Source organism: Anastrepha obliqua, chromosome 6, assembly GCF_027943255.1.
Source record: "Anastrepha obliqua isolate idAnaObli1 chromosome 6, idAnaObli1_1.0, whole genome shotgun sequence".
In the NCBI taxonomy this organism is placed as follows: Eukaryota; Metazoa; Arthropoda; class Insecta; order Diptera; family Tephritidae; genus Anastrepha; species Anastrepha obliqua.
Window position 1 is genome coordinate 30,448,888 of NC_072897.1, and position 72,089 is coordinate 30,520,976.

The 72,089-nt window shown below is 38.0% G+C and overlaps 1 protein-coding gene across 1 annotated transcript; it reads left to right on the plus strand.

Moving 5' to 3' along the window:
• Window positions 1–53,953: 53,953 nt before the first annotated feature.
• On the plus strand, window positions 53,954–57,871 carry LOC129250288 (uncharacterized). The gene is made up of 2 exons (XM_054889923.1): window positions 53,954–55,011; window positions 55,078–57,871. Exons 1-2 carry the CDS (start codon window positions 53,954–53,956, stop codon window positions 57,869–57,871), a joined length of 3,852 nt encoding a protein of 1,283 aa, XP_054745898.1.
• The last annotated feature ends 14,218 nt before the right edge of the window (window positions 57,872–72,089 follow it).

The following is a 72,089-nucleotide window of genomic DNA, read 5'->3' on the forward strand; positions in this document are numbered from 1 at the left end:
ATATTAGAATCTCTAAGTTGTATTTACCGGGCTTTTAAATGCATTAAATTGGCAGCAACGCTTAAAATTATTTTATTTTCCCTTAACCTTTTTTTTAAATAATATGTGACCAACTCACTATCAATTATTTTAAAATAAAATGATAAAATCAACATAACAAATTGAATTTTATGCACCATTTTATAATTTTATCAATTTTTATAATTCTTATTTCACAATGTCAACAAAAGACAGTTCAAACACAGTTTCTCCCAAACTTTCGGTGGAAACAGTTGAAAGTTCTCCCAAACACAACTAGTGCAAACACCGTGTTTGCTTTTGGTGGAAACGTAATATAAGTGCACCATGAGAGCACAGGACATTGAAACTGAAGTGGAAGCAGTAAAACAAATATCACTGTATCATGAAAGAGAGAGTATACACTCTGGCATACATACAAAAATATAATATATTTTCCAAAACTCATGGAACTCATCCAAGTGGTAATTAATCAATGTGACATTTGCCAACAAGTAAAGTATGAACGACATCCGATTAAAAATAAATTCCATTACACAGAAACTCCTTCAGATAAAAACCAAATCATACATATGGATACATACGTAATCAAAGGATTTACCTTTTTGACGACTATAGATAAATTTTCAAAATTTGGCGCAGCGTATCCATTGAATGACAGAAATCATATGACTATAATAGAAAAACTAGAAGAACATATCACTAAAATAGGAAAACCAGATAAAATAATAGCAGACAATGAATTTAAGACAATAAGGATAAGGGAATTTCTAACAGAACAAGGAATCGAGTTACATTTATCTAAGCCCAACAGCCATACAGGAAATGCCGATATAGAAAGATTTCATAATACGATGGCAGAAAAGTTTAGGATTTTGTACCAAACTAATAAAAATTTACCTATCCAACAATTAATTCAACGAACAATCAGAAATTATAACGAAAGGTATCATTCAAATATTAAATGTGCACCAAAAGACGTTCAGGAAGGACGTTTAGATCTAGGAAAAATTAAACAAAACTTAGAAGAATGCAAAAGAAAGAAAATTGATAAACTTAATTTAAAAAGAGAGGACTATAAAGAAAAAAGACGTGAGGGATTTATAAAGAACTACAAAGCAGTTAGGCACAAAGAACAACCTAAATATAAAAAAGGACTGTTAAAAAATATTCATCCATGCAACATTAAAAGACAATATAAATTTACAGATAATGACCATACTCATACTAATAATGACCTCGACACCGATAATTAAAGGAGAACTGACCACAATTGAGTTAAAAGACCAAACAGGATTCACGGACATTCAGTTAGGACTTCAGGAAATAGTTAAGGATACAGATATAGTACTCCATATAATTGACGTTAAACAAATAGAAGATATTATTAATGAAATGACAGAAAATATTATACAAGTAAAGACAATTAACAAAAATGTATTACAAACAGAATTATTAGAAGCGAGAAATAAGTTAATGACATTAATACCAATAGAAAAAAGACATAAGAGACGCAATAGGTACTGTAGCAAAATGTACATTTGGCACAATGGACGATGACGACAGACAGACAATTCAAAAACATTTAACACAAACGGGCGAAATATTGAATCAACAAATACACATAAATGAACATTTTAATTTGGCAATGAAACAAATAAGAAATATTGTACAAGATGATAGGAAAGAAATTGAAAAAGGACTTAACAGTATAAATAAATTCATAGACGAAGAAAATCAACAACATATGTACTTACAACAGATGACAAAAATTCAGTTAATAAAAAGTAAAATAGAACAAATCCAAGACAATGTAGTCGCAGCCAAATATGGTCTAGTTCACCCAAATATTCTAACAAATCAGGAAATTACCAATTATAACATTGATTTCAATAAATTAAAATATTTACAACTAGGAATAGCAACTTTTAATAATACCTATCTAATATTAAGCATTAAAATTCCAAAATCATTCATACAAATAAAAATAAGAAAAATTGTACTACTACCAAATAAGAATAAAAAAGAAATAGAAGCAGAAATAGAGGAAGTTTTTACTTATAAAGATAAAATTATGAAATTTGAAGAAAATAAACATTTCAGACAACTAAAACCCAGCACTAATTGTATAATAACAAAAAAATTGTAAATTAATATCAAGTAAAGAATTAGAAATTATAGCACTAGACGAAAAAACAGTCCTAGTTAAAAATGCATTCAATTTATTTGTAAATAACACATGTAACATAAATGACACTGTTTTGAACGGAAATTACGCAATCCGATTTAACAATTGTTCAATAAAAATTAATGATTATTATTACTCTAATTGGATTGAAAGACTCGAAAGAAATATTATGAGATTGCAATATGACAATATAAAGAATTTTACAGAAAAACTTACATTCGAACAAATAGATGAAGAGAATAAAATAAATTTCAAAAATATATCTAATTTGAAAATTCATAACAAAATCATATACGGGTGTAATTTCTTTCTAATTTTAACAATAATATTAATAATTGTCATTTGGAGAACAAAACTAAAATATATTAAAATAAATCTAAATAAAAGAATTCAGGAGAATTCTAATCTAAAGGGGGGAGAAGTTACATATTCAATTTCAAAGACACATTCACATTGTAAAACAGACGAAATTGATGAGTTTGTAAATAAAATAATGAACAATAAGTAAAAGTAATTGGAAACGCATTTCCTGTTTTGCAACAGTTTGACTTACTTGAAAAAGTGTGTGAAAGGAAATGCTGAATAAGATATTGACAACAATTTTGTAAAATTAAATATTAAATGCAAAGTAAGCAAATACATATGTATATTAGTTTAAGTCTAAATGTAATAATTGAAAATATAATAAATCAGTTGTTGAGAAGCCCTTCAAGGCAAAAGTAATCTTTGTTCTTTCTTTTATTTTTTTTTCTCTCCCGCTTGAGTAGAATACAAAATTGGCGCAGTCGGTAGGATCCTTTAAAACGTAAAAGGATCCAGTGAAACGAAATACGGGCGGTGAATAAACTAAAATTTTTTATAACACCCAAATCCTTATCCTGCGAATCCGTAGCCAACTCAGGAGTTGACCGGACCCTCCAGAGTATAACTTAACATACTTATAACCTAAAAGATAAAGTGCAGTGAATATTGATTCAATAAAAAGAAAAATTGAACACCACTAACGATAAAGTGCAGTGAACAATTCTTCATTACAAAGAACAGTGGACACCACAAAATATAGGGTTATTCAATAGTGCAGTGAATACACAGAAATTCGTGTACTAGCCACTAAACGATAATCAAGTGAAAAGCTACAAGAAAAGTACAAAATTCGGCAAGCCAGGCAGAAGGAATTTGATAAAAGAAGGATGGAGCAGGCCCAACAAGAAATGGCACCGGTAGATCTAGTAGAGAAGCTCGCACGAAGGGAGCAACAACTCGAGCAACTAAGATTGGCCTATCTAGATCTACAACAAAGGCAGCAACAAGACCAACACAGACTGGACAGAACACTGAAGAACATCAACCACCTTCCAGCATTCACAGGACACGGAGACACAACAATAAACTCATTCTTCAGCAGCGTAGAATATTTAATATCAACGCTCGAAGATGAAGGACAGAAAAAAGAAGCAGTAAGAACCATATACTACAAAACAATCCAAGGAGAAGCTAAAAACGCAATCATCAACATCCCGGAACCGGACAACTGGAAACTAATTAAAGACACACTGAAATTGAGGTATAAACCAGACACAGAGCCTCATGAAATCTACAAGCATGTGGCCAATTTACGAGTCAATACGGTAAGTGAGTTAATTACTGTAATTCAGAATATTAAGTATAAAACTGACGAGTTAATAGTATATTATAATGGTGAACTTGGCATAGACTTGACAAACATAGACAGCTTGTTAGTGAATACTATAAAAGAGATGACCCAAGGGACATTACTCGACAAAATTTACGAACAAAGACAATTAAAAGATATTTTGTATATAATGAATCAAAGAAGGTTTGAAGACACGTGCATAAGACCCGAATACAAGAGATTCGGAAGAGAAGAAAAACATAAAGGACAATTTCATAATAAAACATCGTATAATAATCAGAATAGGACATATAATAATCAAAATAGGGATGAAAGAAATAACCGACAAATTCAAGAAAGAAATAAGTGGACTAATGATTTTTATAGGCGCGAAGAGCAAAACGCTTTTAATAATCCTTTAAATAATTCGGGAAGATACAGATTCCAAAATGACGCAAGAAATAATAACACCCCAAGACAGTTCCAACGTGTGCCACAAATAGGACACGCTAGGCCGTATTCCAACCAAGTTCGCTGGCAACCGCCTAGACAAAACCGCACGGAACCCATGGAAGTGGACAATATTGAAAGGTGTTATAACAATCCTCGAGTGGCAGGACACCCTAATCATAAGTTTGGCCAAGAGCGCTTAAATTTAGGTAGGCAAAGCCCAGAAGGACCTGAAATTAATAATACCATTTTTTTTACGAGGCAGCCACTGAATGCCTGCCAAAGATAACATTAAAGATCGTAAATAAACAATACATAGCACTAATAGATGCAGGTGCCAGTCTTAGTTTAATTAATAAGGAAATAAATGATTTTGATATATATAAATTAAAATATCCCATAACATTTAGTACATTAACAAATAAAGATACAATAAATTATGAAGTGCACACATAAAGCCCGGAGCAATTTAATTTACCTAACAATGCCAGGATTCGTTGGAAGATCACCCCACTAAAAGGGAGAACTTATGATTTCATTATAGGTATCGATATATTAAACTTTTTAAATGCCCAAATAAATATAGAAAAAGGACAAATAACACTAAATGGAAAAATATCTTATTTTATTAATAACCCATATAAATTTAATCAAATTTACATGCTTGAAACCAGTGATCCTAAAATCGAAAGGATTCAATTAAATCATTTAAATAATGAAGAACGTAGTGAAATTATAAAATTACTAAACCGATATAACAAATTATTGTTAAGAGAAGGCGATTTATTAACTAATACAACAGAAATTCAGCATGAGATAAAAACCATTACACAACAGCAAATCTATTCACAGCTATATAGATACTCACCTCAACACGAAGCAGAAGTAAGGAAACAGATCAGAGAAATGGAGGAACAAGGTATAATTAGAAAATGCCATTCAAGATATGCAAGCCCACTTATAGTCGTACCCAAAAAAACGGATAATTCAGGCGAAAAAAAATATAGAATAGTTGTCGACTATAGAAAACTTAATGAAATAACCTTAGACGACAAATATCCTTTACCCAATATAGACTCAATTCTAGACAAATTAGGTAGAGCGCAATATTTTACGACATTAGACTTAGCGAAAGGCTATCATCAGATTTTAGTAAAGGAGGAAGACAGAGAAAAAACTGCCTTCGTAACTCCTCATGGTCTATATGAATTTATGAGAATGCCATTTGGTCTTAAAAATGCGCCAGCCACATTCCAACGGCTAATGAATGAAATCTTGAGAGATCATATTAACAAAACCTGTGTAGTATACTTAGACGATATACTAATCTTTAGTACTTCTTTAACTGAGCATATTAAAGCAATAAGAGACATTTTCGAAATTCTCGAAAGTAAAAATTTGAAGATACAAGTTGACAAATGTAATTTTCTTAAAAAAGAAACAGAATTTTTAGGGCACATTTTAACAAAGGATGGCATGAAACCAAACCCAAATAAAATTACAATTATCCAAAATTTAGAATTACCCAAAACCGAAAAACAAATAAAAAGTTTTTTGGGAATAACAGGTTATTATCGCAAATTCATAAAAGATTATGCGAAAGTAGCCCAACCGATAACAAAATACCTAAAGAAAGGCGCAAAAATTAATGTAAAAGATCCAACATACATTGAAGCTTTCGAAAAGTTAAAAACATTAATAAGTACACATCCTATTTTACGTTATCCCGATTTCAATAAACAATTCACATTGACAACGGATGCATCTAACTATGCGATTGGTGCAGTACTATCGCAAGAAGGTCACCCAGTGTGCTACGCTTCAAGAACATTAAATAACCATGAGAAAAACTATTCTGCAACGGATAAAGAATTCCTAGCAATAATGTGGAGTGTAAATTATTTTAGGCCTTACATATATGGTAAAAAATTTAAAATCCTTACCGATCACCAGCCAATTAAATATCTCCATTCCAAATACAAAGGAAAAGACATGTCACCCAGGCACCAGCGATGGCTATTAAAATTAGGTGAATACCAATTTGAGATAGAATACCTAAAAGGAAAAGAAAATAAAGTGGCAGATTTTTTAAGTAGACTAGAAAATAGTAAGGACACTATTTCAGAAAAAGCGGGGAGTGAAAATACCATGGTAGAAAATACCAATATTTTAAATTTTTTTTCAGTTAACAATATAGAAGATGATGTTACAATGGCAACAGTACATTCAGCCGAGGAAGAATTGGGTGATCATTTTTTTATAAAAGAAGAAATTGTGAATAAGTACAAAACACAAATAATATTCTCTTCTTCTTCTTAATTGGCGCGATAACCGCTTACGCGATTTTGGCCGAGATTAACAAAGCGCGCCAGTCGTTTCTTTCTCGTGCTAACTGGCGCCAATTGGACACACCAAGTGAAGCCAAGTCCTTCTCCACCTGATCTTTCCAACGCAGAGGAGGCCTTCCTGTTCCTCTGCTACCACCAGCTGGTACCACATCGAATACTTTCAGAGCCGGAGCGTTTGTTTCCATTCGCACGACATGACCCAGCCAACGTAGCCGCTGGATCTTTATTCGCTGCGCTATGCCTATGTCGTCGTAAAGCTCATACAGCTCATCGTTCCATCGTCTGCGATATTCGCCGTTGCCAACGTGCAAAGGTCCAAAAATCTTACGCAGAATCTTTCTCTCGAACACTCCAAGCGTCGCTTCATCGGATGTTGTCATCGTCCAAGCTTCTGCGCCATACGTTAGGACGGGCATGATGAGAGTCTTGTAGAGTGTTAATTTTGTTCGTCGAGAGAGGACTTTACTGCTCAATTGCCTACTTAGTCCAAAGTAGCACTTGTTGGCAAGAGAGATTCTACGTTGGATTTCAAGGCTGACATTGTTATCAGTGTTAATGCTGGTTCCTAAATACACGAAGTCTTTTACAACCTCAAAATTATAACTGTCAACAGTGACGTGGGTGCCGATACGCGAGTGCGCCGACTGTTTGTTTGAAGACAGGAGGTACTTCGTTTTGTCCTCGTTCACCACCAAACCCATTCGCTTTGCTTCTTTATCCAGTTTGGAGAAGGCAGAACTAACAGCGCGGTTGTTAAGGCCAATGATGTCAATATCATCGGCATACGCCAGCAATTGTACGCTCTTATAAAAAATTGTGCCTGAGCGATTAAGTTCTGCGGCTCGTACGATGCTCTCCAACATCAGGTTAAAGAAGTCACACGACAGCGAGTCACCCTGTCTGAAACCTCGTTTGGTATCAAACGGCTCGGAGAGGTCCTTCCCAATTCTGACGGCGCTGCTGGTGTTGAGCAACGTCATCTTACATAGCCGTATTAGTTTTGTGGGGATACCAAATTCAGACATCGCGGCATACAGGTAACTCCTTTCCGTACTGTCGAATGCAGCTTTGAAGTCGACGAAAAGATGGTGTGTGTCGATTCTCCTTTCATGGGTCTTTTCCAAGATTTGGCGTATTGTGAATAGTTGGTCGATGGTAGACTTTCCAGGTCTGAAGCCACACTGATAAGGTCCAATCAGTTGGTTGACGGTGGGCTTCAGCCTTTCACACAATACGCTCGCTAGAACCTTATAGGCGATATTTAGAAGACTAATCCCGCGGTAATTGGCACAAATTGCAGGATCGCCCTTCTTAGGGATTGGGCAGAGCACACTTAAATTCCAATCGGCAGGCATGCTTTCATCCGACCATATTCTGCATAGGAGCTGATGCATGCACCTTACCAGCTCCTCGCCGCCATGTTTGAATAGCTCAGCCGGCAGTCCGTCGGCGCCCGCGGCTTTGTTGTTCTTTAGCCGTGATATTGCTATTCTCACCTCGTCATGGTCGGGTAACGGAACGACAATTCCGTCGTCAACGATTGGGGTATCGGGATCTTCACATTCTCTTTGACATGCGCAGCTGTCACCGTTTAACAGGTTCGAGAAGTGTTCCCTCCATAATTTAAGATTGCTCTGTACGTCAGTCACCAGATCGCCGTCTTTGTTCTTACAGGACAACGCCCCGGTCTTAAAACCTTCTGTAAGCCGCCGAACTTTCTGGTAAAATTTTCGGGCGTTGTTCCTATTGGCCAGCATCTCAAGCTCCTCGCACTCACGTATTTCGGCCTCTCGTTTCTTCTGTCGGATGATACGTCTCTCTTCCTTTTTTAGCTCTCTGTAGCGATCCCACATGGCTCGCGTTGCGCCCGATCGCAGCGTGGCTCTATAGGCGGCATCTTTTCTTTCGGCGGCAGCATGACATTCCTCGTCGTACCAATTGTTTTTTCGGGCTCGCCGGAATCCGATTTCTTCTTCGGCGGCGGTACGTAGAGAACGAGAAATGTTGCTCCATTGCTCGCGCATGCCGGTGTGTTGGGCAGTGCTCTCCGAGAGCAGGAGTGAGAGTCGAGTGGCGAATCTTCTGGCTGTCTGTTGCGATTGCAGCTTTTCGATGTCGAACATTATTTGCGTAGCTAGATGTACGTTTTTTGCTGCACAGAGGCGTGTGCGCAGTTTGGCTGCAACAAGGTAATGATCCGAGTCGGTGTTGGGTCCTCGGATCGTACGTACATCTAATACACTAGAAGCGTGTCTTCCATCTATCACAACATGATCGATCTGGTTTCGCGTTTTTCGATCTGGAGACAGCCAGATAGCTTGGTGAATCTTCTTATGCTGGAATCTGGTGCTACAGACTACCATGTTTCGGGCCCCGGCGAAGTCGATCAGCCTCTGTCCGTTACCGGATGTTTCGTTGTGCAGGCTGAATTTTCCGACTGTGGGACCAAAAATTCCCTCCTTGCCCACCCTGGCGTTGAAGTCGCCAAGCACGATTTTTATGTCGTGGCGGGGGCAGCGCTCATAGGAACGTTCCAAGCGCTCATAGAAAGAATCCTTGGTCGCATCGTCCTTCTCTTCCGTCGGGGCGTGGGCGCAAATTAGCGATATCTTAAAAAAACGGGTTTTGATGCGGATTGTTGCGAGACGCTCGTCCACCGGAGTGAACGACAGTACTTGGCGACGAAGTCTCTCTCCCACAACAAATCCGACACCGAATTTGCGCTCCTTTACATGGCAGCTGTAGTAGACGTCGCAAGGTCCAATGTTTTTCTTACCTTGCCCCGTCCATCGCATCTCTTGGATGGCAGTGATGTCAGCCTTTACTCTCACGAGGACATCAACCAGCCGGGCAGAGGCACCTTCCCCATTAAGGGACCGGACATTCCAGGTGCATGCCCTCAAATCGTATTCCTTATTTCGTTTGCAGGGGTCATCATCAGTGTTGGAAGTTCTCATCCGAGGCTTTGTTGCTGTTTTCATTGGGGGGGCTTTTTAAGTGGCGGGTCCCAAAGCCAGCGCACTATCAGCTATGCTGGGATGCTTCGCCTTCTCACTTTAGCTCACTCCCGAACGGGTGTTCGGAAGCTAACCAGAGGATACGTGGGCTAATCCCGGACGTTGTGAGCTGCTTGAACCATATGTAGAAGAATCGTCCTGGCCACTCCCAAGTGAATGGCGATCAGTAACTTTCCCCACTTGCGTGGACTTCAACACATGGAGCCATCCTCCACAAATAATATTAACAAATAATAAAACGGAAGAATTTAAGGAAGTACATGGGAAAAGAATTATTTTTATTGCAGAAAGTGACTCTAACCTAATGGGAGACATTTTTAGAAGATACATTTCAAAAGGGAAAATAGGGATATTTTCGGAACTATCCGAACACAACTATAATATAGTACAAGAGAAGCTTATAGATATGTATTCAAACGATAGCCAGATTAATTTTACTAAGTGCACCATGAGAGCACAGGACATTGAAACTGAAGTGGAAGCAGTAAAACAAATATCACTGTATCATGTAAGAGAGAGTATGCACTCTGGCATACAAGAAACTTATAATAAAATCAAAAAGATAATATATTTTCCAAAACTCATGGAACTCATCCAAGTGGTAATTAATCAATGTGACATTTGCCAACAAGTAAAGTATGAACGACATCCGATTAAAAATAAATTCCATTACACAGAAACTCCTTCAGATAAAAACCAAATCATACATATGGATACATACGTAATCAAAGGATTTACCTTTTTGACGACTATAGATAAATTTTCAAAATTTGGCGCAGCGTATCCATTGAATGACAGAAATCATATGACTATAATAGAAAAACTAGAAGAACATATCACTAAAATAGGAAAACCAGATAAAATAATAGCAGACAATGAATTTAAGACAATAAGGATAAGGGAATTTCTAACAGAACAAGGAATCGAGTTACATTTATCTAAGCCCAACAGCCATACAGGAAATGCCGATATAGAAAGATTTCATAATACGATGGCAGAAAAGTTTAGGATTTTGTACCAAACTAATAAAAATTTACCTATCCAACAATTAATTCAACGAACAATCAGAAATTATAACGAAAGGTATCATTCAAATATTAAATGTGCACCAAAAGACGTTCAGGAAGGACGTTTAGATCTAGGAAAAATTAAACAAAACTTAGAAGAATGCAAAAGAAAGAAAATTGATAAACTTAATTTAAAAAGAGAGGACTATAAAGAAAAAAGACGTGAGGGATTTATAAAGAACTACAAAGCACTTAGGCACAAAGAACAACCTAAATATAAAAAAGGACTGTTAAAAAATATTCATCCATGCAACATTAAAAGACAATATAAATTTACAGATAATGACCATACTCATACTAATAATGACCTCGACACCGATAATTAAAGGAGAACTGACCACAATTGAGTTAAAAGACCAAACAGGATTCACGGACATTCAGTTAGGACTTCAGGAAATAGTTAAGGATACAGATATAGTACTCCATATGATTGACGTTAAACAAATAGAAGATATTATTAATGAAATGACAGAAAATATTATACAAGTAAAGACAATTAACAAAAATGTATTACAAACAGAATTATTAGAAGCGAGAAATAAGTTAATGACATTAATACCAATAGAAAAAATACATAAGAGAGGACTTGTAAACGCAATAGGTACTGTAGCAAAATGGACATTTGGCACAATGGACGATGACGACAGACAGACAATTCAAAAACATTTAACACAAACGGGCGAAATATTGAATCAACAAATACACATAAATGAACATTTTAATTTGGCAATGAAACAAATAAGAAATATTGTACAAGATGATAGGAAAGAAATTGAAAAAGGACTTAACAGTATAAATAAATTCATAGACGAAGAAAATCAACAACATATGTACTTACAACAGATGACAAAAATTCAGTTAATAAAAAGTAAAATAGAACAAATCCAAGACAATGTAGTCGCAGCCAAATATGGTCTAGTTCACCCAAATATTCTAACAAATCAGGAAATTACCAATTATAACATTGATTTCAATAAATTAAAATATTTACAACTAGGAATAGCAACTTTTAATAATACCTATCTAATATTAAGCATTAAAATTCCAAAATCATTCATACAAATAAAAATAAGAAAAATTGTACTACTACCAAATAAGAATAAAAAAGAAATAAATGCAGAAATAGAGGAAGTTTTTACTTATAAAGATAAAATTATGAAATTTGAAGAAAATAAACATTTCAGTCAACTAAAACCCAGCACTCATTGTATAATAACAAAAAAATTGTAAATTAATATCAAGTAAAGAATTAGAAATTATAGCACTAGACGAAAAAACAGTCCTAGTTAAAAATGCATTCAATTTATTTGTAAATAACACATGTAACATAAATGACACTGTTTTGAACGGAAATTACGCAATCCGATTTAACAATTGTTCAATAAAAATTAATGATTATTATTACTCTAATTGGATTGAAAGACTCGAAGGAAATATTATGAGATTGCAATATGACAATATAAAGAATTTTAGAGAAAAACTTACATTCGAACAAATAGATGAAGAGAATAAAATAAATTTCAAAAATATATCTAATTTGAAAATTCATAACAAAATCATATACGGGTGTAATTTCTTTCTAATTTTAACAATAATATTAATAATTGTCATTTGGAGAACAAAACTAAAATATATTAAAATAAATCTAAATAAAAGAATTCAGGAGAATTCTAATCTAAAGGGGGGAGAAGTTACATATTCAATTTCAAAGACAAATTCACATTGTAAAACAGACGAAATTGATGAGTTTGTAAATAAAATAATGAACAATAAGTAAAAGTAATTGGAAACGCATTTCCTGTTTTGCAACAGTTTGACTTACTTGAAAAAGTGTGGGAAAGGAAATGCTGAATAAGATATTGACAACAATTTTGTAAAATTAAATATTAAATGCAAAGTAAGCAAATACATATGTATATTAGTTTAAGTCTAAATGTAATAATTGAAAATATAATAAATCAGTTGTTGAGAAGCCCTTCAAGGCAAAAGTAATCTTTGTTCTTTCTTTTATTTTTTTTCTCTCCCGCTTGAGTAGAATACAAAATTCGCGCATACACACATAAATGATGTATATAAATATACATACAAACTTACAACGAACGGAGAATGTATGCCTATAAAAAAACAACAACTGCGACCGTCTTGTTCACCGGATTTACACACGGAGACATCTGGAAGGGAGACACTGGAATTTCTCTTGAATAAAAAAAAATAAATTAAAAATACTTCATATGTAAATAATTAACTTGAGTATCTAAAAATGCAGGGAAAAATTAGAAATCAACATAAACATGTCCCATAACTATTTTAAATTATACCTACTTGGGATGTTGACTGTTTTCTTCGATTGCCAAGGCAAAGTGCACCATGAGTACCTTCCATCGGGCCAGACACTCAATAAAAAATATTATTTATCCGTTTTGAAGACTTTGAGAGATGCTGTATGTTACAAACGGCCGTAAATGCGAGCAAACAATTCTTGGATTTTGCATGATGATAACACGCCATCGTACCGATCAAAGAGAATACGACGAAGGAGCTGAAGGCCATGTCGGCCTGCCGGGGGTGTTTGGAGGACTGGGTTAAACGTTGGCACATGTGTGTTGCTTCAGACGGGTCATATTTTGAAGGAGATAATATAAATTTGCCTTAAATTTAACTCTGGTATGTTTTATTTAAACATTCCCGGTACTTTTTGATCATAGGGTACATACACTGAAGAGCAAAACTGTAACAAAATGTAATACTTTCTATTTCAACACATTTTTTTTTAGACATGTTTTAACAAATCAAATATTTTTTTTGCATAACTTGATTGGCATGTATGTACTCTCTCTCTCAAACCGGTTTGGTGTCAATGCAACAACAACAACACTAGTAGCAAGCAATAATGCAAATAAAGACAAATGTTACAGTTTTGCACTCACTCTTAATTTTCAAATTTTCCGTTATTTTTCTCGTAATTATATATTTGGTGGATTTTTAATTATTATAAACGTGACCGTGAATAAGACAAAATGTTAAATCGGGAAGTACAACGCCAAATAATTGATTTGCTGAAGAAGGGCGAGTCTATAAGAAAAATAGCTAAAAAATTCGAAGTGAGCCACATGGCTGTGCAAAGGCTGCGGAAAAATGTACCAGACGCTGTTCCCAGTAACAAAGGAGGCCGGCCAAGGAAGATAAGCGACCGCGATGCCCGCCATCTGGCAAATTTGGTAACAAGCAGCAAGGCGGTCACTCCCAAAGAAGCACTAAAGATGCTGGATATTGATGCCAGTCAGTGGACAGCCAGGCGCAGCCTGTCAAAACTGGGGCTAAAGGCAGCGGAGAAGAAAACCAAGCCAATGCTGACAAAAAGACATGTGCGGTTGAGGCGGGATTTTGTTGCGGCTCACCAAAGCTGGACAGTTGAAGATTGGGATCAGGTACGTCTTTATAAATGGATTATAAAAGACCTTTTTTCATAAAATTTCAAAACGATTGCAGGTTATTTGGTCTGATGAAACCAAAATCAATCGATTTCAGTCAGATGGTCGGGCCTGGTATTGGGTTAAAGACCCAAATGCAGTCCAGCCACATCACATCAAGCAGACAGTAAAACATGGTGGTGGCTCCATTATGGTGTGGGGCTGCATTTCCAAAAATGGTGTGGGTCCTTTAGTACGAATAGACGGTATAATGCGGAAAGAGGAATACCTGGCCATATTGCAACAAAATCTGCCGGGTGTAGTGGAAAGTATGGGTCTTGCTGCTGAAAAAGTAATTTTTCAGCAAGACAATGACCCTAAGCACACCGCACATGTTGTACGAAATTGGATGCAACGCCAAAAATTTCGTAACTTGAAGTGGCCTCCACAATCACCGGACATGAACCCAATCGAAAATTTATGGAGTCATGTAAAATCGAAGCTTGCCGAATATTCAAGTCCGCCCAGTGGAGTTAATGAGCTGTGGGAGCGAGCACGCGATGTATGGGATGCTATTCCGACTGACTTTGTCTTGAGGTATACACGAAGTATGCCCAATCGTATCCACGAGATGAAAAAATCCAAAGGATATTGGCCATCTTATTAATATTTATTTTATTTATTGTAAAAAATAAAAAATGGGTTGAGTGCAAAACTGTAACATTTGTCTTTATTTGCATTATTGCTTGCTACTAGTGTTGTTGTTGTTGCATTGACACCAAACCGGTTTGAGAGAGAGAGTACATACATGCCAATAAAGTTATGCAAAAAAAATATTTGATTTGTTAAAACATGTCCAAAAAAAAATGTGTTGAAATAGAAAGTATTACATTTTGTTACAGTTTTGCTCTTCAGTGTATATGCGGCTTTGCGGACAGAAATTTGTGACTCGCTGGAATTGTTCAAGGAATCTAAGTCGCATTAACTCGCGACTGTTCGCCAGAAGACATATTTACATAGGTACATATAAGGGTGCATACATACATACGGAGCCGCGGCCACTCGACATGACAAAAATTCAAGATTTATCAAATATTGGCAAATAATTCCACGCGAAATATTCCAATATCGACTATTTCCGTCGCGAAAATTGGCATATGGGCGGCTCGTTTTACGAATGAAATTGAAATATGAGCTCGAACTTGTGAATGAACTTTTTGTTTTTGTTCTAAATTGTTCAGCGCCGTCGCTGACAGAATCATGGCTGCTGCGACTGCGTCTACGAATGTATTTTGTTTTTGTAGTCCCTAGGCTTAGTGTTTAGTTTTGGGCGACATGCGCATGTGAGGTATGTGTTTTTGTTGTGTTCTAGAACATTTTAGAATGTGGGGTGGCAAAGCGGCCATCGCGTTGCGCTTGCTGTTGCTTTTGCGTCTATCAAAGTATTGCGTTTTTGTAAATACAATATTAGGAATATCGACTGGTGAAAGACAAAAGTACACGGAAGCAAGAAGGGAGCGCTGTGCTCGCGCATATATATACATACATATGCATGAACGTATGAACGTGCATGGATGTAGTAACATATGAATACAATTATTTTGTAGGAAGTTTAGAAGGCAAGTAGGTATGTATGTATGTATATATGCTAGAACATAAAGTGGGTATATATACATACATAGAGCAGAATTGTTTTTGCACTTGTTAGGAAGAAACTCGTTCACTAGGGCGTATGTGTATTTGATTTCTTGTAAGAATGTGATGTGCTGTGACATGTGTACATACATAAGTGAAGGTTATTTGGCATACATGCATATGTACATATGTATGAAAGGAAGATGATGTTCTTCCGCTTGTGCAGTATTGTTTTACATATACAAATGTACATACATACATATGTATGTAATTGCTGTCGAATACATAAACAATAAATTGGCATGCAATATGAAATAAGTGTTGATTTATCTTAAACCGTTTTTTTTTCTGAATGCAAATACCTCCTATTGACATGTACATACATATTATGTGTATTGTCATGTACCATCATTTATGTACATATAGAGTATACGTTCATTTATGTATGTATGTAATGAAAAACTTCATGAATTACTTTCAGACTTTATTAAAACTTATTCGCGTCGCGCGCATACATATCTACGTAGACATCACAAATCTTTTGTTCACAACGCAGGCGCAGTAATCACTGCGTATTTAACCTCCCCACGTGATTCGCCATCAATTCTCGGCGCAAAATTGTTTTTTTTTTTTCGTTTTTAAATTTGTTTTTTTTTTTTTTAATGTAATCGTAAAAAAATTTGTAATACATTTTATGTATCCGCTTATCATTTCAAAAGTAACAAAATGGTAAAAAAATCAGCAGTCGAAGAAATAAACGCGCCGCCTATTTTTCCTCGCCACATATGTATTAGACTCGATATCAATTCCCGGTGCAAACTTTTTTTATTAATTTTTTTTTTTTTAATTAGTTTTTTTTTAATGTTATTGAAAAAAAAAATTATGTAATAAATTTTACGTATTCGCTTATTATTTCAAAAATACGAAAATAGTAAAAATTTAATTGGTTTAATGTCGAGGTGAGAAATGTGTGGTGTATTGAGGTGAAAGATGTGTGGTGTTTTCAATTTTTGTGTGGGCAAAACTCTGTGTGGTGTCTATAAAGTCAACGTTCTAAAATCCCTTACTACAAATCTTTCAAATCTAAATTGTACTAAACTAAATACTAAACTAACAAATAAACTAAACATCATTCCATTAACATTCTCTGCCCATACAACACTAACATCATTGGAACTATCCGAACAGAGAATGAAGACCCTATATATTCAAAATTATATCCTTACCCATTGGACGTATCAGAATTTGTAAATACAGAAACCCAGAACTTGCTAAAGGATGGCATAATACGTCCATCACGTTCACCATACAACAATCCTGTTTGGGTAGTAGATAAAAAAGGTACCGATGAGCAGGGAAATAGAAAGGAACGTTGGGTTATAGATTTCAGAAAACTAAATTTGAAAACAATAGACGATAAATACCCCATTCCAAATATTCTTTTAATACTATCAAATTTGGGTACAGCAAAATATTTCACAACCCTAGATCTAAAATCCGGATTTTACTTGCGGAAAAGGACAAGGAAAAAGCAGCTTTTTCTGTAGGAAGTGGGAAGTATGAGTTCTGCAGGCTCCCCTTTGGCCTAAAAAATGCACCCATCATTTTCCAGAAAGCCATTGATGATGTGCTCAGAGAACAAATAGGAAAACCTTGCTATGTTTACGTTGATGATATTGCATGGGTCTTAGACAAACTATACGATGCCAACATGAGAATTTCGCGCAAAAAGTCTCACTTTTTTAAAGAAAGTGTAGAGTATCTAGGATTTGTTGTCTCAAGCAGTGGTATAAAACATGCCCCAATAAAGTGGAAGCGATTCGAAATTATGAACAACCAACTATTTTATTCAATGTCAGATCATTCCTTGGATTGGCAAGTTACTACAGATGCTTTATTAAAGATTTTGCGTCTGTAGCAAAACCTATAAGCGACATCTTAAAAGGCGAGAATGGCAAAGTAAGCGCTGGACAGTCAGAGAAAATACTGGTTCAGTTTGATGAAAGTCAATGTACGGAGAAGAAAGAAGAAGTTCTTGCATCCGAAAACGTAATGTTATTCTACCCTAATTATAAGAAAGCGTTCGATCTAACAACATATGCTTCGTCCTTCGGTCCATGATATCAAGGACATTGAAGGATAGAGAACTTAACTTTGCAACAAACGAAAGAGAGCTACTCGCTCTAGTTTGGGCCCAAAAAACCCTCAAAAACTATCTGTACGGGGTAAAAAATTTAAATATTTTTACAGACCATTAGCCTCTGAAGTTTGCGCGGTCTGACCTTAATCCAAACGCAAAAATTAGTCGTTGGAAAGCCTTCATAGACGAATACAATGCAAATATTTACTACAAGCCAGGGAAAGAGAACTACGTCGCTGACGCATTATCAAGGCATAACATTCATGGCCTAGAGGATGCACAGTCGGACAAGGCCACAATACATAGCGAAATTTCACTCACGTATACTATAGAATCAACAGATAAGCCAATTAACTGTTTCAGAAATCAAATAAAAATAGAAGAAGATAGAGTAGCTTCTGAGCGTAAAGTTATTTTGTTTGGTGAAAAAATCCGACACACAATACATTTCTCAAATAGAAATTTGTTAATTAAGAGACTTTGTGACGTTGTAAAAAAAGACGTTGTTAATGCAATCCACTGCAAATTACCCATACTAGCATTTATTCAACACAAATTAATAGAAACATTTCCAACAACAATATTCCGGTATACAAAACATATAGTTAATGATATTTTCGACAAGAATGAACAGAAGGAAATAATTATTACAGAACACAATAGAGCTCACAGGGCGGCCCAAGAGAACAGATCTTACAAGACTATTTTTTCCCGGAAATGACCAAATTAGCAATCGAGGATGTTTCAAATTGTAAAATTGTACCACCGCCACCCACAAAGACAAATACTTGGAGAGACACCCATACCCTCCTATGTAGGTGAAATGCTGCACATTGATGGTACTCAACCGATAAAAAGTATTTCCTTAATTGTATAGATAAATTTTCAAAATTTGCTATTGTCCAACCCATCGCTTCAAGAACAATAATTGATATACAATCAGCTATTCTACAACTTATCAATTTCTACCGTCATACCAAGACGATATATTGCGATAACGAGCCATCTATAAAATCAGAAACAATAAAATGTAAATGCTCCACCACTTCATAGCACATCCAATGGACAGGTAGAAAGATTCCATAGTACCCACAATGATATTGCGTGATGCTTAGTAGCTCAGAGAAAAATTATCGATACTGTTGAAACGATATTTCAAGCAACTACCGAATACAACAACTCGATCCCCTCAGTGACGAACAAACGACCAATTGACATAATCCACTCATCCTCCTCAGAACCTGAGGTCGAAATAAAAAATAGAGTTCACAAAGAACAACAACTTCAGCTGAACAGAGTGACCGAAATAAGACATGACAGACAGTTTCGAGTAGGTGATACAGTCCTTGTAAAAACTAATAAACGTTAAGGAAACAAATACACCGAAAATAAAATCGATGCAGACTTGGGGACAACTGTCTTAATTAAAGCGAGGGAGGATAATTTAAGATAAACATTAGCACTAACTTTCTCTCCATTTTCTTATTTCTTAGGATTTGGGTTACACTCTTTCTAGCCACTATGACGACAGCAAAACTTACCGACTATACTAACGCAAACTACATACCAATCATAGATGAGGACGTAACCATTTGGACGGACTTCCAGTACTTAAAACATTCTATTAATTTAACGTTATACTCTAAAATAATAAAAGATACAGAGAAATTAAGAAACCAATTCCCACAATCACACATGAGACAGATACTAGATTCAGACATACGACACATAGAATCTCTAATAGCTACAGTAAACATTCACCGCAGACATGCTAGGAGTATTAACCTGTTAGGTACCGCTTTAAAAGTTGTAGCTGGTACTCCGGACTTTGACGACTTTGAAAAGCTTAAATTTACACAGAAAGAACTTGTAGAATCAGAATATAGACAAATAACCATTAATACAAAAATGCCGGAACAAATTAATAAACTAACCAGCGTAGTAAACCTTTTAGTTAAAGACATGGAGATAAAACAAATTAACACAGAAAAATTGTACGAAGCATTACTTTTAAGAAACCGAATAACTTTTTCAAAATTAGAAGCACTAATGTTATCAGTTACACTTTCAAAAATTGGAATGGTTAATCCCGCCATATTAAGCTCCAAAGATTTAAAAAACATTATCAATGCACACTCGACAAATATCACTATTACTGACTTAATGGAAGTAGCTCAAATCAAAGTTTTACTAAATAATCATTTCTTACATTTTATCATAAAGTATCCTTAGCCTAACATAGTATGTAAAAAACTAATCCTACACCCTGTTCAACTCAATGGCATTATAATTTACTTCGCTGAAGACGACAAAATAGCAGGTTTTGGTAATCAGGTATTGCCGTTTGGAAACTGGAGTACTGCTCTTACAACAACGTTCTGCAAAAAGCTGCCCTATACAACATGTGCACAACTACTACACTCAGGAGGCACTGCACACTGTTCAACTCGACCCAGCCATCTCGAGCCTTTAACGATATTCGATGACGGCGTCATTATCATTAATGATGGAACAGCTACGATCAACGAGCACGCGATTAACGGGACATTTCTCATCACTTTTGACGACGAGATAAAAGTAAACGATACCTTATACAGAAATTTCAAGAACTACGTGAGGAAATCTCCAGAACCAGCAGCATCTACACTCCTCAATATAACGGGCCACAAAGAGATACCAGACTTACCGTATTTACAAAAGCTAAGTATGAAGAGCTTACGACATATCGCCCAAATAGAAGTGGACCAAGAATTTCTGGACTGGCCGCAGTTATCTTTCTATTCCTCTGCTATGCCGAAACAAAACTCTACCAAAGGTATCAGAGAAACAGACGCGACCGTGACCTTCAAACTAAAGGGTGCTTAGGTTTTAAGGGCCGGTGTTGATTTTAAATAAAATACAATTTTTTTTTAGAAAATTGTTGTCATTTCTCTTTATTATGATAACACTGGTATAGCTCAATTACATGTGAAACAAAACATTGGCCAAATAGCCGCCGCGGTCTCGGCGGCACATCTCCATCCGATGGTCCAAATTTTTGATGACGCTGAGGCATAATTGAGGCTCTATGCCGTTAATGTGCCGAATTATCTCATCCTTTAGCTCTTGAATTGTTGCTGGCTTATTGACGTACACCTTTTCTTTCAAATAACCCTAAAGAAAGAAGTCCAACGGTGTCAAATCACATGATCTTGGCGGCCAATTGACATCGCCGCGAGGTGAGATTATTCGGCCATCAAATTTTTCGCTCAAAAAAGCCATTGTTTCGTTAGCTGTGTGACAAGTGGCATCGTCCTGTTGAAACCATATATCGTCCATATCCATATCTTCCAATTCGGGCCATAAAAAGTTCATTATCATCTCACGATAGCGAACACTATTCACAGTAACTGCCTAGCCGGCCTCATTTTGGGGGGGGGGGGGAAACGGCCCAGTGATGCCGCCGGCCCATAAACCTTACCAAACAGTCACTCTTTGTGGGTACATTGGTTTTTCGGCAATCACGCTTACGTTAAAGAGTTAGGGTCATTATTAAGTCAGTTGAATTTTGGAAATAAATGCCGACGGTTGTCATCTCACGAAGTACAAATTCTCTCATTTAAGCGCAACACCGCGTGTCATAAAAACATTGTGAAAAACGCTTATACATATTTAATTTATATTCACTCTGACTCGGTGAAGATTTTTTACAAGCATGTTTGTGTCACCTATCCTCAATTTGGGCTGTATACAATCTGTTTGCCAGTTCATATTAGCATTTTTGAGCAATTTTCTGAGTTTTTTAACCCAAAATAAGCCTTTTCTTATTAACATTTGCTTCAAATAATTAGGAAGACGGATTTCTGAAAAAACAAATAATGTTCTATAAATGTAAATAGATATGCAGTTCTGGTGTGTACAAATGGCTATCTTGTATTCCGGTCTAAAGATAGAGTACTATATATATGTAGGCAATTGTGTAGGCAGTTTTAATATGCGTTTTAAAAAATACTTTTGCAGGATATCGACTTCGTCAAAAAACCCAAAGCCCCACACTCGTGCCGCATACGGTTGTATTGAGCGACACACTGCAAGAAATAGTCACCATTTTCGCTAGTGTAAGTTTTGGTAAAAAAACATTGAGCAGCTTATCAACTTAAGGTTTGGGGCGTAGTAATTTGCACTAGACCCTATTGAGGGGTGTAACAAATTTTGAAAAATTCCTTCAAATCATTTATTGTAATTCCGGCCCTAATTTCAAAAACATCATCTTTTATATTTGTAAAGGAGTAAAGTTTTTTCCGTGCAACTCACCAAAGACTAATTTTACGTGACTATCCCAAATTAATCTTTGGTTCAAAATTATTCCGAGATGTTTAGGCGTTTGCACGTAATTGATAAGAGTTAGTTCGATGCCCATTTGTTAATGCGGCTTAAATTTTGGTTGATTTTATCAGGTCAGACCATAAGTTCGTGCGTTTTTTTAAAGGTGGTTTTAAAATTAATAAAAAAGATGTTTAAAGTATTTATTAATCAATAATATATTTTCATTCATTATTTACAATGTCTTCCCAACGTTTAGGTAAATTTTTAATCCCCTTCTCAAACATTTTTTTGTCCTTGGAGCCAAAATACGCTTCGATATCCAGTTTTATAGCTTCTTTTGAGGAGCAGTTTTTGTTACTCATATCGGATTGAAGTCCACGCAAAAGATGATAATCACAAGGTGCAATATCCGGAGAGTATGGTGGATGCGGCATTAGCTCCCATCCGTTCCCATTAGCTCGTTCAGCTTGCCTAATGTTTGCCTTGGGTATGAGGTCTTGTGTTGTCGTGGTGAAACACTTTGCGTCTATTCACTAAAGACGGTCGATTTTTTTTAAGTGCCTCATTCAGGTTTGATAGCTGATGGGAATAATAATAAGCAGTTATCGGCTTGGTTTCAGAAGTTCATGATAAACAATACCGGCCATATCCCACCAAATAGACAGGAGAATCTTCTTGGCGTGAAGGCCATCTCTAGGGTTCGGTGCTGGTGTTTCAGGTTTATCTACCCATTGGCGGTTGCGAACAGGATTATCGTAAAGGACCCATTTTTCATCACCAGTAACGATACGGCTCAAAAAACTTTAATTTTCAAGCCGGTCCAGCAGCTGAGAACACACATTCACTCTCTGCTGAAGGTGGGCGACGGAAAGTCTATGCGGAACTCATTTTCCCAGCTTTGAAACCTCTCCCAACTGAACCAGGTGCCTGTGAACTGTTCCATGCGATGAATTTAACCTCTGAGCTATTATATCGACTGTCAAATTTGGCTCAGCTTCCACGAGTTCAAGCAAGGCGTCGGAGTTAAAGACTTCAGGACGACCAGCGCGGGGCATCCTCCACGTCGTAGTTACCATTTCGGAATTTGAAAACCACTTTTGCGCAGTCCTTGCACTCACGGTATTCTCTCCGTGAACAGTGTTTATTTCTACAGCAACAGTTGTTGCATTTTTACCACTTTTATAAAAAAAATAAAAAATATGCCTCTTATAGGCGCTCGAAGATTCCATTTTATTTTTTAACAACACGTGCTTCTATCTGCGATTAAAATCATTTGTTGAATGCATAATATATCAAAAAAAAAAAAATAAATAGTTGCGCCATATTCCACGAATAATTTTTTGTATGCAAAAATCGTATAAAAGTGAAATTATGGGTAAAATATGCACGATCTTATGGACTGACCCGATAAGAACATAGTCATTTATTTCATTGAGTTTGCACGATCAATAAATCTGAACATCTTCCGCATACAAGTAGTAGGTCGTTGATATACAGAGAAAAGGGAAGAGGACCAAGAATAGACCCTTGCGAAACTCCGCTTGCAATTCTAAAACAGATTATGTCAGTGGCCCACTCAAGATAGCTTGTGGCCTATTTTTAAAAGAAGACTATATTTTCTTAATGTACATATATTTAAGAATACACACTTTATTGTGAATATTTTCGAAGTTACACGCAAATTTGAAAAGGCGTTTCAGAGCGGCAGCGCGTTTTTCTCAAAATGGTGTTTTCGAAGTCTGTGACCAGCATTACTAGAAAACGGCTTAACTGATTAGCCTCAAATTTTAACACGAGCTTCCTCAATATATGTTTTTATTTTTAGTATTTAATCGAAGACTTTTTCTCACCGATAAATATTTTTTTATAAACAATTTAAGGCCGAAATTTTGGTGAAAAATCGATTGTTTTTTAGAAACCGTCATTTTGTCATAAAAAAAAAATTATTTTGCTTATTCTTTTGATTAATTATTAGTTTTGACATTACTTTAACGAAATTTTGGTGAAAAATCGATTGTTTTTTAGAAACCGTCATTTTGTCATAAAAAAAAATTATTTTGCTTATTCTTTTGATTAATTATTAGTTTTGACATTACTTTAACGAAATCTGTTGGTTTTTTTAATTTCAGGGGATCCAGTTCAGAGATGTAGTGGTCTCCGCAAAACGTCTTTTTTGAGAGAAGTTCCCGATGATCAGCTGTAACTCCTTTCCAAGTAAATAGTTTTACTAATACTAAGTCTTAAAATACAGTTAAAAGACAACGTAATGTGTTTAGAAATTTTTAGATCAATAAATTTAAAAAGTTTTCGCAGAAAAAAATCTGGTAATACACTTTCGGCCTTCTAACTGTATATAACGCCTTAACTGTATAGAAGTAGGAACATTTCCAAAGAATTTGTCGAGTTCTGCCAATTAGCTACTGTGGTTACATTGTACAATTTTGTCCTTTTCGAAAACCGGATTGCCGGTGAAAAATAAGATATGTTAATATATTTCTTATTACTTTTTTTACCTACAGCCTTAAATTACAATTCAATACTCATGTCATTATAAAAATTTAATATTGCTGTTCTACACTACCGCTGAGGTTGCAATGAAGGCGCGTTACCGAATTTGTGTGTGCTTGTTCCCTTTAGACCTATTTTTACCCATATATGTATGTATATACAATACATACAGATATTTTTACACTAACGCAAGGAGTAGGAGAGCGGACAGATTTTCGGCGAGCGGCCGCACATATTTTGCAAGCAAACTTATTGTCCGAGATGAGTAGGAATTCTAAATCATTTGGGAAAACACCAGCACAATCTAAACGAAAAAACTCGTTACATTTGCCACACTGCACTTTAGCTTGGTTACGATCAACCTTCAATCCGCAAACGCAAGACATTTTATATATATAAGTTAGTATAAAGTATTTTGAAAATTTTCAAATAAACTAGAACAAGGTAATGATCCGAGTCGATGTTAGGTTCTCGGTCTTAAAACACTAGAACCGTGTATTCCATCTATCGCAACTTGATCGATCTGGTTTCGCGTTTTTCGATCAGGAGACAGCCGCATAGCTTAGTGTATTTTCTTATGATATAATCTGGTGCTGCAGACTACAAGGTTTCGGGCCTCAGCGAAGTCGATCAGTCTTTATCCGTTACCGGTTGTTTCGTTGTGCAGGTCGGATTTTCGGACTGTGGGACCAAAAATTCCATCCTTGCCCACCCTGGCGTTGAAGTCGCCAAGCAAGAGTTTTATGTCGTTTCGGGGGCAGAGGTCATTGGAACGTTCCAGGCACTCATAGAAAGAATCTTTGGTCGCATCGTCCTTCTCTTCCGTCGGGGCGTGGGCGCAAATGAGCGAGATGTTAAAAAATCGGGCTTTGATGCGGATTTTAGATAAAGTCTTCTTATAGGAGCCTCAGTGTATTCGATTCGATCTAATAGGGGAAATGTAGGATGTCCCCCAGATTAGAAATGTTAGGAAGACCGATTGGTCATGATATCAATTCCACTTGGAGCAAAACATTGGGGTTCTGATGGAATAATTACTAGCACTCAAGGATTTAATGTTCAAATTAACAAAATTGTGGTCTTAGTAACGGAGGCCTTCGAGAACCGTTGTGAACCGGTTACGAAGAAGCGTGCCACAAAGCTCCTTGGTGGAGTAAAGAGTTTAAAGTTCTACAAAGGAAAGGAGCTGAGAAAATCAAAGGAATTAGAGCAGGCACGCTGAGGGAATTGAATCTCTTCTAAATGGCGTTTCTACTCGTAAGAAGGCGAACGAACGTTTTACGGAGAGTCTGGAGGAAGCGGGGCAGCTTTTGTTGGACACCCCCTTTCCAGACTGTGTCAGTGTTGGTGATCTCCACTTTTAGTCCATTTAAATCGCCAGGTATAACATACAGCCGGGTTTGCTTCATGTATATATGTGAATTCATGAATGTATTAGCACCGGTATTAGGCACAGTGCCTAAGAAGTGGACTAGGGAAGTTTTCATTCCAAAAGCTGGCGTGTGTGGTACCCTTCATCCGTAGAAGGACGCTAAGTTAAGGGACCTTAAAACATGGGACGCTTACTTAACTCTATCTGGGAATATGAAATTTCTAGGAGTAATTCTTGATAAATCCTTGAGTTGTGCAAATCATTTATCCTACATCAAACAGAAAGTTTTGAGAGCAATATACAAGTGCCAAAGGTAAAACATAGGGTCTGAGGCTAAAGATGATGGCGTGTTAATATAAGACAATAATAGTTCGAATGAGCACTTACACCTCTTTGGTATGGTGGCCAAAAGTAGATAAAATTAAGACTCACATAACACTTAAAAAAGTATACAGAATAGCCTGTCTGAGCGTAACGGGAGCAAAGTGAACTTGCCCCAATGGATTTAGGAATGGTCACTGGACTCATTCCACTCTACCTAAGGTTTCCTAACCTACTTCATCTTAAAGAAGCCAACCTTATAGGGCACATAAAAATTCTAGGTTCAATCCTGACCTCTCCATACCAGACGGTCTATGGCAAGATAGAAAGAAGGCTAAAACTCTGCAAAAATTTCAAGGTGGTAATCAGTAATCGCTCAGCGTGGAGAACGTTTTCGCACAGGCACGCGTGGTGCATATATCAACATTGAAGCAGCTCTAAAATCGCTGGATAGCTTCTAATTCCAATCAAGGTTGGTCTGGGAAAGTTTTCTCGAAACTCTAGCATCAAGAAACTGTGTTACTGTGTGGGTACCTGGATATGAGGGTCGAATACTCGGGAGCCCAAATGGGCATGCAGCAGTCAAAAAGACTCAATGGTCCATACGAATTAAGGTAAACACTTTCTTATATCTCAGCAAAAATTACATAAAACTGATACACTGAACTGTTAACAGCACATTGTACATTTAATTACTACATGAAAAAAAATTGACCTCTCCGAGCCGTTTGATATCAAACGGTGTTTCCGACAAGATCTTGCGAGCAACAGAATTTAATCGCCCAAGCACAATTTTTTATAAGAGCGTACCATTTTTGGCGTATGCCGACGGTGTTGATATCACCGGCCTTAACAACCGCGCTGCTAGCTCTGTTTTCCACACTGGATAAATAGGCAAAACAAATGGATCTGGTGGTGAACGAGGATAAAACGAAGTACCTGCTGTCATCAAACAAGCAGTCAGTGTACTCTCATATTGGCACCCACGTCACTGTTGACAGTTATGATTTCGGGGTTCTAAAATACTTCGAATATTTAGGAACCAGCATTAACATCGATTATAATGTCAGAATAGAAATCCAACGACAAACCCCTCTTTTGCCAACAAGTGCTACTTTAAACTAAGTAGGCCACTGAGTAGTAAAACCTTCGTAACGTAGAAGCTTGTGCGATGACAACATCCGATGAGTCTTCACTTGGAGTGTTTTAGAAAAATATTTTGGGGAAGGTTTTTGAACATTTGCACCATGGTGACGGCTAGTGTCTTTGGCGTTGGAACAATGAGCTGTATGAACTTTACGACGACATAGACATGGCGCAGTGAATAAAGATCCAGCGGCTACGCTGGCTGGGTCATGTCGTCCGAATGGATACAAATACTCGGGCTTTGAAAGTATTCAATGTGGTACCAGCTGGTGGTAGCAGAGGAAGGGGAAGTCCTCCTCTGCGGTGGAAAGATCAGTTGGAGAAGGACTTCACTTAGTTTTTCCAACTGGCGCCGGCTGGCACGATAAAGAAACGACTGGGGGCTTTGTTAAACTCAGCCAAAATCGCGTAAGCGGTTATCGCGCCAATCAAGACGAAAAAATACTGGGTTGGGTATAACAATTTGTACCGAAACTATTTACTTTTATTTTTCTTAGATGAAACGACGGTTCCGACATATATATGTATAGTATAATTCAGTTTTATTACTGAATCAATAATGTTTTTTGTATCTGCAGCAGTAGCATTTTTTTCAGATGCTTAAATTTAAGTAGATTCTCAATTTATTTACGTTTGTTTATGTGTTTGGTTTATTACTTATTTGTCTGTCTGACTGACTGAGTAAATTATAAATTAGAATCCTTTGATGTTTTGATTTGTAAATAAATGTTATTTTGTGTCATCCAGTATTTTATTAAACGAAGTTTATTTTAAAATTCACTTACATCCCTTGCATCCAAGCTCGTGTTATTCAGAAATCGTTTGAAGTTTGGGAATGTTTAATTTTCTTACACATGTACGTATGTATGTATGCTTACTTTTAAATCCTGTACGTATGGATTCGTATGTATCCTTGAAAATGTGGCCAAGCAGGGATGATTGAGCATCATATAGAGGGTTGGTTGGTAAAACACCTTTGGTATTGAATAAAACCACATGAATACAACCTAACCAACATTAATACAAAAAAAACCAAAGATAATGAACGCAGTTCATTGACGTAACTTACGAACTCCGATATATGAAATACTTTTTATGGCATATATGTATAAGTATGTTATATGTATATGGCATATGGTATACCGTATATTTATATATGGCGCTTACACCCTGTTAGGGTGTTTGGCGGAGCTCCTTCTCCTATTTGCAGCGTGTGTGTTTGTTTAACAAATGGAACTACCTACAAGTTTAAGCCGCTTCCGAACGGCAGATATTTTTTAAGAGGAGCTTTTTCATGGCAAAAATAAATACATTCAGAGCTTTGCTATTGTGTGCCTAGGGGCGACCGCTATTAGAAAAACCCTTTCCGTTCCGGTGTTTTATGCACGGAGACTCGAACCTACGCTCTTCCGAATGGTAGCCACGCACCAACATATTCGGCTACGACGGCCGATTAGATAAATACTAATAAATATTAATAAATGCCAAATTTTCATACATAAAAGGTATGTTCAAAAAACAAGGTGAAGTTTTAAAATTTTGCGGGATACGTGCATTCGACTTTCGATTATTATTACTTTTATGTTGGTACACTCGTCTCAAAGATATAATATATTCACGGTTTTAGCAATATAGAATTTTTAGTGCTCTTTGGAGAGGCATAAATAAGACAAGTGTTTTGCGTGATCGTAGATTTTCTGCTATCGAAAAAAATTTGTCAAAGAAGTTGCATAAAATTTTGTGTAAAAAATGGAAATAAGTGCTCAAACACACTCGCAATATTGACAATGGCATACGGTGAGAGTTCTCTGAGTAAAAAAATGTTTCAAGTGGTAAAAGCTTTTCACAGAAGGTCGAGAGCATGTGAATGATGACGCTCGGTCTGGACGTCCCAGCACATCAACAACCGATAAAAATGCTGAGAAAGTGAAGCAAATTGTTACGGAGAATCGTCGAATCACAGTTAGAAAAGTTGCTGAGGATGTCGGCATATCGATTGGTTCATTCAATTTTTTTTGGCGTGTGGCATCGAAGTTCGTTCCGAAATTGCTGAATTTTGACCACAAGCAAAGTCACGTGACCATCGCATAGGTTAAGTTCGGTTTTTGTGGCAGTCGGCTTAGACCATGTAGGCCCGTTCTGAAACCACTGTGTAACACGGGAACCTTACTGTTTACTTTTCATGGAACCAGTTAGACTCTTTTATGAAGCGTAGGACAGGTTTTATCCCAACACCGGATAGTTCCGTGAGAGAGTCAAAATGGTATTTTCCAAACATCGGTCTTGCAATTTCCTTCAATATCTCGGTTTTCCGGAACCCATATAAATCTAACCTTGGTGAGGTGCTAATATCATTTAGAACTGCCAGGTATTCCTGAGCAACCTGTTATCTAAGTATAACTGCCTCTATTGGTTTGATAGCCGCCTAGCTGTCCGAGAAGATATTTTTCCTAGTTTTTGTTACAGCGTGTGTGTTAACCCTAGAAAACTAAACCCCGCCTCTGAGGCGCAAAGATTGTCATTTTTACGTATTTCATTATGATTGAATGCAAGTGGCAGCACGAGCTTTCAAACCATTATAGTAGTCTCTTGTGTGAGTTTGTGGGCGAACGTTCATTGCGCAAAGTTTTTTTGTTACGGAGATATATTAATTCGTGTTGCCTGAGAGGCAAGGTTTAGTATTAAAGGTATTTTTCTGACTACATATTATTTGTAAATATTTCCTTTTTTTCGACAGTAGCTATAATGTTAATGGCTTTTTCGTTTAGAGATGTGTACTTCTGACTCCCAAATAGAAAAATGGCTGGAGGAGCTGTCGCTAAATGGAAGCGAAATAGAGGACAATTTAGAAACGGATTTCGATTCAGACGATAGTCTAATTGATCCAAACTTTCAAATTGAATCTGAAGATGAAGTTGAAAATATAATTGTGGGCAATCAAGAATTGACTCCTGTTGCAGTTTCACCTATAGACGTACCACAAAGTAATGACCAACCTAATGACTCTTTAATAATCAAGCCTTCCGAAGCTATTGTAAGAGGTAAGAACAATTTCATTTGGTCGACTGAACCGTCTTCTACAAAACGAAGCTCAAGTAGAACTCCAGCGAGGAATATTGTTCACATTTTACCGGGATCAAAGAGAGAATTTAGGGACGTTACAAAGCCTTTAGATTGTTTTGAAAAATTTTTCACACCAAATATAATTGAAGAAATTCTTCTTTATACCAACGAAGACATTAAAGTTAAGTCCAATAATTACAAAAAACAAACCACAACCACATCATTAACTAATATAGAACAGAAGAACTTCGCGCTCTCCTTGGAATTTTGGTTTTAAGTGGTGCGCTAAAGAACAACCATTTGTCAACTAAAGAGCTTTTTGATCCTTTGCTCTGCGGATCTAAAAATGTTGCTACAATGAGTATGGAACGTTTCAGATTTCTTATAAATTGCCTTCATTTTGATGATCGGAACACACGCGAAAATAGAAGAAAGACCGATAAATTTGCTCCCATTCGAAACGTATGGGAGATTTTTATTCAGCAATGTAGAGATAGCTTTAAACCGGGGTCATATGTGACAATAGACGAACAGCTACTAGCATTTAGAGGTCGATGTCCATTCCGAATGTACATACCAAACAAACCAGCTAAATACGGAATAAAAATTGTGCTAGTCTGCGATGTCAGAACTAAATATATGTTTGATGCTTCACCATATTTGGGAAAAAATTTTAATACAGTAGCTGGCGAACCATTAGGTTCTTATTATTGTAAGCTTCTCACTAGAACTATACATGGAACAAATAGAAACATAACTGTAGACAATTGGTTCACTTCCATACCATTAGCAGAACAGCTATTAGCGGATCCTTATAAGTTAGCTTCATTTGGAACAATCAAAACTAACAAAAAAGAAATTCCAGATGAGTTCAAGCATAATACATCCCGTCGTATTGGAACATCCATGTTCGGTTTCCATGATAAGTTAAGTCTTGTTAGCTATAAAGCAAAGCCTCATAAAACTGTTTTTTTTAATATCAACTATGCACGACGAACCCACACTTAACTCACTATCAAAAAAACCTGTAATTATTGAATCCTATAATGCAACAAAAGGTGCTGTTGATGCAACAAAAGATGTGTTGTCATGCCAGCTGCAGCCGCAAAACCAGGCGTTGGCCATTATGTATGTTTTACGGTATGATAAATATTGCAGTATTGAATAGTTATATTCTCTATGTTTCAAACTGTGACCAAAAACAAATCAAGCCAATGAGCAGAAGGGATTTCATGAAGGATCTTAGTGAGGATTTGTGCTGTGACTGGCTCTCAATGAGACTTCAAGAAAGACCATCTATGCAAAAACGAGTTCGTGAAGCAATAACCGACTCCATTCATAGCTCCGCAGAGCAGCAAGAAAACTCTGAACCACAAATAAAGAAAGGGAAAAGATCAATGTGCAATTACTGTCCATCAAACAAGAAACGTATGAGTGTTTATTATTGTGCAAAATGCAATAGAACGTACTGCCTGGAACATAGATCCCCAAATTGCTATACATGTGATATAAGAAAAAAGGTCTGAATTAATTTTTATGTACAAAACAAAATGTTAATAATATATTTGAAATTCTTTACTTTTATGAAACTTAGTACAAATAGCTATAAGAAAAATATGAATTTTATGTTTTTGTTTTAAAGAAAAAAAAATTATAAAATTTTTTCTAAATGATATCCTTGCAAAAAAAAAATTTAAGTGTTAATTTAGTAAGTACATAATTGGCTTATAAAAACAATTTGATGAAATATTTTTTTTATATTATAGTTAAATACTTTAACCCTCAAAAAATAAAATGTTTTTCAATACAAAAACTTAACAAAAATTAGAGAAGAATTTTGTTTTTTTTAAAAAGTAGCCTGATAGGCGAGCTTTAGTTCTAAGCGTTTAAAAAAAAGGTTTAGTTTTCTAGGGTTAATGTACAGAGTTACCTCCTCTATGGCTAGGACTTGTGCCTGGTAGACGCTACAGTAGTCCGGAAATCGGACGGATAATTCTAATTCCTCGAGCGCTTTATTAAGGGTGGTTCTTAAAGCGCCGGTGATGCATAAAAATGCAGTTCTTTTTACCTTGCCAAGCAGTTTCGTATAACTTGCCTTTTGAGTTGATGGCCACAAAACAAGTATTCCATATAGTAAATAGGCTGAACTACCGAAGTTAGTAAAGCCAGTGTGTGTTACGAGGTGTTAATCCCCATTTGATTCCGACCGCTTTCTTACATGTGGGCAATGCAATGTTGTCCTTTTGAACCCTGTTCTCAATATTAGATTTCCACGTAACTGTTCTGTCTAATATAATTCCTAAATAATTTACATTCTTCTTCAGAGGAATCTCCACACCCTTGAAAATTAGCGGGGAGAGTGAAGGCAGTCTGTGTTTCCTTGTAAAGAGAATTAGTTCAGTTTTATCAGGGTTTATTTCGAGCTCACTACTCTTAGTCCGGTTGCTGAGCTTGGCCATATTAGAACGCAGGGCCAGCAGCAAGGAGTTCACTGCCAAAATCCAGAGGAGAGAAAACCTGCCTGAGGAGTACCTCTGCAGACCTGTCTGCATATTATTGTGGTGCCTACTCTTGCAGTTATGCCGCCATAGCCGAATGGGTTGATGCGTGACTACAATTCGGAATTCAGAGAGATCGTAGGTTCGAATATCGGTAAAACACCAAAATTTCGAAAAACCTTTTTCTGATAGCGGCCCCCTTTGGCGAGCAATGCAAACCTCCGAGTGTATTTCTGCCATAAAAAAGCCCCTCATAAAAAATATCTGCCGTTCGAAGTCGTCTTGAAACTGTAGGTACCTCCATATGTGGAGCAACGTCAAGACGCACGCCACAAATAGGAGGAGGAGCTCGGCAAAGCACCCAAAAAAGGTGTACGCGCCAATTATATATATTTGTATATATGTAATCCATTAATCGAACTCAGAGGAATTATAGAGATACATTTTATTATAGAAAAACTTAACAAGTCCCATAAAACAAGATCCCAGAAATGGTACAGTTGAGCGAACTTAAGATTCCGCAGTTTAAGAAGGAGTAGGAACAGCGTGGCTTATCAACTTAGAAGCAGAGGTGGACAAGTATAAGCAGATGTAAGTGAGGCTATGAAGAACGTAATTACATTAACAATAGTTAATGCCACAAACTCCACTTCTCGATATAATTGAAAGATTACCATCTCCCAGAAAATTGCTTCGGAAACTCGCTTAATATAATAATTAAGATAGCTTAGCAAAATACGAGACCGAAAGTTAGAATTTTAAATTGTACCTAGTACGACGAAGGAGCTACAATTAAGTTTCCTTAAAATTGTTGAAATAATTCAACATTTTGAATTTAGCGAAGAAATAAATAAATTGTCAAAAAATATGATACTTCCTTCAAGTTTATCAAAATTAAGTCCATTTCTGCATGAAAACTCGGAATCATATTATAGTTTAAAATAATTCAAGTTCGTGGCCGTTTACTAATATAAATGGGAAAATCCCCTATGAATCCTTTGCCATGAAGCAAAAATTCGAACTTAGTAAAAGGATATATTATTATTATTATTATTATTATCCCACGCCACTCTCTCCCCGCATTTATCTGCTTTTCTTCGTTATACCACTCTGTTTTAAATGCAAACCCATTGATCTCGCAGACACTAATATCCCTAGGGTCATTAGTATCATTTAAGATCGATGAGCCAAAGTTTCTTAAAATAATGGCATGCATCGCGAGACAGTAACAGAGAATATGTCTAAAGGACTCTTCCTCCTCCTCGTTCTGGCAGCTTTTGCAATAGTTGAATTGAGGCACGTTCAATCTTTGAGCACGTCAACCTACTACACAGTAGCCTGTGATTAATGCGATTAGAAACGTTGTGCCTTTTAGCGCCTAGGGTCTCATTTTGACTAAATTGTTTTTGTAGCATTACATTCCAGACTATCAACCCATCTCGTGTCAGTTGAAGTAATTAAACTATGAAGATTTCGTCGTATTTCATTAATTTCATCGTATTGGTTGTTAATATTAAATTCTTCACAACATAATAGTTCAATTACTTCTGAAGGAAGTGTGGAAGGTTTGCACTTTTGTAAGGTTTTATTTAAGAATAGTGTGAAAATTAATGGATTTGAAGTATCGACAACCCTATTAAATACGTCTAACAGACTTCGTGCCCTCTTCCTTCATTACTGCTTGAAAAACTTCTTTTTGCATCTCAACAATTTTTTCAGCCGAATGCTCTAAAAAAGATTGCAACGAAACGTTTACAAGGGTATCATTTGCTTCTATACCCTGACGTTGGCATTTAAATTTAGCGGCTGTCAACAAAACTAATTCTTATAATTTTTGCACAGCAAAAACAGTGATTTGACCTAATGTGCATCGGTACAAAAATGAGTTTCGAACAAAGAGCTAATATCAAATATTGTTTTTAAATCAGCAAAACGTTTACCGAAACATAAGTGGTTAACACGTATCCGAAATGGTTGTGAGGACATGAATGACAATGAACATATGGGCCACCCAAAATCAGTAATCACCGAAAACTCCATCAAAATTGTTCGTAAATTTATCAAAAATGAATCGAAATCATCGTTGAAATTCATAGAATCATAAGTTGAATATCTCCAAAACATCGATTTATCTCATTTTAGCTGATCATTTGGGCTTACGAAAGGTCTGTGCACGTTTCATTCCGTACACGTTAACTGAGTACCAAAAATGTGACTGATGATGAAACGTGGTGTTTCCAAACAGAGCCTGAAACTAAGTGTCAAAGTGCTGAATGGAAGGCGCCAGACCAGCCACCACCTAAAAATCGAGCTTGGAGAAGTCAACAATCAAGTCGATGCTCATTTGTTTTTATGATTCCAAGGGAGTTGCCCACAAGGAGTTTGTACCAACGGGCCCAACCGTCAATGCAATTTTCTTCATTGCCGTTTTTAAGCGTTTGTTGAATCGCATTCGTCGAATTCGCCCTGAATACCGCGAAGGAGGAAGCTGGAGCTCATGGCATGATAATGCACCATCTCATCGATCCACTCTTATGATTGATTTTTTGACTAGAAATCGCATTTTAACCACTATGACTTCTACCTATTCCGAAAATTGTATCCGCCATGAAAGGAAAACGTTTTGCGTCCGTAGAGGCCATCCGAAAGGCTTGCACCGACATCCTGAAGGACATTCCGGTCAATGACCTGATACACTCTTTCGAAAAGCTTTTAGATCGCGGAAAACAATCGAGGCCAGAGGGGGACATTTTGATTAAATAAACTCGAAATCATTAGAACAAAGCTCCTCTTGTTTCTATTTTAGCTCAGTCTTGTTTATTTTGAACTTCACCTTGTAAATGGTGATTTTTTAGCTATTATTTTTTAAAACACTTGGCTTAAACAGCTGACGCACGTTTCGTGTTTTGTTTCACTGTCACCATCTTCAGTTTGGTCTATAATTTAACCATGAATCGTCTTACAAACGAATAACGCTTGCAAATCATTGAATTTTATTATAAAAATGCGTGTTTTGTTAAGAAAGTTTAAAGTCGAAAAATTGTGTTCAGCGACGAAGGTCATTTTTGGATCAATGGATACGTAAATAAGCAGAATTGTCGATTTTGGAGTGAAGATCAGCCAGAAGAATTGCAAGAGCTAGCAATGTATCCAGAAAAGGTCACAATTTGGTGCGGCTTATGGGCTGGAGGTATCATTGGACCGTACTCCTTTAAAGATGCTGCGAATCGTTACGTAACTGTGAATGGTGAGCGCTACCGTGAAATGATATCCAACTTTTTTTTTGCCCAAAATGCAAGAACTTGACTTGCATGACATGTGGTTTCAGCAAGCCGGTGTTACATGCCACACTGCACGCGCAACAATGGACTTGTTGAGAGGTGAGTTCGGTGAATATTTTATTTCACGTTCGGGACCTATCAATTGGCCACCCAGATCGTGCGATATAACGCCTTTAGATTATTTTTTGTGGGACTATGTTAAAGCTCATGTCTATTCAGACAAGCCTGCTTAAATTAACGCATTGGAAGACAACATTAAATCATTTATATATGAGATACCGGCCGAAACATTGGAAAGAGTATGCCAAAATTGGACTAAGCGGATGGACCATTTGTGGCGCAGTCGCGGTCATCATTTGCATGAAATAATCTTGAAATATTAAATTATATGGAAGTTACTATCGATTTAAATAAAAATTTAATGCATTTTCTGAAAAACTTTCCTATAGCTCTTAAAAAATCACCCTTTATATATAGACCTATCCACCGGTAGTCACATTTTTGCCTTAGCAAAATATTTAGAGTGGCTCTTGCTAAAATGCAGGCTCTGAGAATAACGTCAGATCCAGATACCCACAGCTTAAAGCCTAGCGTACTCAACCGCAAATTTTATTCGCACGAGCGAAAGATTTCATTTTCGATATACCGCACCAACCTTTTCTATAGCCACTATCTATAGTTTTTAGTGTCATGTTGCTCCTCTACCGATTAGGCGAGCCTTAGTAGCACTACAGCTCAAAGATTGAGTACTGGCGGAACCTGAATTGGAGGGGTTGCCTTCTTCTGTTTTTTAAGATGTCCAGACTCTGAATGGTCCCATGAGTGTGGATCAGGAGAATGTCCACACGCACAGAGTCTCCTGTATGCAAGCAAAGCTCTGCAATACAAAAGGTCGTGAAGTATTCCGTATGCTCTGTTTGCGACTGGGCTATTTGACAGACTGAGCCCCAGCCATGTTGAGCTGTCGTTGTTGAAAAATCTAGAAGAGTAAGAGTGGGGACAATGTCGAACCTATCAAAGTTTCGGCCTACCTACCCTACGACTCTTTACAGCCACCTCATTCGAAGGAACTAAGAGTACTTCTCTCTCTCAAGTATGCAGAATCCAATAATCTGGGGCTAACAGAGGGCTGTGATGCACATTCACAGAACATTGTATTGGGAAGCAGCAAATGCAACCCCAGAGGTCTCAAGTTAGTTGATTTTATCCTGTCATCTGATTTGGTCATTCAAAACACTGGTAACAAAACCACTTTCGTTACACAAAGGAGACAAGATTTAGATGATTTAACACTTACCAAACCTGAAAAAACTCAAATGAATAGAAATGACTGAAGATGCTACTAAGAATTTAGAAGGTACTTTAATCAGTTGGCCACTCAGGCAAAGTAGGCAGGGGAAAGTGGTTCCTGTCGAAGCTTTGTATACGGTCCAGATTCTTAATAAGGCCTAAAGGCCTAACGTCGAAGATATGAGGGAAACAGCGGGAGGGTGTAAGGTCCATCAACTAGACTATTCGAAAACCTGTTGGTTCATATACCATTTCCAAATCGGAAAAGTTTAATGCTTTACTTGAAACCCGTTTTCTGGCTAGTAGCAGAACTGACATTAGCGGTAACAATGGTGGAACATCTAGGTACTGCTGTAGTAGTCAGATAGTGACAGAGGAACCGATAAGCTTTTCCTTACCTTCCTTTGAAAACTTTTAATCTCCTGGACCTGATGGAATAAATCCAGCAATGTTAAAGAAAGGAGGAAACAGGCTGATTGACACCCTGAAAAAGATCTTCACGGCCTGTCTTGCACTTGGTCACATGCCCCCACATTGGCGACTCGTAAGAGTAGTATTCATTCCGAAACCTGGAAAAGATGACAAGTGGTAGTGAAACATATTCGAGTTTGGATATTGCCGAGAAGGCCACTTAGTAGAAATCAATATGTTTACCAGAGTGGAAATCATGTAAATCAGCCTTACAGGGTTGATCGCGCATTCAGAATCTTTCAACAATGGCGTAAAGCCTTTGGCAAAACCTGGGATCTGAAACCTGCTGTGGTCTGGTGCATATACACAGCACTTAACAGACCAGTCATCACCTATGGCTCTGTGGTTTGGTGGGGACGGACTTTAGTTAAGTCCCCATATACACGCTGTAAAGAAGTGTATGTTTATGCATTACCGGGGCCATGAGTACAACCTCTGGTGATGCCCTAAATGCCATGCTTGATTTGTTCCCCTTGGATCTTAAGATACAACAGGAAGCAATAAAAGCAATGTGTAGGCGCCATAAATATGACCTCTGGTACGAAGACATTCCTTCGGAACACAGAGAAATCTTTAAGATGCTATCTGAGCAATATCCACTGTTTTTGGTACCTAAAGACGACCTGATGAAATTTGAGGTCAGATTTCCATAGCGCGAGCAATGGAGGAATCCAGAATGCTTCCGGGGAGATTGGACGGATATTTTCATTACCGATGGGTCCAAGAACGAAATAGGGTCTCGAGCCGGATACTACTTAAACGATACTAAAGTACCTCTATGCTATGGGGGGAATGACAATTGTTTCCCAAACGGAAATTTTAGCCATCCTGAAAGTAGCCGAATGGATAATTTAGAAGAGATGGAGCGGGAAACAGATTGGAGTTTTTAGTGACAGTCAGGCTGCACTGATGGCCCTGGAGAACGCGAAGAAAACTTTGAAGGTGGTGCAAGAAAATAAGAAGAAACTTAATTCTGTTGCAAGACAGAACCGGTTTGTAATTATGTGGGTTCCAGAACACTCCCGTGTTCAAGGAAACAAAATTGCCGATGAATTGGCCAACCGTAGATCAGCGGTTCCCCTACAGGGACCAGAGCCACTAATTTGAATCAATTCCGCAGGAATCATGAATTGGATAAGCGATTATGTATGCAATTTACATAAAGAGCTATGGTCCGGTCAAGAACGCTGCAGAACTTCAAAATGTTTTGTGACAAGTCCAAACCGAAAACTGTCATACTTTCTACTAAAACTTAGAAGGAAAATCGTTCAGTTGCTGGTCCGTATTATTACGGTATAATTACGACCACCATTGGAATCATTGAGGACTCGATGGGCCTGTCTTGCTTTGAGGAGGCGGAGGGACTGAGCATTTTCTCTGTGAGTGTCCTGCCTTTGCTAGAGCAAGGCTAAGAATTTTGGGTTCCGATGTCATGAGAATGAGTAATATTCGTTATCTTAAACTGGAGGATATTTACAGATTTGCCAAAAAATCTGGAAAATTCTCACAGGGCTAACTACCTTTGTCTCTGTCTTTATTCTGTCCTATCTCTTTCTCTGATACTTTTCTCCCTTCCTCCTTGACTATCTATCCTCCTTCCAGAGCTCTAAATACAATGGGCTTTTTAGACTGAGTGTTTTAGGAGCCACCAAACCTCTTGGTGCTCCTTGGCTCGATCTTTTCAAATTTCAATTTCAGGCTACGGAGTTTTTTCAAATGAATTAGGATTCGAATTATCTGTCCAACTACTGTAGCGTCTACCAGACAGAAGTCTTAGCAATAAAGAACGTAACTATGTACCTTAGCACCCACGTTGTAACAAAAACTACGATAATAAAATCAAGAGTTACTCAGGAATGCCTGGCAACTCAGCTTCCACCGTCTTCAAGGTCAGCTTTATATGGGTTCCGGGAAATAGAGATATTGAAGGAAACCGCAAGGCCGATGAGCTAGTCAGAAAGATCTACTCTAGTCTACTGCTTGAAAACGGAGTCAATAGTTTAATTCCTATGGTGACTTGCAAATTAAAGACAAAATATAATATTCTCTAGGAAGCCAATAGGTCATGGAAAGCAGAAAATACTTGTGTTACAACCAGGCTAATTTGGCCGCAAATAGATAAAAAAAGATCAGGAGAATTGATTCACCTTTCAATAGCGAACATCTCGAAGGTCGTGGCTTGTGTCACCGGTCATTGGCTGTTAGGTAGACGCTCTTCTAGGCTAGGAGCATTTTCTCGAGAATACTGCATAAGTTGTAGAGACGAGGTCGAGGAAGAAACAGTAGAACACTACCTCTGCAATTCTCCAGCATTAGGTAAGAGTGAAGCAAGGCTATTGGGAAAATACCATTTTGACATTTTCATAAGAGAGTCAAACTGGTTCCGTAAAAAGTAAACAGTAAGGTTCCCGTGTTACACAGTGGTACCACAATGGGAAATTCTAAGCCAACTGCCACAAAAACCTGGCCTAACCTAACACAAGCACCATGCACAATTCTCTCTCTCTCTCAGAAGATTCAAAAATGTATTTAAACTCGTAAATTTTAGGTGGGCGGCTTTGTGCGTTCCAATGACATATTTTTAAGCCAACCCTTTGCTTAGCTAGTATGCATATCATGTTAACAATATTGTAAAATGTGTAAGAAGGAAAAAGTAAAATAATAGTTGAGAAAAAATATTTAGTGGTGGGATGGGGAGATAGGGAAAGCAGATACAAATCAGTTTGAACACAAAGTGAAAAATTTAAATTATATTAAATTTTAAACTTATACCTGACAGAAAAAGCATTCATAAGAAGCGCATAATATAATCATGTTTGCGTTCACGTGCTAATAATCTTATTGACATCTGTTGTCCTGTTCACTAGCTGGGGCACCTCATTTGGTTTTAGCCACTCAAAAATGTTCCCACTAATAGAGAATGCCAACGCTAATTGACATATGCGAAATTTTCAGCAAGCTCTCATAAACTAAATATAATAGAACCGTAATCCGGCAACACAACGTCAGAGAACGCAAGTGATATATTTTTGGATTTGCGAAATACAGCAATAGATTTTAAGAGTTGATTGCGTTCATGGGCAGGGATAAGCTTAACAATTAAAAATAAGGCAATTGTTCCTGCTGTTTTGGCTATTGCATGGCAAAGTTCCAGGAGCTGATGAGTGTTTGCCAGAACAAATTGCAAATTTGTTATAACATCTGAAAATGTACTGCTTTCAAGAGCACTAAGCTGAGCCTGAGCAGAGACTAGTCCACTGCGAAGAGCCAAAATATCTGTGAATCTGCTCTCAACAGAAACCACTATTTCCTCAATGCTCTTTATCGTCAGCTTTCAATTTATCGCTTTAAATTTCTGCATTACCCTCTCGTCTGATGTATGTAACCATTTGTGGGATGTTATTAAGTTGTTAGATGATTGAGTCTCTCAGTTCTTCCATTTTTATTTCTCTTCTCTCCAACATAGCTAATGTAAGCGTGAGGAGTTTCTAGGGGGGATGCAGATATTTTTGTTGGATATTTTCTCGTTGATGACATATGCACTTTTTAAAATAGCCGTGACAAAAAAACGAACACTTAAGAGAACAAACAAACACACGTCTTACTCAGTTGAATAGGGGTATTATTATCATTTCGGTTATTGTTTTGCAATTTTATATGGGCATTGCGTTGTTATTCAATTGCTGAGTGGTTGTTGTTATCCTAACTGCCACTTTTTAATTCAGTTAGACGAGTGTTTGCTACAATAGTGCGCTCCTGGTCTACTACTCTCTCTTTCACTGATCAACAAAACACTTCCAGCTTGTTGTTGGTCGAGCAATAAATTATCGCGTCGTGGTCGACCCTAGGGACGCTCGTCCGAGGCTTCATTTTTATTATATATGTATATATATAATTGCCAAGTACACCCGATCTCCTCCTCTTATTTGTGGCGTGCGTCTTGATGTTGTTCCACAAATGGAGCGGACTACAATATTAAGCCGATTCCGAAGGGCAAATATTTTTTATGAGGAGCTTTTTCATGACAGAAATGCAATCGGAGGTTTGTCATTGCTGCCGGGGGCGACCGCTATTAGAAAAATGTTTTTCTTCATTTTGGTGTTTTACCGAGATTCGAACCTACGTTCTCTCTGGACTCCGAATGGTAGTCACGCATCAAGCCGTTCGGCTACGGCCAGCACCATTATATTACTAGCAATAATTTTTCCTCATTGGTGCGTGGTTAGTCCATACCAATTGACAACTGAGGAGTGCGGGATTTTGACACACGAGTCATGTGTATTTCTTCGGCACATTTTTGCTTACAGTTTTCATCTGACTTCACAGTTTTCCTTCAGACAAATATTTTACAAGCCAACATGTTAGGCGGTTAGTTTCCTTGTTTAGGATTTCCTTGCATTTTTCACTAGGGTCGGCGGGCTTGTCATACCCGTCATCTTTCTCTGAGAGATCCGCTTGCGAGCATTATTATTATTATCCCACGCCACTCTCCCCCACGTGAAGCGGGATCCATTTTCGCCGAACACGACGGCAGTTCCCGGCTACAAGCCGTGTCGGCACTATTCTTTTTTTTTTAATTTGTGTTTATTTATATCAATGTTTTCATATTTTGTTACATATTTTTAAAATTACTGCTTTTTGTATCTTGTGATGTAGGTATACTTGGTTCGATGCTGAGTTGTCGTAATCACAAATCGGATTGATTTAACAGTATTTTCTTTAAATTCTTGAGCTAGTCGCTATATTTGTAAATTTTTTCTAGATATTTTTTGTGTATATTGATATCATTTTGGGTGCTAAATTCTTTGAAATATGTAATTTTGTTTATTTTATTTATTAAAGTAATACCCGGTCTATTTTATCGTTACAGTTTTATCGGTGAGTATTGTTGTGTCCCAGTATAGAGTATATTTCTCACTGTCGAAGATGTTTGAAGAGGTATATTTGTAATATGATGTATTATTTTTGCAACTATGTTGTGTCTATGAGTATACTCTGTTCCTGCTAGAATTTGACACCCTGTTTCTGGGCGTATTTGGCATCTTCGGGATTGTCAGCTTGAAGCTCTCCTCTCTCTAGTCAGGTATAGCATGTTGATTTGTCAAATTCAAAACTGCGCCATTTTGTCAAACTTTTTTTTTATTTTTATTCTATATCCCGTCATAGCTGCAGTCATACACAGAGCAAAAAGTACCTAGTAAAATTAATAAGATTGTCTTCATGAGCAGTTTTTAGACTCAGGGGTAGTCAAAACGTTTCAAACGAAAAAAAAAACCATGTGAAATTCTCTTTGGTTTGATTAAGAAATTCTTCTTGATATAATTAAGTGCAATTTCTTCCTAATTTTGTAGCAATTCTTTTTTAACCGGTTATTATACAAAAAGCTTCTCATTTCCTTTCAACATTTCTGAGAAAAAATGTGAAAAAAATGAAAAGACAGAAAATTTCTTATTTTTTGAAGGTATCTTTATGTATATTTTTTTAATTTTACAACGAAACTGTCAATTCGGAAAATCAAAAAAGTATTGTTTCTTTTTCACTCATTATTGGAATACATGGGAAGTAAATTATAACGGTTCTTTAATTTTTTTCTTATTGCCATTCAAACAGAGACTTTTCATTTTGCAAGAAATCTCTTTGTAAATATTAATAAGAAATAACTTATTAATTAGACTTTTAAAACTTAACTTTCGGTTTGCAAAACTCAACATGTTTTGTTTCGTATTTTATAGTAATTGGGGTACATGAGTCTATGTAAGTATGCGCGTATGTAAATATATTCATGTCAGTAAAATGCTTACTTATGAAGCACAACATAACGGTTCCTTGCATTCCTTTTTTATTTTTATGAAAGTAGAAAATGTTTATTATATGTGTGTGGGCCAAAGTGCTAATTTTTCAGTGTAATTCGGAAGCTATAAATCGGGAAACTATGTATGTATAATGGACCCGGCAACCCACTTGGTAGAGCCATTTGGTGAAACGTTTTCATAATTTCCAGAGAGTTATATTTAAAACACCTATACAACAAGGATAGTTCAAATGGTTAGTATTTGGTTTCATCTTAATTGCTCCAATTTATTTTAATTATTATTTGTATAGATACTACATATTGGATTACCACAATTCTTTTGCATGCATTACTGCCTCGTCAGCGCCGTAATAAAACTGACAAACCTACTATAGCCGATGTTCAAAATGATTTTATCACTCTCGTAGCAACACCGAATGATATTTAACATAAAGTTATGGACATTATTAATCAATTTTCTGAGAGTAAAGAGAAATGCCAACACATAATTATTGCAGTTGGAACTGATATTACGTGTGTTTACGAATTGTATATCTTTTGCGATAGCATAAAATGGAAAGCCTGCTTTTATCGAAAGTGCGTTGATATTATCATAAAGCCGTTATACGTTTTTAATACAAAATACTCAAAACGAAGCAAACTAGCATGGGTATTTTTGGAACAATATTTTTTTGAATTAAAATCAGAAAATTTTTCTTCCGTAGCAAATCTTTTCAGCAAACTAGTATAGTATTTTCCCGTACTATACAATCTTTTTAACGAAATATGCCCCTATTCGCTTGCTTCATTTGTACTAAAAGTCATCGAGCACCAATTGACTTAATGGTTATAATTGTTAAGGGTAGTAAAGGGTTAAGGTATGGGCCTTTAGCACTGCGACCATATTGATCTATTGTGTACCCTGTGCTGTCTATTGACTGTTAAGTATGCTTATGAATTGTACCAGCTCCTTCTGAGGGAGTGATTGAAGGTCTTCATCTGTAAGCATGAACTTGTTTAAAAACCTCTTCCTTCTATGCGTCAACCCCGGACATTCGATGATGAGATGTTTTATAGACTCCTGATCTTCGCAGCAAAATCTGCAGGTGCTGGTGCTAGTTATGCCTAATTTATGTAGGTGTTTGTTGCAGGTGAAGTGACCCGTGAGGGCGACTGTGAGAGTGCGAATGCTCTTTTTGTTTAACGTGAGGGTCATGTTAGCTCTTTTAGCGTTGAAACTTAGGAACTTTTTGGAGTGTCTAAGACCCTCTACGTAGTTTCAATGCTGATTTAATAGAGTTTTGGCCCAGTATTTTACTTTTTGTTTTAGGCTGTTTTTGTTAAATCCAAACATGGGACTAGGTCAGATGAAATTTACATCTGGCCCTTTTTTGGCTTGAAAGTCTGCCTTTTCGTTGCCGTCATATCCCTCATGTCCCGGTACCCAAATTAATGAGACATTGTTTTTGGATGCCAGGTTATTGAGTGCCTTGTGGCATTCTAAGAGAGTTTTTGAGTTGTAGGTATAGCTATCTAAAGCTTTTAGAACTGATTGGCTGTCCGAGAGTATTTTAATCTTTACTCTCTTGTGGTTTCTACGTTGCATGAAGATGTTGGAAAGATGTTTGGAAGATGTTGGTGTCCCTGGTGAGAGTGAATGATTTGTGGATTCTGGGCCCCACTTCTCCTGCTCCTACACCATAAGGTGTTTTTGATCCATCAGTGTACCATTTTTGTGAGTCATCGTTCATCCATTTTGGGCTTGTTTTCCACTCGATCCTCTCAGGAAAGGTAACTGTGTATATTTTTGTGAAACAGAGGGTTGGGTCAATGTGGTCTGAGACTTGAGCCATGCTTATGGTGTTTTTGATTTTAGTTAGGATACTTAGGTGACCGGTAAGGTTGCCTAATTTGAAATTTTCCTTCTTGTGTAGCATGAGTGTTTGCGTAGCTGCTTCCTCTTGGATTGCTATATGAAGTGGTGGGAGATTAAGGAGTGCTTCCATGCCAGCTACTGGGGTAGTTCTCATAGCTCCTGTGGTACATAGGCAAGCAAACCTTTATACTTTTCCCAGTTGGGTTATCGCTGTTTTTTGAATAGATTTGCTCCACCATACTAGTGCCCCATACAGTATGATTGGTCTAACCATTTGGCAAGGACTGAGACCCCAGGATCTCCCTAGTAATTGTTTGGTTGTCCACAAGGATTGACTTAATTAAACATTTAAAATCGAGCAATGCTCCTTCAACAAATGTAAATACAAATTTTTCTCGAAGAGGTGTACTTGATATTAAAAATTCTGTTGAACAGAGTTTTTTGACACAATACATAAATTTTTAAAATCAGTACCTAAAGTCAATGAAAACTATTGTTCACTAGATGAAATATTTAAAACTCTTTCTGCACTCTTTTCTGAAGTTGGTACTGAATATAACTTTCTTAATGAATTAGATAAACTAATAGGACTATGAATAAGTTCCTTGCGGTTTTACAACAGATGGCGTAACTTGATTATTATTCCATCGATCCACATTTCCAAACATTCATTGGAGAGCTACTGTCGTAAGACACAAACGTCAGTATAAGTTTTTTATTTGAAGCGTAAACAACAATATTTTTACCACACTTGAAAATGTCGAATTTCGTGCCAAATAATGTGTTTTTGCGGGGATTTCTTCTTCATTATTTTAATATGAAGAAAAAAGCAGCCGAAAGTCATCGTATCTTGGTGGAAGTTTATGGTGAGCATGCTCTAGCTGAGCGAACGTGCCAGAAGTGGTTTGCACGCTTTAAAAGTGGTGATTTTGGCTTGGAAGACGAAGAACGCGAGGGTGCGCCGCCAAAGTTCATGGATACCGAATTGGAGGAATTGCTCGATCAAGATCCGGCTCAAACGCAAGAAGAGGTTGCAAAAACTTTGGGAGTTGATCAATCAACCATTTCCAAACGTTTAAAAGCCATGGGAATGATCCGAAAGGTAGGCCATTGGGTGCCGTATGAATTGAAGCCAAGAGACGTTGAACGCCGTTTTATGGCATGCGAACAACTGCTTCAACGGCACAAAAGAAAGGGTTTTTTGCATCGAATTGTGACTGGCGATGAAAAGTGGGTCCATTACGACAATCCAAAACGTCGGGCAACGTATGGATACCCTGGCCATGCTTCAACATCGACGTCGGCGCAGAATATTCATGGCCTGAAGGTTATGCTGTGTATCTGGTGGGACCAGCTGGGTGTTGTGTATTATGAGCTACTGAAACCGAATGAAACGATTACGGGGGATGTCTACCGACGACAATTGATGCGTTTGAGCCGAGCACTGCGAGAAAAACGGCCGCAATACGCCGATAGACACGACAAAGTTATTTTGCAACATGACAATGCTCGGCCACATGTTGCACAAGTGGTCAAAACATACTTAGAAACGCTCAAATGGGATGTCCTACCCCACCCGCCGTATAGTCCAGACCTTGCGCCATCCGATTACTATCTCTTCCGATCGATGCAACATGGCCTGGCTGACCAGCACTTCCGTAATTACGATGAAGTCAAAAAATGGATCGATTCGTGGATTGCGGCAAAACCGACCGAATTTTTCACAAAGGGAATCCGTGAATTGCCAGAAAGATGGGAAAAAGTAGTAGTAAGCGATGGACAATACTTTGAATATTAAATTTGTAACCATTTTACGTCAATAAAGTTTCAAATTTCGAAAAAAAACCGCACGAACTTAATCATAGTCCTATTAAATTTGTATAAACCTCCATACAAATACATTCTTATGAATTCCTTTCAGAAGTTGTACTAAACAATATCCCTTCTTTATCCTTAGCAAGAACAGATATAATAGCAACAGGCATAATATTTCAAATAAAGCGTTTTTTTCGAAACTCAAGGTCTTTTGAAGGTCACCCTCTTAAATATGTCACACTTTTCAAAAGAAAATTCCTATCTTCATTTTCTCAATGGCGATTTTGGCGTAACTCAAAACATTCTGAAAACTATGTAGACATGCCTTATTTTTTGTACCTTGACGAATTTCCATTGGGACCGAAATCTGGGCAACAGAAAGTTTGTGGAATATACTATAGTTTTCCAAGTTTTACAGTACAGTTTTTCACATTGTCAAATTAGTAGACTCCCAAATATATTTGTGGCAGGATTTATTAAAAGCAGTGATATACATGATAGTGGACTTAATACTTCCCTCAAACCTATATTAGATATTTTCAAAAAACTTGAAATGGACGGTCTACAAATCAACGGAGATGACATGATTTATAGACTGCGTTTTAGGTTAGGGCAAGTTTTGGGCGACAACTTGGGACTTAATACTGCATTAGGGTATGTTCCTTCGTTTTCTGTAAATTATTTTTGCAGAATATGTAGAAGAGAAAAACTTCAAACCCGCTCTGATTCTGAAGAGTTTCCCAGTTCCTTCCGAGATAAAAATAATTATAATCACGATGTACTACTTGATAATCCAGCACAAACTGGTATTAAACAAAATTAAATTTTTAATTTGTTGCAAACCTTCCATTTTACGGACAATATCGTATGTGACATCATGCACTATGTATTCCTTGGTGTATGCAAATACAATCTTTCTAAAATTTTATATCATTTCGTCTACAAAAAAAAGTAGTTTTCCTTAGATACTCTAAATTAAAGGAAACAAATCTTTCAATATGGTGATACGGAAATTGGAAACATAAGTCCACCTATTCAAAAGCACCATATAAATAACGCTTCATTAAAAATGAACGCTAAGCAAATGAAAACATTTTTGGATACTTCTTATGATCGGCGATTTAGTAGATTCAAATGATTTAGTTTATAAATTCGTTATATTGTTTGTAACTTAAATTGATAAACTGCCTTTACCGAATTACAACGATAACTCTTTAACTGACTTCCGGCCCTTAATTAAACAGCATAATGACGAATATCAAAGCATATTTAAGAAGAAAGCCAAAAAAACCACAATCTGGTGCATTACCTATCTATAATTAAAAGGCTAGGGCCTTTGAAATACTCATGATCATTTAGATTCGAGGCTGCACACCTCTAGAACAAACATTTCACGAACTCTGGCTATTAAATCTTCACTGAGCTTCCCAAATTATTTTTTGAAAAAACTATTTTTTTCAAGAAGAATATTTTATTAAAAGAACTAGCAAACCCGGACCGCTTCGCTGGGCACACTAAAATAGAATAGATATGATTTAGAACAGAAAAGATATGGTTTTCACATTATTTATTTCTGTTTTCTTTATTCAAGCGCTTTGGCATAAACAATATTTTTTGTTTTTCTATTTGTTTTTGAGTAAATATATAATGTTGTTGGCTTCCCAACACGTGAACAGCCAACGTATAGTTGACCATGGGTGAATACTGGTTCTTCTAAATTCATCTCGCATATTTCTAAAGTTTGCCCTAGTGATTTATTGATAGCTATTGTAAATGCTAAACGAATGCGCAGTTGCAAACGCTTGAATTCAAGTGGCAATTCAGGTGGAATCATTGGATCAATCGTTTGACTATTTCTTTTTGTTCTTGGCGTTCTTCTGATGTCGCGTTATTCCGGGCATTTCTCATGCGCCTATTATTATTTGTCGAACGACCAATATGATTACGTGATTGTCTTGGCATTTGTACTATAATAAACATGATTGTAATTATGGTATTCTGAGATTTTAAAACATGTTTTTTTTTCAATTTTGTGGATTATATTTTCGATGTATATGTGTTTAAAAGCCCAAGTCCACATGGTCAGGATTATTTTATTTTGTTGTGATTTTCTTAAATCATCTCTTTTCTTATGAAAATTGTTAACAATTTGCATGATAAGACTATTAATTTTTTCATCAAAGTTACGCATTTTTCGTGCTCTTCTTTTGCATCCTTTAACATTTTCTTTTGTTTTTTCTTTTTTTTACCATTTTTTTCACTCATGGTGTATCGTAGCTTATCGCATATGAACCGAAAAAATAAATCCACAAAACATAATTTCATTTGAACATTCGGATTTCACATTAAATTCTCAAATTTCGTAAGAAATTATTCACTGTTCTAAAAGCCACTCCAAAAAAACTTTCAAAGAATGTTTACACTTTGCACTTACGTCTTCTTCTTATGGCGTCCAAATCAGAAAGAAATATTGGCACATTGTAACTCACACTGTCAATTTGACAGTTCAGTTCCGCCCCAAGCGTTAAAAAAGTAAACGACATTATGGCTGGTTCAAAAGAACGCTGTACGCGTTGCCGGTGTTCCGAATTACAACCAAACTTTACGAAACCCATTTTCAATACTTTCTTAACAATGTGTGTAAGTTTGGTTTATTCGTTGCAAAGACACGGCGGGTCCACGTTTTGGCATATATTTCGAGACCCTAGTCATCAATAGGTATGAAAATTACCCCGTGTTAAAGCACTTATCAACAGCTTTCATTTGATACCCATATTTTACATACACAACCAAAGGTTACCCGGGTCCACGTTTTGGCCTATATCTCGAGACCTTAGTCACGGAACGGTATGAAAAATACTCTCTACTATAGAAATCATCAACAGCTTCCATTTGCTACCCATATTGTACAAACACATCCTAGGGTTACCCGGGTCCACGTTTTGACCTATATTTCGAGACCCTAGTCACGGAACGGTATGAAAAGTACTCTATACTACAGAAATCAGCAACAGCTTCCATTTGTTACCCATATTGTACAAACCCATTCTAGGGTTACCCGGGTCCACGTTTTGGCCTATTTCTCGAGACCCTGGTATCCGATTCTTAAGATTTCAAAACACGAACCTTCTCCACATGTGTCTCTTCAATGTAGCAAAGTTTGGTTAAAATCGGTTAAGTCATTCTCCGTAAAGTTCATCACATCGCGAAAAACGGCTGAATTGTTATATAGGGTTTTTCAGTAAGAGCGCTTCAACTTTTGAATTTTTTTCACTAGAACACAAACGGTTTAACTTTTTTAACTAATTTTTTTTTTTATTATCGAGTTTGAACATATACATTTAAGTATGAAATTCGATTTCTTTTGCATAACCACCGCGTGCACGTTTTACGAAGTCCAATCGTTGAACCCAATTTTCGACCACTCTTTTGCATAAATCGGCCGAAATTCCAGCAATTTCGCGTTCAATGTTGGCTCTGAGCTCACAAATCGTCGCCGGCTTGTTACTGTAGACCAATGACTTCACATAACCCCAAAGAAAATAGTCTAGAGGCGTCAAATCACACAAGCGCGGCGGCCATTCGACCGGTCCATTTCTGGAAATAATGCGCTCATCGAACTTACTCTTCAACAAATCAATTGTAGCGTGCGCTGTGTGGCTTGTGGCCCCGTCCTGTTGAAACCACATGTCGTCTAAGTCCATACCATTCAATTGCGGCCAAAAATAATCGTTTATCATGTCGCGGTATCGATTTCCATTCACAGTAACGTGGCGATCGTTCTCGTCAACGAAAAAATATGGGCCAATTACGCCGCCGGCATGTAAACCGCACCAAACAGTGATTTTTTCGGGATGCAACGGTGCCTCATGAATCACGTGTGGATTGCTTTCTGCTCAGTAACGCATATTTTGCTTGTTGACAAAGCCATTGAGCCAAAAGTGAGCTTCATCACTGAAGATGATTTTTCGACTTTAAACTTTCTTAACAGAACACGCATTTTTATAATAAAATTCAATGATTTGCAAGCGTTGCTCAAGTGTGTAGCGTTCCATGATGAAATGTATACTAATGAAGTTTACAAATGACAAGCGAAAAATAAAAAATATTGCGTCGTTCGCCCTCCCTATCAGAAAAAAGTTGAAGCGCACCTTTTGAAAAACGCCTTATATAGATTGAAAATAGTAAACAAGAAAATAGTACTTATCTCCATTAGTGTCTGATTTAAAGTTGTGTAAAACATTAAATGGACTTATTTTTCAAGGCATTGCATTTCGCATTGCTGTATATGCTTAGTGCTACATTTTATGATTGTTTCTTGGATTATGTCTAGGTTTAAGTTACGATGTATGGCTTCATTGGAAATAAACCAACCAGCATTTGTTATATTTCGTAATATTTTCGATTGTGTTCGCTGTATGAGCTGCAGATTTGTGTTTTTAGCTTTTCCCCATATTTCCAGATAGGAGTAATAATTGTTTTGTATGTATATAGTCACCTTATTATAAAGTGATAGTTTTGATGCTCGTCAGTTAACTCTTTTAAAATTTTTCCATTTATTAGGTCATATCCTGGAGCTGTTTTATCGTTTAGCGCTTTTATTTGATTTTTAATTTCACTTATGGTGGTCTTTCTTGTTTTGATTTTCGGAACTTTTATTGTATTATGTTATCAGATTTAATGTTAATGTTTTGATTATCCATTTCGCTCGTAAATGTGTCTAAATGTGTTTGGCTAGGGTATCGGCCTTTTCTTTGCCTGTTTTTGCCCATGTGCCGGTTTCTGTTTTGATGGGCGATTTATATATTACAGCGCCATTAATGTGTTTTGTTGCTTTCCATAAGGAGTAATTTGTAGATGTTGCTGTTCCCAGGTTTGCCTTATAATTTCGAAGTTTACTCTCCTTGTGTTTTTTAAGTAATACTTTTAGCTCATTTGTCTCCTTATTAAGTTTGGTTTTATCTGCTGGTGGTTTAGTGGTTTGCCATGTTTTGCGGGGTTTTCTTTTTCCGCCGATTTTCAATTTAATGTATCATAAGTTGGGATATTTTTTTTATTTGTCATTTTCGGTGTTGGTGTAGAGGAAGCAACTGCTTGTACTATGCTGTCATTGAAATATACAATAGCGGAGTAAATTTCATCTTGAATTTTCAGTGATATGTTTATTTTGAGTTTTTGTTCTATGATAATATTTGACAACCATTAGTCCAATTCGTTTTAGAACTATATAGGCCCACCTCCTTCGAGGGAGCTAAGACAAGTGGTCAAGTATGCAGAATCCAATAATCTGGGGCTAATAGTGGGATGTGATGCAAATTCACAGAGTATTGTGTGGGGAAGCAGCAAATGCAACCCCAAAGCTCTCAAGTTACTGGATTTTATCCTGTCATCCGATTTGGTCATTCAAAACACTGGTAACAAATTAACTTTTGTGACCAGAACGAGACAAGAGGTGATTGATTTAACACTTACCAGTAGGTCAGTTGGAAATCAAATCAACCGATAGTGACTTTTGGAAGAGGACTCTCTTTCTGATCATCGTCTTATCGAATTCCGACTGGGAATTGATAGAATATCAGTACCTTCCGGTAGGAATCCTGGAAATGTGGACTGGGACAGGTAAGGTGAGCTTGTAACAGAGCGATTACCAAACCTGAAAAAACTCAAATCAATAGAAATGATTGAAGATGCTACTAAGAAAGTAGAAGGTACTTGTTTGGTCACATTATATGCGCCCTTTTTGACCGCATCCTTTGATCCGCCCCTGCACATGATTATGATTATGAGCGCCCTTTTGACCGCATCACTTGATCCGCCCCTGCATTGCATTCCCGCAACCTTGAACATCAGGTGATTAAAGGGTACCAACCTTGAACATCAGGTGATTAAAGGGGACCAAATTAGAATTAGAACCTTTAGAATTAAGTATATGTGTATGTATATAAGCAAGCCTACATGCAAAATAAAACAGTACACTTTTGGAGTTCGTTGAATTATAACGTTTTTCTCAGCATTGCCGCCGGACAAACAAACGAGTTTGTCTGTACATTTTCTGGCGCCCAACGTGGGGCATACATATAGTGTGTCTTAATTTTTAGTGGTAATCGCTGATAACGGAATAAATATCGGTTCAGCAATTACATTTTTCGCAACCGTGGATTATTATCAACTTCTGCTGTTTGGCATAAAACTCAAGTTTTACTGCAGTGATTCACCAACCACCAAATATTTTTCGGCTCAGCATTTTCATCGTTTTGTTATTTCGCAAATCACACATCCATACCTTTTCGCAAAATTTATTTGGTGAATCATGTCGCTGGAAGAAGTCAAGCAGCAGCGCTTACTAACCCGGAAAAACATGTCCCGCATAAGGACAATAGTGGAGACAAGCGAAAGTAAAACTGGAAAAATACTTTCGCCCATCGAACTCAAGTGTCGACTCGGAATTTTAGATTCCTATTTTAAGCAGGGGTTGGGCTATCAAACGCAAATCGAGAAGCTCGATCCAGAAGACAATGGTCGGGGTGACCTGGAAGACCTCTACGTCACCATCCGTTCAAACATCCAAATGCAGCTCGGTGAAGATGAACACAACTCAACGTTCCGTGAATCAACAGCAGCAATTCCTGTTTCGCATTCAAAAATACCAGCATTAAAATTACCCGTATTCTGTGGAAGATACTCAGAATATAAAAATTTCATCGCATCATTCATGCACGTCATCGGAAATGAGTCATCGCTGTCTAATATTGAGAAGTTCAACCATCTCCTCAATTGTTTACAAGGACAGGCCTTGGAGACTGTGAAGGCGTTCCAAATCACCAGCGAGAACTACTCAAAGGCATTAGACAGATTAAAGTCCCGTTACGACAATAGCACGCTCATCTTCATGGAAACCATCAAGTCGTTATTCGAGCTGCCTTCTGCTGCAAAAGGTGGTACTTCTCAGTTACAAAGTTTGGTCAACAACGTGTCTGCACTTTATAGTTCCCTGTTGCCAATCGGCTCTCATAAAAACATTTCGCATTTACTGCTCATTCACCTTGTAATGAACAAGGTTGATGAAGAAACGCAAAACAAGTGGAAGGAGTCGTTAGACTTCACATCGCTACCATCTTGGGAACAGTGCGCAAAGGTTCTTGAACGACGCTGTCAGTTTTTAGAGTCAGCATCGGGCTCCCTCTCGTTTGGTGATTCTGGAAAATCCAGCTACAAACAGGAAAACAGGAATAAGCCGCCACGTAAGGGCTATTCGTTTTCATGTACAAATCGCTCTTGCGCATTATGTTCTAATTCAGACCACTTGATTGGCAGTTGCTCTCGCTTCAAGCAAATGGAGATTGCTGACCGCTTCAAAGAGGTTAAAAGGTTAGGTCTGTGCCTAAATTGTTTGTCTAATAAACACCAACTAGCACATTGCTCGTCCGCATTCAGATGTAAACATTGTGCTCGTTCTCATCACAGCCTACTTCATCGTGCTCCTACTTCAAACAAAATGCAGTCAGTATCGCTTCCTACATCATCACTTGAGCAACCAACGCAACCTGTAAGTACTGCAGCTGCGCACACACATCAAGAAAAATCGCCACAAGACCAAGTCATACTAGCAACTGCAGTGGTACTCATCCGAGATGCGTCTGGCTGTTTTCAGTTGGGTAGAGCGCTACTCGACTCCTGCTCCCAAGTAAATTTTATTACCGAGGAGTTTTCCCGAAAATTACGCCTCCCAAGGGAAAGGCACCACGCTGAAATCCAGAGCATTGGGGACTCGGTAACAAACATCAAACACAAGACATCTGCCACTGTCAAATCTCGAATGTGTGACTATGAGACACCATTATCGTTCCATGTTACCTCGCAAATCGCTTATCAGCCAGAGGCTGAATTTAATATCACATCTTGGAACTTGCCGGCTAACATTGAACTCGCCGACGAAAATTTCTTCAAGCCAACACGTGTAGACCTACTCATCGGCACAGAAATCTTTTTCGACATCCTGTCTATTGGGCAAATAAAGTTAGCACCTGGGTTACCGTCACTACAGAAGACTTTATTAGGTTGGGTCGTCTCTGGCCGATATCAACGACCTATAGAGAATTCATCATCAATTTGCCTACTTTCGGTTGAGGAATCAGTGGATGCCAATTTGCAACGGAAGCTGGATGAACCATCAAAGGCAGACATGTGGACCACTGAGCAAAGGAATTGTGAACAAAGTTACATGCAAACCGTGCAGAGAAACATCGAGGGGAGAGTTGTTGTCAAGCTACCGTTTAAAGAGGCCCCTCATTGTCTTGGCCAGTCGTACGCAACTGCACTTCGAAGATTTATTGCTCAGGAGCGGCGTATAACGCGCTGTCCTGACCTTCACCAACGATACATCGCATTTATGGAAGGGTATTCCCGCCTTGGGCATATGAGCGTCGTTAAAAAGGTGGATTTCGATAATCCACATTACTATGTGCCTCATCATTATGTCCTGAAGCCAACTAGCACAACAACTAAGCTCAGGGTAGTATTCGACGCCTCCTGCAAGAGTACAACCCAAAGATCACTCAACGATATTCTTGCTGAGGGGCCTACTCTGCAGAACGATCTATACATCTTGCTACTACGGTTTCGATTATATCGTTACACACTTACTGCTGACATCGTAAAGATGTATAGACAAATTTTGGTGGATAAGAACGATCGCAAATTCCAATACATCTTATGGAGAAGTACGCCCCACGATGAAATACGCACTTACCAGTTAAACACGGTAACATATGGTACGGCGTCCGCTCCTTATCTCGCTGTACAGAGCCTAAACTACATTGCTGATGCATACGAATCGGAGTATGCGCTCGGTTCCAGTACAATTAAAACGTCATTCTACGTTGATGATCTTTTATGCGGTGCCGATACCCTGGCAGAGCTATCGCGAATCAAATACGAAGTCACGGAGATACTGAGGCGTGGTTGTTTCCCCTTGGCGAAGTGGCATTCAAACCACACTAAATTTCGAGAAGACGACACCATGAAAGATTTAAATATCGACGAAAGTTTTACAACGAGCACTTTAGGTATAAAATGGGATCAAATACGAGATATTTTCTTATTTTCTTTTCAGTCGAAACAACCTGTGAATGGACGTGGAACTAAGAGATCAATCTTATCTATTGCATCAGCGCTTTTCGATCTTTTGGGACTTCTCGCTCCGGTTATTATTACTGCAAAGATCATACTACAAGAAATATGGCTTTTCAAGCTGAATTGGGACGAGTCGGTGCCGCAGAACCTACAAACGGCATGGGAACGATTTCTCAAGGACATAGCTCATCTGAGTACGCTCTCAGTTCCAAGGTATTCTGGATCAACAAATCACAACTCTTTACAAATTCATGGGTTTTGTGACTCGTCCATTCGAGCCTATGGCTGTGCTATTTATCTTCGCTCGAAATCAACAGAAGGCAAACCTACTGTCACCCTTTTGACTGCCAAGTCGCGTGTAGCTCCAATTAAGAAGCAATCGTTACCTAAACTCGAGTTGTGTGGCGCCTTGCTGTTGGCACGTCTACTAGCAAAAATAAAACCTCTATTCAACGCCAACACCACTGTGTTTCTGTGGACTGATTCACAAATTGTGCTACATTGGCTTGAACTGCACTCAGCTACCCTATCAACATTCGTCGGTAATCGAGTGTCAGAGATTCAAGATCTCACAGCAGATGCAAGTTGGCGGCATGTCCCAACAAAGTGCAACCCGGCTAATATCGTGTCACGAGGCTGTACTGCACTTGAACTAAACAATTCAATTTGGTTTTCAGGACCATCATTCCTACAACTTGAACCCGAAAACTGGCCCAGCAATCAATGTGGCCAACTCGATATGGAAGAAGTTTCTCGAGAAAAACGTAAGTCAGCTTTTAAAGCAGTCATCGAAGAAAACTACATTTTGAAGGTGCTTGAGAGAAACAGTACATACAATCATTGCTTACGAGTTGTAGCCTGGCTATTTCGTTTTCATCAATTAACAAGCAGGCCGCTTGAAACTCACCTAGACAAAGGAACTCTATCACCTCAAGATTTGAAGCAAGCGCTGTGGTGCATTGTTTGGAATGTGCAACAACAGCACTTCGCTGACGAAATACGGCTGATCAACCAAAACAAAACAATATCTGGGCAACTTAAATTTCTCAACCCGTTTCTGCAGATTCATGGTGGTTTTCGTCTACTGCTAATATAGTTGGTGGGCGTCTTGAGCTAGCAGATTTGGCAGATTTTCAGAAACACCCTATCATATTGCCAGGAAAATGCTACTTCGTGGAGCTCTATATTCGACATTTACACATCACGCATTACCATGCAGGTGCTAAAGCACTGGTGGCATTACTACGTCTTCAATTCTGGGTCATAAAATGGCTGTACTACCTGCTTGAAATACATTTCAACGGGCCCGGGATGTTTGGTCACATTATATGCGCCCTTTTTGACCGCATCCTTTGATCCGCCCCTGCACATGATTGGTCATATTATGAGCGCCCTTTTGACCGCATCACTTGATCCGCCCCTGCATTGCATTCCCGCAACCTTGAACATCAGGTGATTAAAGGGTACCAACCTTGAACATCAGGTGATTAAAGGGGACCAAATTAGAATTAGAACCTTTAGAATTAAGTATATGTGTATGTATATAAGCAAGCCTACATGCAAAATAAAACAGTACACTTTTGGAGTTCGTTGAATTATAACGTTTTTCTCAGCATTACCGCCGGACAAACAAACGAGTTTGTCCGTACAGTACTTTAGTCAGGAAAAGCAGACAGGGGAAAGCTGTTCCTTGGTGGAACCCTGAACTGTCGAAGCTTCGTGTACAGTCCAGAAAACTTTTTAATAAGGCCTTAAAGACCCAAACAGAAGAGTAGTGGGCTTATCATCGACTTGCACAGAGAGAATATAAGAAAAAAGTACGGAAAGCCAAACTTGAATCCTATAGAAATATCTGCAGTAACGTCGAAAAAATGAGGGAAACAGCGAGACTTTTTACGGTCCTTCATTTGGACCGCTCAGTAAGGCTGGATTCCATTCGAAGACCTGATGGTTCATACACCATTTCCAAATCGGAAGCGTTTAATGCTCTACTCGAAACCCATTTTCCGGGTAGTAGAACTCTCTCTGAAGTAGAGAGTGGCACAAACAATAACGGTAGCAACGGTGGTACCTCTAGGTACAGCTGGTATATTGCTAGTCGGATATTGACAAAGGAATCGATAAGGTTTTCCTTGTCTTCCTTTGAGAACTTTAAGTCCCCTTAACCTGACGGAATATATCCAGCTATGCTCAAAAAAGGAGGAGACAGGCTGATTGAGACCCAGAAAAGAATCTTCACAGCCTGTCTTGCATTTGGTTATATACCATCCCAATGGCGACGCGTAAGAGTAGTATTTATTCCAAAACCAGGAAAAGATGAATATTCCCTGGCAAAAAGTTTTAGAGAAATCAGTTTGACATCGTTCATGTTGAAAAGTCTGGAACGAGTGGTGGAGAAACGTATTCGAGTGGGGGTATTGCCGAGAAGTCCACTTAGTAAAAATTAACACGCTTACCAGAGTGGAAAATCATGTGAATCAGTCTTACACGATCTTGTTAGCAAGATTGAAGCAGGGCTGGAAGCTGACGAATACACAATGGGCGTGTTCGTGGACATTGAGGAGGCCTTTGATAATGCCACTTTCGGCTCGATATGTTCTTCTGCCGAACGACACGGAGTTAATCAAACCATTGTAAAATGAATATATTTCATGAGAGGCTGTTCACCGCTAGTGGGAGCAGTGACGAACAAATCACAGTCAGGGCCAAGCAGGATGTTCCCAAGGGGGTGTTCTTTCTCCGCTGCTGAGGTGCTTTGTCGTAGACTCTCTATTAGCCTGCATCTCGAAACTCAGTTTTCATGTCCAAGCATATGCGGACGATGTCTGTGCGCTAACATCGGATAAATCCTTAAGGAAGCTTTGCACGAAAGTTCAGAGGATTCTTGACAAAATCAATGACTGGTGCATGAGACAAGGTCTTTGCGTTCATCCGAACAAAACAACCATAGTCTTGTTTACCGTAAAACGGAAATTGGATGGACTCAGTCTTCCAACACTGAAAGGTGTGACACTTGGCCTTTCCGATGAAGTTAAATATCTAGGAGTAGTCTTGGATAAGAAGCTGACTTGGGAGACACACGTTTCACTGAAGGTGAATCGTGCATTGAAAATTTTCAGCAATGCCGTAGAGCCTTTGGTAAAACCTGGGGTCTGAAACATGCTGTGGTCCTATGGATATACACAGCACTTATCAGACCAATTATCACTTAGGCTTCTGTGGTTTGGTGGCGACGGAGCATGGTTAAGTCCACAATCCGGGTGCCAAGAGGACAACCTTTGGTGATGCCCTAAATACAATGCTTGATTTGCTCCCCCTTGATCTTAAGATACAACAGGAAGCAATAAAAGCAATTTGTTGACTCCATAAATATGGTTTCTGGCACGCAGATGGAACTTCGGGACAAAGAGAAATCTTTAAGTTGCTATCGGAGCAGTATCCACTATTTTTGGCACCTAAAGATGACCTGATACCCACAGTTTCATTTGGAAGGAAATTTAATTTCAGATTTCCATTGCGTGAGGTTTGACGGATATTTTCTTTACCGATGGGTCCAAAAATGAAATAGGGTCTGGAGCCGGATGGTACTTAAACTATAGTAATAAGTATCTCTATGCTATGGGGGAAATGGCAACTGTTTGCCAGACAGAAGTTTTTGCCATCCTGAAAGTAGCCGAATGGATAATTAGAGGAGATGGAGCGGGAGACAGATTGGAGTCTTCAGTGACAGTCAGGCTGAACTGAAGGCCCTGGAGAACGCAAAGCAAACCTGTCGCAAGACAAAACAGGTTTGTACTTATATGGGTTCCGGGACACTTCGGTGTTCAAGGAAACGAAATTTCCGATGAATTGGCCAACCGTGGATCAGCGGTGCCCCCACAGGGGCCAGAGCCAATAATTTGAATCAGTTCCGCAGGAATCACGAATTGGATCAGCGCTTATGTATGCAATCTACATAAAGAGCGATGGTCCGGTCTAGAACGCTGCAGAACTGCAAAGTGTTTTCTGACAAGTCCGAACAGTAAACTGTCAAACTTTCTGCTAAAACTTAGTGAGTGTCCTGCCTTTGCTAGAGCGCGGCTACGAGTATTGGGTCCCGATGTTATGAGAATTAGTAATATTCGCTCTCTAAAGCTGGAGGATATATACAGATTTGCCAAAGAATCTGGAAAATTCTCACAGGACTATCTCTATCTCTGTCTCTATTCTTTCCTATCTCTTTCCCTGATACTTTTCTCCTTCCCTCCTTGACTATCTACCCCCTTTCCAGAGCTTTAAATGCAATGGGCTTTTTAGCCTGAGTGTTTTAGGAGCCACCAAATCTCCTGGTGATCCTTGGCTCGACCTTTTCAAATTTCAATTTCATATAGGCCCAGAGATTGTTTTATTTGAATAGGTCCAAGTAAGGTCATAATTAATGGTGAATGGTCTGAGGATAGCTCTAAACATGATTTTATTGTCCGATTTTCATACGATATATTTTGAATGATGCAGAAGTCAATTCAGTCCGGTTGTTTTTTCGTATCTGTTGGCCAGTATGTTGGCTCCCCTGTGCTAATAAACTGACTATAATTTTTTCTAATGGCATCAATTAATTGCCTCCCTTTTTTATTTGTTAACCTTAACCCCCAAAGTATGTTTATAGCATTGTAATCTTCACCGGCTTAGTAACGATACCCTAGCGATTTGAGATAATGCAGGTATTGGTGTTATTATATTTGGGGGGACAATAGACTTCAGATATTGCTATTTGCCCACTTGTGTCTTCTATGGATATTGTGGTTGCTTGGATATTTTGTTTCTCTATATATCCAGTTCTATGTATTTAATATTTCTTTTGATAATAATTGCTGTCCCACCGTCTGCTTTGTTGTCGGGTTCTTTTATGTAATGTGTAATATAGTTCGGTATGTTAACAAGAGTTTTGTCAGTGGCATGAGTCTCAGAGATGAACATTACATCGATTGATTTATTTATTAAAAATGATTTAAGTTCCAGAACGGGGCGATCAAGTCCATTCGCATTCCATGTATCTAAATTAATTTTATTTCTTTCGTTCGTCTAGTTTGGTAACGAGCATTGTTAACATGTTCATCATACTTTTCATTTGAAGTATTAAATGTTTCATCATTTCTTTTAGTTCGATCATATCGTCGTTATTTTTTGGGACATGTTCGATGTGACTTTTTTGTTTGATTCGGTTCTTTTGGTATTGTGTTGATTATTGTTGCCTGGGCGAATGTTATGCCTGACACCACTCAAGTTTTACTTGTGTTTGTTTCAATTGTCTCATTTCTTCTTTTTCTTTTGTTTCCTATTTTTGGTAGTGCCGCATATCTCTGGACTTGTCTTCTTCTTCTTAATTGGCGCGATAACCGCTCACGCGATTTTGGCCGAGTTTAACAAATCGCGCCAGTCGTTTCTTTCGCGTGCTAATGGGCACCAGACGCAGAGGGGGCCTTCATCTTCCTCTGCTACCACCAGCTGATACCGCGTCGAATACTTTCAGAGCCGGAGTGTTTGTATCCATTCGGACGACATGACCCAACCAATGTAGCCGCTGGATCTTTATTCGCTGGGCTATATCTATGACGTCGTAAAGCTCATACAGCTCATCGTTACATCGCCTGCGGTATTTGCAGTTGCCAACGTGCAAAAGCAGAGCCTTTCTCTCAAACACCCCATCGCTTCATCGGATGTTGTCATCGTCCAAGCTTCTGCGCCACACGTTAGGAAGGGTATGATGAGAGCCTTGTAGAGTGTTAGTTTTGTTCGTCGAGAGAGGACTTTTCTGCTCAGTTGCCTACTTAGTCCAAAGTACCACTAGTTGGCAAGAGAGATTCTACGTTGAATTTCAAGGTTGACATTGTTGGTTCCTAAATGTACGAAGTCTTTTACAATCGCGAAATCATAGCTGTCAACAGTGACGTTGGTGCTGATACGCGAGACTGTTTGCTTGAAGACAGGAGGTACCTCGATTTGCCCTCGTTCACCACCAGACTCACTAACATCGCGGTTGTTAAGGCCGATGATGTAAATATCATCGGCATACGCCAGCAATTATACGCTCTTATAAAATATTGTGCCTAAGCGATTAAGTTCTGCGGCTCGTACCATGCTCTCCAACATCAGGCTAAAGAAGTCTCACGACAGTGAGTCACCCTGTCTGAAACCTCGTTTGGTATCAAGCGGCTCGGAGAGGTCCTTCCCAATTCTGATGGCGCTGCTGGTGTTGAGCAACGTCATCTTGCATAGCCGTATTCGTTTTGTGGGAATACCAAATTCAGACATCGCGGCATACAAGTAACTCCATTTCGTACTGTCGAATGCAGCTTTGAAATCAACGATTCTCCTTTCGTGGGTCTTTCCCAAGATTTGGCGTATTGTAAGTACTTGGTCGATGATAGACTTTCCGGGTCTAAAGCCACACTAATCAGGTCCAATCAGTTGGCTGACGCTGGGCTTAACCCTTTCACACAATGCGCTCGCTAGAACCTTATAGGCGATATTTAGAAGACTAATCCCAGGGTAATTGGCACAGATTGCAGAATCGCTCTTGTTATGGATTGGACAGAGCACACTAAAACTCCAATCGGCACGCATGCTTTCATCCAACCATATTTTTCATAGAAGCTGATGCGCGTACCTCACCAGGTCCTGGCACCCGTGTTTAGATAGCCCAGCCGACAGTCTGTCGGCGCCCACCACGAACGTTGTGAGCTGCTTGAACCATATGCAGAAGAATCGTCCTGGCCACTCCCAAGTGAATGGTGGTCAGTAACTTTCCCCACTAGCGTGGACTTCGACACATGGAACCATCCTCTGAACTCTCCTACTGGACTTGTAGTGCTTTATAAATCGCACATCCGCGGTAGTTTGCTATGTGATTTTCACCGCGATGTATGCATTTTATGATATTTTTATTATTGTCTTTAATTGGACACATAATTGTTTTGTGTTTGCCTGCACATTTTACGCACCGCTATTTGACGGTAATTTTTCGTATGGCCGTATTTTTGGCAGTTTGTACATTGTGGTACTGTTTTTTTTTTGGCGGGGTTGTTCAAAACTAATTTTGCAATCTAGAAGATTAGTTATACTATATATTTCTTTGTTATTATCCTTTGTTTCAAACTCAAGTGGAAATAGTGAAAGTGGTGGTTTTTTGCGTTCTATGAATGTTTGTTATTTCGTGATCTAACTCAGCTAGCTGCATATTACGTAGTATAACTTTAAATCCTCGTTCATCTTTTGGTCTAAACATGTAGTATTTGGTAGTTCTTTCATTTTTTTATAGTGTAAAGACTCTTTTGGTTGTAAAATTATTTCGTTTTTTGCTAAGTACCTACTTTCATTTCGTAAATATATTTGGTATCGAATTCAACGCGTCAGCTAGAGCTTTTATATTTTCGACATTCTGAACGTATATACATAGGTGAAGGTTTTTGCATGCGTGGAGTTTGTTGGCTGGTATTCGGAACTGTCCCAGTGTCGCTTTGGTCTTCTAATATATCGTCGTCCGCTGAGAGAGCAAACTTGTTTGAAGAGGCTGGATTGCCTAGCCAGTCCTCTTTTAGTGTTGTCTGTGTTGTATTTTGTGCTTTGGGTTAATGTTTTTTCGCTGCTCTTAAGCTCTTCTGCTTGTTTGTTTGGTGATTGAGTTTCACGATTTCTTTTTTGACTAACCTGCTCTTTACAGTTGGTATAATTTAAATTATTTGCATATAGTACTTGCGCAACCCACGTGTTCATCAAAATTATTATTATTATTAGATATTATTTAATATTTAAATATATATTTAGTGAAAGTGAAGTTAAAATTTGCTAATTAATTTCCAGTTAGAACAGGTATGTATTGCTAAATTTTTATAAATATATATACTATGTCAAATTTAGTATCTGTACGAAGAAAGTAAATATCAGTATAGTACTGTTGAGGAAAAACTGCTATGCCTTACTAAACCCGATTTGGCATCACTAAGTGTAAGTATATATAACTAGTATTTGTAAGTATAATTTTATAATAGTTATATGATATTGTTTTATTGGATGACCATAAAAGTATGGTTGATTTCTAATTTGGTATTACTATTTGTTATAGACTTCAATATGCCAAAAACGCCACTGAACGTGCAGGAGAATACAGAGCTCAGGAAAAACCGCCAGGCCAAACAGCAGCACAACGCAATCGAAAATGTAGGCTTTGAGAAATGCAGTCGCCACTATCGGAGACGAATCATCATCGACGAATTTCTTTGGGCCAAGTGAATTACCCATAGTCAATCCAGACAATCCACAACCCAGTACCAGCAGAGACGATGGTAACATATTGCATCAATATTTATCACAAACGAGTGGCCAAGCTGAGCAGGCTCAAGTTCCTGTTTAAAATATTGACGGACGAATAATTGTCGTTCAAGCTGACGTAAGTCCAATGAATCCGACATCAACTACACCCACAAAGACGAGGAAATCAGTCGCTCAGCGGTGTCGTGAATATAGACAGCGAAAAAAGATGCTGAAAGATGCCAATACTATTGTCGTCCAAAGACCAGTTGTTTCTCCAGTTATTGTGAATGTGTCTTCGAATGTGAGTGATATACAATACAAGTTGATTTTGCTGAAGTGTTACGATCTCAAACATTGGAAATAGAGCGAAATTAATAGAATTTTTAGAACATCAACTGAATTTACAAATGAGTAATGACCGCTATATTTCCACAACAAAATCAGGAACAACGATAGATGCCGTCAGTTACCACAAACCGATTGTATCTACTGCTGCAATTGCACCATCAATACATAATGTACAGGCTATTGAAACACCGACTAATGTACATATTTGAGAAATAAATGAATAATAATATTATCCACTGTTATTGTATGTAATTTTATAAAAAATCATTTCAATCCTCATTAAAATATTTAAATTTAATCCAGAAATTTAGAAGTTTCACTTCAAATTTGCGCACATAGTGCGGCTGCCCTTTTTTGTTTTGGTTTTTTTGTTTTTATTATTATTTGCTTTTTGTTTTATTTATTCTTTTAGTTTAATTATTTTTGTTGATTTAAACTATATTTCGATCGGCAATACTTTGGTTAAAGCGTCCACCATATTTCGCTGGTTGTTGTATTTTTATAATTTCTTTAACCACAGATATATGATAGATATTGGAGCGTAAGAAAAACACGTCCGTACTGATATACCTACATATGAGACTACAAATATGTGGAGTGCTTCAGCTTGAAGAAAATCCTAGAGATATTATATCATTTTTGTTCCATTTTATTAGGTGATTTTGCTCTGTGGACTGATTAATATTTTTTTTGGTTTTTGTCTGTCAGATAAATAGAAGAGCCAAAATGCAAGACAGCTCGAATTTTTCGGGAGGGTCAACTTCAGCGTCATTTTTTAAATTATTAAGATAGAAACTTTTTTTCATTTTTGTATGTAAAAGAAGTTAAATGAAAAGCATAAAGAATTCAAATATAGTTTTTCATTTGTTTTATTGTAAAAAAAATTACTGAAACTACCCTAATTTTCCTGCTCCAGACCACCGGGACCCCTTAATTTTGAAATTTGGTTATTGTGACAGTTTTGGATATCAATGAATGCATTAGTTCGGGTGAAGTTTTCTACTTATATATTTGTTAAGTTATCTTCTTATCCAGTTTTGCTCGATTTTTTTTTTGTGAAGGCGTATGTGGGCATTGGTATGGCATACGTGTTGTTGTTGAACCGCATTAACCGTTTTTGCCTTGCAGGGAAATCGGGTTTTTAATAGAAGTGAGGACTGTTTTTACACTTTGTTCAAATCCAAGATATTTGTATTGGATCGGGGAATAAGTTCGAAGAGTTATTACCGAAGACTTTTATTCACACAAAAAACAATAATTATATCAATAAGTTAATCAATTTTATATACGCCGTTGCTGTTTACAACTTCTTCCCACCTCTCGACCAATTTGTTGATGCCGTCCCGCCAAAAATCGCCTGGTATGGTGTCAAAGAAGTCGATGAGCCAATTTTTAAAGACATCTTTGTTATCGAAGGTAACGCCCTTCATATGGTTTGGCAGGGAGCGGGGAAGAACGTAATCGGTCGGTGCAAAGTCCTGAGAATACGGCGGATGATGAAGGACTTCGCATTCAAGCTCTTGGAGTGCAGTTTGGACGACTTGTGCAACATGGGGCCTGGCGTTGTCGGGAAGGTGTATTGTTTGACCATTTCGATTGGGTGTTTTCAGTCGAATAGCTTCACGACACGTTGAGCTCCTTGTTGACCGTAGCATTCTTTGCGAGTGATTCCCAGTGCACCATGCCCTCAGAAGGTCGGGAATATAATGAAATAGAGTGGAATTAAAGAATAATGTGAGAGACTTGTGGTGAGGAGTAGGACGCTTGTCTTTTGACTATCCTGTGACGGATCAAACCATTTTGCATATTTTCAGGTGGGACGCTTTCAAAAGCTATGCTATTACATAGAAGTTTGCAGAACGAAAATAATGTCGTAATGATTTGATTTGTGTATTAGTTAACTGAATATTCTTTTTTAATCTTCTGCTGTTTTCGCCCTTTTGAGCTGCTTGCTTGTTAAACAATATTTTAAAAGTTTTTTTCGACAGTACAAATTTTGTTTGAGCAAAGACTCAATTGTTCGCTACTTATTCTCATTTTCGTTATTGTTAGTTCTAGTGCAGGTTGAGCTATTATTTAGCGCTTTCGTTATCGTGCTGTAAAACTCCCAGAAGCGAGTTTATTTTTACAAAATATATTAACAAAGTAGCGAACTTCAATTTCAAAACTTGAGTAAGTGAAATTCAGCTATGTCAAGTCTCTCTCCAAGTAAGGAAATGATGGACTTAAAATCTTTAAAGCTGTTGTAAAAACAGCATAGTGCGCATAAAAATAGGTCTCCTCGAAAATACCATGTCACTAGATCTAATCGAATTGGAGTGCCGACCCGACAAATTGAACTCCCACAGCGAAAGACTTATGAATTTTCAGTCGAAAGTCCATTGAGTGCATTCTGGCGAGAAATAAATCGCCAATTGCCGAAACATCGTTAGTGCACCTCGCAGCTCGCGACTACCAAAAATGTCGTTACCTAAATTTAAAGAAGAATATTTCGAATTTAAAAACTTTATGAGTCTGAGAGTTTAGTGCACAATGATCTCAAAATTCCGAATATTGAATAATTTAATTATTTAGTGTCATGTCTATCCGATGAAGCCTTAGGCACAGTGAATCCCTTCCAAATGTCAGAAGAAAACCGTCCAAAGGCGCTGGCAAGTTTGAGAAAAGTTTATGACAATAAATTCCTGATACTTTTTAATACAGTGCCATCATGTTGGTCTCCTTGCCGCGGAGATGAGGCTTAAGTGGTGGTCTGACCCCTATATCATGGGGACCAACCCAACACGAACTAAGAGGGAAGCTCCATATGGGGATTGGCTAGTCATCCAACCTGCCTTACGGCGTATTCGGTGGACATCCAATCACCATGCGAAAATCACCGTACCGACGAAGATCCCTCTGTTATTCCCAAACTCCTGTCATGCCAGTATTTCCTCTCCTTGCCCACCCACTAATCCAGGGTGTTACGCGACACCGTGCCCATTGAATGGTTTGCAGCTAGGGGGTTCGCCAGACCGGCTGTATTTAAACGGCACATTCCTAATCCCGGGCCGCCTTAGGAAGTCACTGTGGGATTGCCACGGCATAGGGCGCTGCCGTGGTGAGCGGTTGAATTCCCCTTTACTTAAATGGACCACTGCGCTCCCCTCGTCGAGCAGGTGATTGTACGAAAAAGATGTATACAAATACAAATATTAACTTAAGCGACAAAACTCCCACTGTAACGGGAGAAGTTTACAGTAGTCGCATTGCTACTGCCAAACGCACGCATAACGCTCTTCATCGCGGAGGTGCCGTTGTCTACGAAGACTCGGACCACGAAAGCGTCGGGAGCACAAATACAGCCACGGAAGAAGCACTTCTGCTTCCTCCAGCAGGCCAAGGATCAAGCCCGATAAGGAGAAGCTGGAGGCCAAAGCTCGGTATAAGGCCGCGGTCAAAGTCTGTCACCGATTTGGCAGCAAGTCGAACCTGACGAAGCAAGAGGAGGAACGGTCAGGATGAGATAGAAAATGGCCGGGCCTTCTACGCAGCAAAACCAAAGTTCGCAGCCTCCAATCCGAAGTATGCGAACAAAATCGAAGAAGAACTAGCCATCAACAGGCAGTGTTCTGCGGATAGCGAGGCCTCGGCGCCATCTAAAAAGCAGAACCTTAGGCACGAGATAGCTAGACCGAAAAACGGATACAAGGAAATACGTACGACGTCGAAAACAGCGGCAGCGGCTAGTGAAATCGCCAAGAAACACCTGATAGTGGCACTCACTGACCGTAGTATCAAGCTGGGGCGAATGTTGCAGGAACGGTGGAAGGTAGTGGAAATTAAGCTACTGGAAACCCTATTTACGAAAATGGACGCAGAGCCGAACGCACCCATGCAGAAAGAAGCACGCTCTGGTGGTAGGAACTGACGCTAACGCACATCACACGGTCTGGGGTAGTGCAGACATAAACGACCGATGTGAGTCACTATTTAACTTTATTCTTTAGAGTAGTCTAGAAATAGCTAATAGAGGTGAAGAACCAACATACGTTGGACCAACCTCGAAGATTGTACTTGAGTTAACACTCTACACAAGAAAGCATGTTATGGTACAGAAATGGGAAGTGTTGGGTAGGCCTTCATTCCCTGATCACAGATGCATAAGCTTTAAGGTTATCTCCCGCTCAAAACACAAAAATATACCCTTTAGAAACCTTAAGAATACGAACTGGGACTTGTGTCGGGATATACTTTCAGAAACACGAATGATAGCTCGGAAATACAGGTCACACGTCGCACTTGAGAAAGGGGTTGAATTGTTTGTGGTTATCGTTGTTGTGTTAACAGTAATAGAAGTCGCGTCAGTGTAGGGAATATCACCGGTCGTCTTCGCCTGGCTCATCTAAAAGTAGGCACAGTAAAATCCTGTTTGGAGGGGTTTGGTCCAGAGGGAGAGGGGTTTAGATGAGTAGGTTTGAGGGGGCATGTGAAGAGGTGGTTAGTGTCGTGCGGAGTATCTTCATATGCCGGACATATGTTTGGTACAGTATCCAGAACGTAGTTGTGCCAGTGTAACTCGTGTCTCACGGGGAAGCTGGACCTCTTCATCTGCAATAAGTGGTGGTTCGTCTTCGACTACGGTATTCACAGGGCGAAAGCTTAAGAAGGTGGTGACGGTCTCCCGCTGAATGTCGTTTATTGACTGTCTAAATACTGTCTGGTCCAGTAGATTTCTGTCAATTTTACCCTCGATCTGGTCGGTATAGTTAAAAAGGTGTCTCCTGACGCGCCTAGGAGGCGGCTCTGGCTCCAGCAGGTGGCTCCAAGGCTGAAAGCGGAATGACTTTTACGTCGTCGACCTATTAAGAGGATCCGATAGTATAGAAAACCTCACCTAGATACTACAGGTAATAAGCATAATTTTAGAATAGACAGGCCTAAAAGGCAGGCAAAGTTGATTTCCAATCATACAAACTCAACGCATAGTGATACTGGCAGTCGAAAGATGACATTTTTCGCTTAATTCTGGAAGATAATTTTAGTGAGCTGTCAGCAAATAAACGTAACATTTTATCGGTGTCCACTCGCCTCTTTGACCCTTTTGGTTTATTAGCCCAGCAAGTTACCAAAGCTAAAATCTTATTACAAGAGCTTCGAATTCAATTTACATGGGATGAATTATTATCCGACTTGAGCATTCACAGTTGTTTTTCTTATTTTAAATCAATAATGTATGGATTTTGCATTAATAATAATCCTCTAAAAATAAGCGCAGTTTTAAGTGCCGCTATTATAACTCCTTACTTAATCAAAGCTATTCCGAAGTAATTTGGGAATTTTTTAAAATCTAAAAAGTCTAGTTCGGGTTTCCCTGCTTCGATAATGTTGGATAATAAATTAGCAAGTACACCTTTTGAAGTAGCTAACTTATTTGCAGACTTTTTTATGTCTAATTATGTGATGAGGTATCCCATGACTTTTCATCCGAGATATCCTCATCTCTAAATCTGCACATCTCATCTGATGACATTTACATAGGGATGATTTCTCTCAAACCGTCGTCAAATACAGATGTTTATGGTATTTCAGGTATTTTTCTTAAGAATTGTCCAGCGTTGATAATACCTCTAGTGATTATTTTAAATAAATCTTTATCTACGGGTACTTTCTAATATGACTGGAAGTTTATTATCACACCTTCTTTTAAAACTGAAAGAAAAAATGATGGTGGTAATTATAGGCCGATTTCCAAGCTATCAATCATCTCTCAACTGTTTGAATGCATTCTAAAGAATAACATTTATTTTGCTGTTACGTCTTTAATTAACCCAAACCAACATGGTTTTGTAACTGGCCGTTCTACAGCTACTAATCTTGCTGTTTTTAGCGAATTTTGTATTTCATCGTTTTCAAAAGGACTCTAAGTTGATTGCGTCTACACTGACTTCTCTAAGGCATTTGACAGAGTGTCGCGCGAGATTTTAGTAAACAAGTTGACTTGCTTGAGCTTTCGCTCCACCTTTCTGCAATGGCTTAAGTCATATTTGACGGACAGACGGTGTGTAGTAAAAATTGATGGAGTTTTATGGACCGCTTTGTTGCTACTTCAGGTGCCCTCCAAATGAGCATCATAGGGCCACTTCTTTTTGTAATTTTTTCTTTTTCTAATTTCTGGCTCTGTTCTCATCTGTTAAAGAAAGATAGCAATGCGAGTATCGTTATGGGTTTGTGAATACCATTACAGGTTGTAATATTCGACAACCGACATTGCGCCTCGTCGAAGGCCGCTTAATTCTTGCTCTGTTATATGAATTTGACGTTTGTCCGAATATGCGAAGTCGCACCTTGCAATTATCGCATCAAAGTTTTATAGTTTATTAAGTTCCATGATATCGTTACTATATCGTGTAGCATAGGGGTATTTATGTATATTTGTGAACGCATACTTTCTATTTCCTGCCTGAGTGTAATAGCAGAGAATGTTAATGCAATGAGAAGGTGCAAATGTTACTGTAAGCTTTTTTTAGTACAATTGAGATCTGAAAGATTTGTAATAAGGTCATTTAGCACACCGAGTTTATAGACACCTCACTGACTTTTGCCCACACAAAAATTAGAAACACCACACATCTTTCACCTCAACACACAACACATTTCTCACCTCGACATTAAACCAATTAAATTTGTACTATTTT

Excerpts from the sequence above, each read along its gene's own strand:
- LOC129250288 (XM_054889923.1), top strand. The coding sequence starts at position 53,954 with ATGTCGCTGGAAGAAGTCAAGCAGCAGCGCTTACTAACCCGGAAAAAC. Across the intron at positions 55,012-55,077 it reads CGCTTCAAAGAGGTTAAAAG|ATGTAAACATTGTGCTCGTT; the intron begins GTTAGGTCTGTG and ends GTCCGCATTCAG.